Source organism: Gouania willdenowi, chromosome 12 (genome assembly GCF_900634775.1).
Source record: "Gouania willdenowi chromosome 12, fGouWil2.1, whole genome shotgun sequence".
Classification (NCBI taxonomy): Eukaryota; Metazoa; Chordata; class Actinopteri; order Blenniiformes; family Gobiesocidae; genus Gouania; species Gouania willdenowi.
The window spans coordinates 20,148,107-20,220,195 of NC_041055.1; the positions used below are offsets into that span (position 1 = coordinate 20,148,107).

Below are 72,089 nucleotides of genomic sequence, written 5' to 3' on the forward strand. Positions count from 1 at the left end.
ATGTGTAACCCTTCACCAAATAATATGTTAATCATCTACCGACAAGGAAATACCTAAAGGAAAAATGCAGTTGCCTTTAAAACAAATGACCCACAGACAAACTGTATGGTGACAAGTTGTTCCTGCAGTTTAAATTAAATGTGTTAGATTAGAGCTGCAGATCTCTGTCAATAAGTTATAGAGGAAACCCAACAACAACTCCAGTCATTGACAACTGTTTTAGATGAATGTATTCATCTGATTTTTATTTCTTTATTTATTATGCTTTTGGATTATTAAATAGAATTCACATGTAGCTACATTTGTTTCGGGATTTACTGCAAAAAATAGGTTTGATGATTAAATGATTTTTCTGGCAATTCGGTAATCAATAGCACTAAATACAATCCTTTGAAAGAGCTGTTTATTTGGGTATATTTTCATTCTGACACTTGCTTGAAATAGTAAAATTGAAAGACATTTTAAGCTCTAGAATAGACATTTTTGTATCTGCGTATATAGCAAATCTTTCAATCCAAACACCCTATATAAGCAAATGCATATAAAATATGAAAATTATATTAAGTTGTGTTGGATACATGGGTAAGAGGATTATAGGGCCACTGGAAAAAAAAACAAACAAACAAAAAAAATATTTTTTTTATTATTATAATGTCCTGTGTTTGGCTCTCACTTCTGAACCTGGTTCTGCTGGAGATTTCTTCCTCTTCAAATGGAGTTGTTTCTTCCCATTGTCGCTAAATGCTTGTTCATATGGATTTGTTGTTTTTATTCCTTTTTCCTTTTTATTACAATTTTATATTTTGATGGCGCCTAGAGATTATTTTTGTTGTAATTAGCACTAAATAAATAAAATTGAATTGAAAGAAAGTTTTTTCTCAAAAATCTGACTTGAATCTCTTTAATACTCAACGATATAAATATTAATATAAATGAAATATTCTTGGTCCCTTTTTTTCCCCCCAGTGACCCTAATTATTTTCCGTAGATACATATTTTATTAATTTTTTTAAATATGGAAATTCCGCTCATTTTATTTTGTAGGGGTTGGGGAAATGCATTTTTTCTTATCATAGAAGTTAAGTTCTACCAGTGGCCAGTAGGTGTCTCTGCAGGACAGTGAAATCATCCAAAAGTCTAGGTCAGACATGGTATGAGGTACAGTATACTGTACATAAATGTAGAGCATTGTTTACAGGTTCCAGGGGTCTTGTGTTTTTTTTTTTTTTTTTTTTAGAAAATGTGCATTTTGGCAACATGGAAGATAATACCAGCTCACATAAAGGATTTAGCAACACTACCGCCATTCACTAAAAATCTGAGAAAATGGATGCGAATATATTTTTAGGGCAATTGTGTGTGCAATTAATATTTGTATTTACGTTTGGCATGTGCAAGAACAAGCATTATCAGCATTTTATATTTCACAACTTAGCGGATTGCATTGACTTTTGTTTTTAAACTACTTTGTTTGGCAGTCATAAGTACAGATTCAGATAGATGTAAAGTATATTTGCTTTGTAATTCATTAAGATTTTTATATTTATTTTGCTGCAGTGAACTCATTCTTTAAGAGATTTCAAAGTTTCCTAAAATTAAATTAAAAAAAACGTGTTGTTTGTGCAGATTTTAAACTATTAAAGATTTTACTGTCTGTAGCTTTTGCTGTCCACATTAATGCAAAAAATGAATAAAAATATAACAAATGTAGATGATTTTGCATGCTACCGTAGTTGCTAATCTCTCTTCTTGTCAAAATATATGAAAAATTTCATGTTTAAACCAAATTGTTTTTTTTGTGTGAAATAAAGAAGCAGATGAAAATGTTAATAACTCGGGGTGTCTCGATCCCATATTGATATCTGATAACGGTTCGATATCAGCCAGAAAACGAATATCAGATTTTATCGGACTGCATCTAAAATCTTCGATATATATTATATTTATTCAATTGTAGAATACTGTAGATATTATGTTGAAGGTTAAAATGTATGTAACCAATTGGTTAATAATAAATGGTCAGTTTTCCTCTGTTACTACTACTGTTACTGACTATTGTTCTCTGAGTAACATCACTTGATCAAGCCTTTTCTAATATTCCACACTACAAAATAAGTCATAAAAGTATGTGTGATCCGTGCTGATATCGCATCGGCTTGATATCGGTATCGTCCAATACGCAAGACTGCAATATCGGTATCGTATAGGAAGTGGAAAAGTCGTATCGGGACATCCCTATTATTAACACACACACACACACACACAAAAAAACTTTTTAAATTGAAGACCCACAGCTAAAGCATTGTACAAACATTAATCCACAGTTTTCTCAGCGGTTACTAGTGGCTCTATATTTGCACTGTGGGCAATAACAACCTGAGGTGGTGATTGGAAAAGTAGAAATTGCACATTTAAATCCACATTCTAAAAGATAGTGTATTTAGGTTGGTTAAATCAAGATGAGGTGAGCTTGGGCATGCGAAAAAATCCTTGTCGTATCCCATCTGTAATGAGGAGAGATGACAGGAAGGGGTCATACTCTGGATTCCTGAAACACGCCTCCAAAAAGGATCTGAAATCTGATTAGCAATCTTGCATGAAAGAGGAAACCGGATTTACCCGCCAGCGGAGTTTCAATTTGCTCAGAAAAACAAGAATTAAGCTTGGCAATGTCCGCTTCACTGCTTTAGATATTTCCCTGTGCTTTGTTTGAATTACATGGTCATGCACTGTGACACACCAGTGTCTACACCATTACGCTAGGCTTCCAATGCAAGTCGTTGTCAACAAGTAAGTAAAGATGTGAGTCCCCAATGTTGACCACCCATTAAAAATGTGCTGAATTATACATTGAATGCATAATTTACTATAACGTGTGTCAGTTAGGGGATTTATATATTTATAGTGTTTATAGTTGATATCGAACAGACACGACAGAGTTTCTGGTTTTTCTTCCTCGATGTCAAGTCCTGGTTTAAGTCAAAGTGATTATTAGAGCATGCATATTTCTGTTTGGCTGTAGCTGTTAGATTTGTAGTTTTTAAGACTTAGACTTGAAATTAGAGATATTTTTAAATGTCCTCCGTCGTGTGGATCTCAAGCTGCGTTTGCTTTACCCTTGGAAGTGAGCAAAATCTAAATAGCAGAAGAAAAACTGGTAATGGAAACACCTGAATTAAAAAAAACAAAAACCACGCAAATATTGCAAAATAACACAAAACATTTTTACGCTTTCATGCAGAGGAATTTCAGACGTTTAGATCGTGAAAATGTATCGCAAAAGCGCTATGGAAACACTTTTTTCGCAAATACACGTCACAGAGTCACATGATCACTTCTCTCCGAGTAAAAATGTCGCGGTACATGTAAACAGAACAGTAGACCAAGACATTTCTAATTATTAGTGCCACATTAGATGTGAAACAACAAAGGAATGCTAAGTGTTATAAGGAGGTTTGGAGCGTCCATCTTCCTGCAGCCAAGTCTCGCGGGATGAGATTTCACGAGTTACGAGGCTTTTGTCCAGCCCAAAACGACCTTCAAAGGAAACACGCTTGAAGCGCAATTATACTTTGTCGACATTTAGAAATATCGCTTTTATTTCGCCAAAAAAACTGAAATGGAAACCCAGCTTCAGAAAACTTGGTCAGACTCATTGCGAGCGGAACGTAAAAATTGTCCCGGGAACGGCTTCTAGCTAAAAGTCAAACATCCCCATTTCAAAACAAAAGCATTTCTTCTTGTCTTCCGTTAGTTTTTTTTTACGTTTTGAAGCAAACCAGAAGTTTAGTCAGTAGTGCAACGGCAGGTCTCTGAAAATCTCTAAAATGTCGGCGTGAAATGTGTTTCTGCGAGTTTTATGGATCAAATAGCCACATGTTGATATTCATTTTCTCACTTAAAACACTTTCAAAACTCAAAGATGGCGAATCAATGGAGACATTTAGCCTCAGTGTGATTCTGGTTTTTGCTGTTGGTTCAAATTGGATCTTGGGAAACTTGAAATTATACTTCAGTGGGAACGTTCATCATCGGACATCGTCCTAATCATACTAATAGTATATTGAGTTTGTAGTGTATAGTATGGAGTGTGCCATTTTGAACACAGCCCTATAGTTTCCTTTATTTACAGTATTTAGTAAAACAACTCCTTGTAGAGACGTGATACATGGAGTTCATGGGCTGGACGTGCTAAAGTTTTGAGTTTTTTAATCATTCTATAAGGCAGGAGTTTTTAACCTTATTGGAGTCTATCTGTGCATTCGCCAATTTTTTGCTTTGTTCAAAACATTTTTTGGCAACACTTTACTTGAAGTTTTATACATAAAAGCTGACATTATTATGATTTGACACCTGTTATTAGCATGAATACGGTGTCATGAAGGCTGTCATTGAGTGTCGTTCATTACCCTAACCCGACTAGATCCCTCCACCTAACCCAAAAAATGCCAACATAGCTCCAAAGCGAATGACACTGTAGCTGATGCATGTTCATGTGGATTTGTTTGGTTTTTTCTTAAGAATTTTATATTTTGATAGTGCTTCGAGCTGAGTGTTGTTGTAATTTGTACCATATAAATAAAGTTGAATTGAAATTGAATTGAATATTCTTTGTGTGCGTGTGTTTGAGAGCCTTTGCTCTTGGTTGAGTTTTCAATAAGGCTTTCTTTTATAGTTTTCCTTTTTGCCACCATTCTCTTTGTATGTTTGTGATGTGCAGCCAGGTAAGGTACAGTAGGTCCTCACCTCTCATCATGGCAATGAAATCATTTTAATATGGACATTTATCAACTGATTCATTTATTTCCCCCACTTACGTATATCAACAAGTTATTTTTTTTCTTCTTAAAAAAACTGCAGAATTATTTGCATTTTTATTTTAGATAAGCACATGTGTCAAATGAAAAGTAAAAGAACTAAATCCATATACACATGTTGTATGAAATTCCACATTTTTTCCCATGCATGTATCACATGACAGCTGGCATTTTTAATCTCAATTTAGGAACTCTGTTTTTCCAAAATCCTACATTTTTTTTTTCCCCCTCAAATGATTTCACAAAAAGTTCCCAAATTAAATAAAAATTGGTAAAATAAATAATAATATTGAAAAAAAAATATATATCTAGAAATTAAAAACAAAATCCTGCAGGCACTGATATTTGTCACTTTTATACATTTATATATAATTTATATGTGAACGGTTGCTCGAAGGTTCCCAACATTTAGTATTTCAAGTATAATTAATTGTAGGAATATATTGTAATTTATTTTTTAAATAAAATGTAGCATTAATTAAATTATAGATAGGCTACTTATACTTTAGGATTTACTTTACATTTTTAAATCCTAATCTGAAATCTTATCAGTGAAAGCCAGTGCCTCCCCAGCCATGAACCTCACCACACGTCACTGGTTTTATCTGTCTGCCCAGTTACACGCCACCACACCCAAACGGCTGCTGATGGAAAAAAAAAATACTCACACTAGTGTCAGCAAAGGAAGGCAATTTCATGTATTTAGCTTAGTGATACAGAATTATTGAAGTTGTAGGTATGTTAAAAACATATTGATTTTTTTTATTGGGTTTCAACTGAAAGCAGTTTTTCTTTAAATGGCATTCAAAAGACGGATGAATATTTAGTTTTTTTGTTTTGCAAATTAATAAAAGGTATAGGTGTGCATATATGAGCCAAGGTTTGCTACATATAGTCAGTCTGATATATAGATATTGTATTTTTCGGACTATAAGGCGCACATAAAATCCTTATGCATGAAATTAATATGTCAAAATGTTTTAGTACAACTTTGGTAAACTATGAAGCAGCACCTCTTAATGGATTTTTGGTGCTTCAGGGCTACCGTAGTCAGGCGCCTCGTGGAGTGATATGTACCAGTACTGTGCTTCAAAATACTGAACTGAAAAGTGAGTGTAATGTTCTGTATTTTATGTGTTAAACCTGAACAATGTTGAGAGTTATTGTTAATGAGTGGAATAAAGTTTGACTTATCTGACTATTTGTTTCGCTTAATGAGCCTTAATAATAATAATAATAATAATAATAATAATAATAATAACAAACCGGTGCGCCTTATAGTCCGGCGCGCCTTCCGTATGAAAATAGACCTGGTAAGACCCATTCACTGATAGTGCGCCTTATAATCCAGTGCGCATTATAGTCTGAAAAATACGGTGTATATATATACTGTATATATACTGTATATAGGGTACAACAACTTTTAATTGAAAAAAATTGGGGAATGAAACATTTTTGGGATTAGCAAAAACAAGGTGTATATCTCTGTTAGCGCAGACTTGTAAATACATGTTCTGGACCAAACAGGGGAGTAAATGATCTTTTTACAAAGTATTTTTAAAAGATTAATGATCAGTAAATATTGAAACATTCAAGTTTTTTTTTTGTCTGACTTCGGTTGTTGACTTCCAGGAAGTGATTTAACAAAAAATCATGAGTCTGTCCTTGCCTTTTATTAAATTACCAATTATTTATGGGGCTTAGAACAAAGATTTTGCCATACATTTAATTGTTTAACCCAACTGTAGCCGTGATGAAGTAAATGCTGGCATTGTAGCCTATAATTTGACTGTTGCATGGAATATCTTAAGATTGCTAAAACCTTATTACACATTGGTGACCGAGCCACTTCAGTGTCTACTCCATATTAAACAACAACCTCTGGAAATAGAAACATGTATATAATATTTACACCATTGTAACAAAAATCCAAAAATACCTTGCAGTATGGTTTTACAATGATATAAACGCTTGTTTAAATACTCTTTTTTTTTTTTGCTACTAAAGAGCTTTTGTAATAAACTAATTGTTCAACATGAGTTTCTACACCAATTAGCGTGGAATCTGAATGGCTCTGTGTTTTGTCACCCAATCAAACATACTGTAGGTCACATTGATTCAGGAGTTATTTAATTGCATTTTATGTCCAAATTGTTTTTGCCTCAGTGGCTAGATTGTAAAAACATTTCCAGTTCAGTCACTGTGGCGTGTTAACTCAAGATTTTAACCCTTTATTTGTTGATTTCTAATGTGCTGGCCGATTGATATTTTTAAGTTTTTTTTTAGAGTTTGAGCCACAATTAATTGCTGATACGTTATCTTGTTTGAAACAAGCTTCTAAAAGGACTGGGAGAAATCTTAAAAGTCATGTATAATGCTGCTGGAGACAAACATTTTTTATTGGTGTAAGTCTGAGATCATTTGATGGAAAAGAAAGTGTAAAAAGGTTGAAATTGGTTGAAAGTTTGTTTTCATCTCCACTGTAAACACTGATGGAAAAGTTTTGTGCATTGCATTGTGGGGTGTGGAGTTCCATAGACGGATGCATAAAAGATGATTTTGCTTTATTTTTTAACAGGATTGCCCACCAAAACTCTACCAAAGTGACAACCCAAGACATTTTTAGTTTTTTAACCTGTCGGCCACAAAGGGTTAAGGTTCATGAACTCACTGTGAGTCTTGGCTCTCCACGGGGTTGTATTTCCAGTCTTTTGTTGTACACCCATGATTGTGTGTCTAATCCTAACAGTCTGATAATCAAGTATGCAGATGACACAACTATTGTTGGTTTGATTTCCTCAAATGATGAACATTTTGACTCTGGACGCCTCAAAAACCTATGAGTTGGTCTTTGATTTCAGTAAAAGTAAACCTGTACCTGTTTTTGTAAATGGTGCTGAGGTCGAAATTGTTGAAAATTGTAAATTTCTTGGGTGTGACATTGTCGAATAATCTAAGCTGGAGTTAAAATATACGTCCTGTCGTGTAAAAGTCTGGCCAGCGGCTTTTCTTTCTGCACAAATTGAAAGAATTTACTCTCAATAAGCAGATTATTTAAAAAAAAAATTTCCGCTGTGGTGTAGAAAGTCTTCTTACTTACTGGAAACTCTACAGCGAAAGAAAAGAAAGCTTTAAATGGCGTCGTCCGCTCTGCCAGTCGGACCATTTTTGAGGGCATTTACAAACAAAGACTTGTGTCTCAGGCAGTAGCCATCGAGAAGGTCCCGTTGCATCCCGACTTGTTTGAACTTCTCCCTTCTGGGAGGAGCTATAGCACCATCAAATGTGGTAAATGTTACCACAGCAAAGACTTTTTTCCCACAGGCTGTGATGTCTTTGAACGTTGCACTCTGATCAGGCTTCATTTCTTTTTTACCTTTTAATTGCGTTTTAACAAATGTCATTTTGAAACTCTACTGTAACCTTTTTACCTTATTTAACTATGTGTCTTGTTTGTTTTTAGGACCGTCTTCCATGTTTTATGAATGAATGTTTGACAGTGCACTTTGAGCTACTTACACCTTCTTTTCCAGTGTGGTTTTATTCTGCAAATGGCAAATCAACTGAATCTGAATCTGAATTTCACGGACTGAAAGTTGTGGCAAAAAGAGGCTTACATGAAAAGAACTAAATCCGGCCGCAAATTGAACACAAACTAGAACAAAAATGATGTCAAACGAATCACTGTCCTCCTTGTCTGGATAAGAAACACTAAAAAATGAAGTAAAAACTGTTCTGTTTCTGTTTACAGCAGTGGTTCCCAACCAGGGTTACATGTACTGTATACTTGATCACCTTGCTGGGGATACTTGAAAACATTTATTGATTTATGTCCTATCTAATGAGTCATTTTATAAGCCTATTTTCCGACACTGCTTTTTCATGGTTTTTCCATCGCCTGACAACAAATAGCATCAATTGGATAAACAATAATGTGGCCTTGTTTTCCTACAAAACCTTTACTAACATCATTTCAGCAAACATATTCTCTAATATGCAATATTTATGAATGCAGAGGAAATGTTTTTAATATTTGCACCTCTCAACACAAGTGAAATGTTAAACTGTACGGGTTGACCCGAATTGACTGCTGTTGTTTAAGCTACAGAGGAGAGTTCAGAGGCAAACATGTAAATAAAACAAGGGCTACGAAATTGGAGTGGCAAAGTAGTGCTCTTACTTTGAAAAGAGGCTCGAGGGGGTACACGAGACAGAAAAGATTTGGAGACACTGGTCTACGGCAGTGGTACTCAAACTTTTTATTTCTGAATCCAAGAACCCCATTTGTCCGAATGCAGCATTTTGCCTAAAAAAGTATTTAAGAACAACTGTAGTGCCTAATGTTGTGATGTGATGTGAGCGATAACACACTGATTTTGTAAATAAGTGGGATGAAACAGTATTTAGTGTCTCCTGAATTGATTTATTTCTTCAGTTTTTAATATTTCTAGTCATCTCCCATCTGATGTGGGACAAGTCTGACCTTTGTATTTTCACTCCATTGTGTTGTTTTGTGTAGTTGGTCTTTTCTTTTTATTATTCAGTATATTTTTCTTTTATTTTGTGTGTTTTGGTTGTCTCTCATGTCTTTTTTGTACATTTATCTGTTATTTTTGTGTATTTTGTAGTGATCTTGTGTATTTTTCTCTCATTTAATGTGTCTTTGTTGTTGTTTTGTGTGTTGCTGGTTATAGTATTTTTCTTTCTTATTGCGTGTGTTTTTGGTGTCATTTTGTGTATTTTGTTGATGTTTGTCTGTTGTTTTTTTTTTAATTCAGCATATTTTTCTCTTATTTTGTGTGTTTTTGTTGTCATTTTGTGAGTTGCTGGTAATATTTAGTGTGATTGCAATTTTTAACTAAAAATAAACATTGTAAAACTCCATATTGTAATGCTTTAATTAGTTAATTTTCTACTCTCTCTCTCCCTCTCTCTAAAATGTCCTCTAGGAAAAGGTTTACTGTCAATTATGTTTTGGAACAGCTCTTTCACAGTGAAAATGACGTAGAGGAAAATGTGTCTTATAGTAAAAAAAATTAGATAAATATGTTTTTCAGAGGAAAAGGGTGGGTTGTCACCAACATCAATATGGTTAATTCTGCGAGAGTCATGAATGTGCACCCCAAATTAGAAAGGCAATGGCTATCCGTACAGTTGCCATATCAATATAACAACATTCTATTTGTATGCAGCACCCCTATTTGGCCAGTTTAGGTCACGTAATGGGTCAGTCATTGGCCAGTTTAGGTCGCGTGACTAAGACCAAGACTAAACCTTAACCTAAACCTAATAGTAATCCTAACCCTATCCCTAAAAATTGTTGTGATATTGGGTTATAACCTAACCCTAACCCTAAGACGCTCCGTACATGTACTTCGGTAACCGTACCAATAGCACCGGGGGTTGTCCTTACGGCAACCGTTCAAATGGACACTTTCAATTAGGAAAGATTTGGATAAAATATTTTCAAGATACGCTAATGCTAAATTTCTCTTTCAAGTACCCCCTGTAGTGCCATCACGTACCCCTAAAGGTACACGTACCCCCGTTTGAGAAACACTGGTCTACAGGACTCCTCATCCCACAATGCAATGCACGACACTTTTCTGACAATGTCAATAAGCGCAGTGTTTCATTCGACTCTTCCCCATCCCTTCCGTTTTCCTACCCTGACTCTCTCTTCCCTGTTCCCTTCCCCCTCACCGAGGTGTAACACTGCTCTTTCTTTTTATATCCTCCCTTTAATAAAGTTTTTCTTACCCTTCCTTAGGGAGGGCTAATGATGATCACAATTATGCAAAAAAAATAATAATAAATGTATTTAATTGCAATAACAAAACATGCATTGTTGTCATGAAAAGATTGCACTACATGTAGTGTTGACACCTGTAAAACTTTTGCATTTTTTTTTTCAAGCAAATGATTTTTGATTTATTGATCTGTGAGGCCTACACTGTGTTGATGTTGAGAATAAATGTTTGAGAGAGTCAAAAATGTAAAAAAAAAAAAAAAAAAGACATGCGCTGCCCAAAAACACATTAGCACCACCTTGAACATTTGCATAAGTCGATTTATTGATATTTATTGTCCTTTTATATCTTTTTTCCCCCCCACTGTTTGTCATTTGTTGAAGTGGACATCCTGTGAAGTTAAGCCTGAAGCCCTTTGCTGAGTTTCTTCTCTAAACTGAAAAGAAAGGGCAAGAGGAGAATTGGAGAGGAATCTTCCTCCTGTATATCTCTCACTCTCTCTTTATCTCACTTACAGTATGCCGACTCCACCTTTATTTTCATTTGTTTGAACAATGAGTGTACCTTACAGTATATTTACACATCATACCGACTGACTGTTTAACAAGTTCCACTTAAATGCAGGGAAGATTGAGCTCTCAAGGTTAGCGTCCATAGTTTTTTTTCTCTTTTTTTCTTCCACATTCCGCTGCCCTTTGATCCACTTCCTCCTCTCATGCCTCTCGTGTGGCTTTTTCTTTGTCGGCTTCGCAACCAGCAGCAGCACCACGATCGTCATCATCACCGTATTCTTTTTCCCATCATCATCACTATCATGACAATATGATTACCATTATATATTTATATAACTCTTCATTTCAATAGAATCCTCTCTTACAACTGTACAATCGTACACAGTGTTTGAATTTTATATATTAGTTTGGGAATATATTTAAAACTTAACAGGAGGAAATCATAAGTCCAAAAAGAAAATATATTAGTATTCCAAAGTAACAAAATCATGCATCTTTTTAAAGCGTTTGTTCTTTTAGAACATTAGAAGAAGGAAAAAATAAGTAAAATTTGACATGTGGGACTCAGATTTATTTACAAACTGATGTTGGCACGGTTTTGTTGTCTTTTGCTGGAAACTGGAATGATCTTAAATACTTTTGACTCTGCTGAGTGTCACATACTGTTGGAAATTTTAATACAGTGACCTGAAAAAGGCAGGTTTTTGAGAATTCTTTTTTTTTTTTTTTTTTTAAAGCACAGAGGTTAAAGGATAGAGAGAAAAGTGACAATGGAGGAACGACAAGGGGTGGGGGTTGGGGGTGATTCAGAACAGAACAGTGTGTAGAAAACATAATTTTACTCTAACTTCAGACTGTGGCAGTTTCTTTTTGGATAAAAATACTGTGACATCATGTCTTCTGACTTCTTTTCTCCTCCAGAGATCAGAGCTCCAGGTTGGCTTCGACATAGTTTTAGTCAAAGCAGCCGCGTTTCAACTCAGGCAAAACCAAACAAAAGGAGACAAACAAGTGAAAGCCACCGTTGCGGTCCTTCCAACTCGGTCTCAGGGTTTGGCAGGCAGAATGGAGTCGCTGCTTCCACTGTCTGCTTGTCAAACAAGTGCTTGACTGTTGATTTAAACATTTCGTGTGAGCAAACAATAAAGGTGTGTGTCGGTGTGTGTGTGTGTGTGTGTGTGTCTGGGTGTCTCTGCATACTCGTATTCAGTGCAAACACATTGGGTAAAAATCCCATTTTCACCAGTTGAATCTACAGTATAGTCCTTTCCTGACCTTCTTGCTACCTTCTCAGGTCTCTGTCGCACATCTTTAAAAGAAAGAATCTGCCAGACAACTGACGGGCCTTTGTTTCTCTGGCCTGATAACCAACCATCCAATTGTCCCCGCCCCCACCCCCGCCATTTAAGCACCCATCGTCAGGTCCTAGCACAGCCCGATGTACTTGAGATTGTTCTGGATGATCACGTCCGTGACAGCATCAAACACAAACTGGATGTTGCTGGTATCAGTGGCACAGGTGAAGTGCGAATAGATCTCCTTGGTCTCCTTGTTGCGGTTGAGGTCCTCAAACTGCCGTTGCACGTAGACGGCCGCCTCCTCGTAGGTGTTCTGACCTTTGTAGTCAGGGAAGCACACTGTCAGAGGAATGCGTTTTATCTTCTCGGCCAACAGATCCTTCTTGTTTAGGAAGAGGATGAGCGACGTGTTGGTGAACCAGTTGTTGTTGCAGATGGAGTCGAACAGACGCAAGCTCTCGGCCATACGGCTCTGTGTGCACCAAGGAGAAAAACAGCGCATGGTTAAAAGAATTTACTGATCAAGAGCAGTGAATTGTTCTAGACAACAATAGAAACGTGTAAAGCAGGACTGTTTGACCACAATTTTAGTTCGGCAACATTTTGAAGCAACTTAAGCAGGGCCCAGACATTTTCCAAGACCTCAAGCCAAATGTAATTATTGATGCAAATGTATGTAAAGAACAAACCAAGAATTATTAACCAACTTTACAAAAAAAACCCCTGAAATTTACAATTTAAAACTTTCCTTAAAATGTAAAGCAGTAGTGCAGAGACTCAAACTCAAATAGAAAGTAAACATCTTATTATATCATGATTTTTTGAAAAGTTCTTTCACATTAAAAGTGTTCCCTCGGTATCCTTAAAAAAGCTTAAATTCCTGAATCTAAAAATAAGGCCTTAATTGTCATTAAAATGCGTAAAATCAGTGTTTCAAAAGTCTTACAATTTAACACATAATAAGTATGATTTTATGATTGTAATTAGTCTCACCTTTCAAAATAAATGGTAACATTTATATAACACTACAAATCAGTGACGTGGTTGTAGCGGGACTCTATGCAGATGCGTCACATCATGCTTGTAGCAACTTTCAGCAACATGGGGAAATGTAAACAATTTCCCCAATTTTCTTAATGGTTTTTTATTTTTTGTATTTTTGTTGTTTTATAGATTTCTGGCTATTTTTGTAGTCGTCTTGTGTGTATTTGAAGTGATTTTGTGTATTTTAATCTGTTTTTTTTTGGGTGTATTTTACTGTCATTTTGTGTATTTTTGTGTGTTTACTTTGGGGGGCCACCAGTTACACGTCTGCACTAGACACTGGAAAAATTGACCTTAACTTTATGTTATTGATGTGGCGTTTTTATCCCTCATTTGCGTTTAATTGATTAATGAATCCCCTTTCTAACTGATGACTGCTGTGCACAGCTGTGAACCCTGAGGCTGGTTTCACACTGCCAATGTCTCATTTCTGAGATTTCACAGTAAAGGTGCATAATTTATGTTCAATGACAACAAATGAGCCTAATTGACGTAGTTGATGATGAGAAGAGAATGGTGATTAATCACTGAGCCACGGGGGAGGGGCAAGGGAGCCATAATGATAAACCACGAGTTGGGTTAAAGTTAGACCCTCAGTTGAATAGCCCTGGTATACTGAAGTGGTTATACTGAAGGCGAGCCCCCTGCATAGGGCGACCGTGGCTCAGGTGGTAGTAGGTCGTCTTCTGATCGAGAGGTTGGGGGTTCGATCCAACTATGTGTCGAAGTGTCCATGGGCAAGACACTGAACCCTAAGTTGCTCCCAGTGGTCGACTAGCGCCTTGCATGGCAGTCCTGTCCCACTGGTGTGTGAATGTGAGAGTGATTGGGTGAATGAGCTGATATGTAAAGCGCTTTGAGACTGCTTCAGTGTGGTGATAAAGCGCTATATAAAATCAAGTCCATTTACCATTTAATACCATCACAATGAAGTATTATCAAAGTAAAGTACAACTCTGTTTTCAGCAATAACAGGTTTATAACTATTACACATCCTGTCATTCTGATACTGTAATAACACCTGTATTAACAACGTATCAGTGCAACAACTTACTCTTATTTCTATTAATTTAAGAAATGTCTCTAACCACATTATCCCTGGAAACAGAGAAAACTGTAGGGAAGACTTTTCAGCTCTCCCGTCGGAATAATGTCAATTAAAACTCAGAGAGGTGTGTGTGTGTGTGTGTGTGTGTGGAATAGATTAATGCAGGGGTGGAGCGGTGATTTTAAAAGTGAGGGTGTTCTAAGGCTGGGGCAACCGTCAACTCCCAATTTATTTTATTAAATGAATTTACTAAAACTATGATGGTATTGAGTCAGTGATACACAACATGAGGCTCTTTACATCTTGATTTTAATTATTATTCCCCCAGAAAACCTTAAAAAGGGGGAATCTTTTAACCCCTTTTTAGCTTTTTCTTTGGCCATTTTGCAACTTCCTTTGTCCCATTTTACACTTTTTTGTTTTTTTCAGATTTTAGCTGCCTTTTGCCAATAAATATCCCTTTTTCCAAATTTTTGTCCATTTTTGCAAGTTCTTTTGACATTTTTATCCAATTTTTGTTGATTATTTCATAATTTTGTGCTACTTTTCATTGAAATAACTTACCTTTTGCAGAATAAATACCACTTGTTTTCTTTTTTCCCTACATTTTGCCTCTTTTTGTTCCACATTTTTGCCTTTTTTCACTAATGTTTGCCACATTTTGCGAATTTAAGCTACCTTTTGGCATTACATTCCACCTGATTCCTCTTTTTCAGCACTCTTGACTGCTTTTGGCTCATCTTTAGTCACTTTTCACCCTTTTCTTGCCAGGTTTTTGTCACTTTTGGACCATTTTTTGCCATTGTTTACCTTCCCGGCAGGGCGGCCCTGTCAAACGGCTGGCTGTGATTGGCTTGATCACCATTCGATCAATCTAACTGGACCAATACGTTTTCAACAATGAATCCCTCTATAAAAGTGAGGACGATGAAATATGTCTTTATGAAAGTTCAGGTGTCGCATCCCCTGCATCCCCCACGGCTGAGAAGCGCCTAGATTAATGCCTCCTTTACAGTTAGTGATCATGTGACGTGGAAGGTAGAAGAGAAAACAAAGAAGAAGTGAAGTGAAGTGATGATGGCAGCTGCTGGCATGTGGCAGCTGGCCAGTAGCTCGTGACTGGGATGTCGTCAAATGAAGGCTCGCTATTTAAAAGGTTACAGAAACAACATGATGCTCTGAGCAAATCACAAGCTCTGCACCGCATGGAAAAGGACAGGGAGGCCAGGAATGAGGCATTAGAATAGATTATATACTGTACGTGCACTGTATTTAGAGGAAAACCTTGTTTGTGTAGCATCACAAAGACACATTTGATTCTTTTCAAATTTAGAATCTGTGCAGTTGTTTTTTTTTATAAAAATGTCATGACTAATCAAGGTTATAAACCAAAGCTGCATGCAGTATTATTGGTTCAGAGCTCACATTAGCATAATCCAATTGCTTTTTGTTCATCAAAATAATACGATTTTTTTTTTTTTTGTGTAAAATGTAGAGTTTTTTTAATGTTAGGGATGGAAAAAATAATCATATTTAAAATAGAACATCATATGAAAGCAAGTCATAATTATGAGTTAGTAAAGTCATAATTATGAGACACAAACTCATAATTATGAGATACAAACTGAGCATTTGCAGTCTACCCACACTGACGGTGTTGTTAATTACACGTTAAATAATAATTCATTGAAAACACGTGTTTTTTCAGTTCTTAGAATTCAACACATGGAACATAGTGTAAAACAGTGGTTCTCAAACGTTTTTGACTGAAGTACCCCTTTCTCTTATTTTTGTATCCAAGTACTGTACCCCCTTTGTCCAACTATATTTTGCTCAGAAAACGATTTAAAAAAAACCAAAAAAAAAAAAACTATCGACCATAATGATTGAATGAATGAGTGATAACACATTTTAAAGTATCTCATTTTGTAAATAAGTGGAAAGAAACAGAATTTCTCATAGTTATGAATTTACTAACTCACAATTATGACTTGCCATAAGGATTTTTATTTTTATTTTTTTAGTGGCGGAAATGTTTCTTTGCAACTTAACATAAAAAAAAATATTTTCTCATATTTATGATTTTCTTTCTCATAATTATGACTTTCTTTCTCATAATTATGTCTTCTTCTCATTTTTATGACTTTCTCAGAATTATGACTTGCCATAGTTGTTTTTTTTATTTTTATTTAGTGGCGGAAACATTTATTTGCAACTTTACATAAAAAACGATTTTCTCATTATTATAAATTCTTTCTCATAATTATGACTTTTTCCTCATTTTTATGACTTTTTCAGAATTATGACTTGCCATAGTTTTTTTATTTATTTTTTTAGTGGCATAAATGTTTATTTGCAACTGTACATAAAAATAATTTTCTCATAATTATGTCTTTTTCTCATTTGTATGACTTTCTCATAATTATAACTTTACTAACTCACAATTATGATTTTTTTTATTATTGGCTGAAACGTTTTTTTTATAACTTTACTTAAAAAAACATTCTCGTAATTATGTTTTTTTCTCATAATTTTTTATAACTTTCTCTGAATTATGACTTGCCATAGTTTTTTAATTCATTATTTTAGTTGCGTAAACATTTATTTGCATTACATAAAAAATACATTTCTCATAATTATGACTTTCTCATATTTATGACTTGCCATAGTTTTTTATATTATTAATTTTAGTGGCGGAAACGTTTATTTGCAATGTTACATTAAAAACAATTTTCTCATAATTATGGCTTTCTTTCTCTTAATGATGACTTTTTCTCATTTTTATGACTTTCTCATAATTATGACTTTACTAACTCACAATGATGACTCTTATTTTTAGTAAAAATGGGCTTCCATGCTATAGCCTCACTTCATAATGGAAAAGACATCAACGCTACTGGCTGAGTTTATTCTTTTTTTCACACAGAATAGGGCTGAAAAACATTTCCATTGAATACGCGACGTGTCCCACTGGGATTGACGCTGTTTCACACCATTTGTGTCGACTGCTCACCTCCGCTAAAACAAAAGCTGTCCAGTGGAAACTGGAGTACAGTAGCTGAGCTTCAGGGAGCCTCTCTCTCTTAACCTGGAAACTACTGTACTTGTACAGTAAGCATTTCTAATGGAGGAAGGGGGGATGGGGTTGGGGGCGTTGAGCTGAAGTATGCTGTAGCTTTGTGCAAACTGGTCGCACTTAATGCACACGGACACACGCACTCACTCATCCCCCACATCACTGTACTCAAGAGAGACACAAGCCTTAATTAAGCTTAAGTATTAATGAGGAATTTCTCAGCAATGTCGTAAAAACTACTCATTTAAGGAAGCAGCCACAGTTTTTTTTTTCTTGTTATTATTAATTGTATTTTAAAGGTCACTGCCTCACAGGAAACAGTGGTGGGCTTTTTTTTTTTTTTTTTTTTGTCCAGTTTGTTTGTCCTGCTCCACCTCAAAGTGATATTATTCAAGCTGCTCTCTGTCTGTCTATTCCTCCACTCTTTAATTACAGATGTGATCATCACGAGCAACAACAGACAAACTAATATTAGGATTTAGGGACTTTTTGAGTCCTTGTGACACATTTATTTCTTGTTTCTTGTACAAACCCGTTCATTGTTAGTATTTGTTGAGGTTTTATGGATTTAAGAACATTAAATGGATAAAGTAGGCTACGTGTAAACTACACAGAACTTCTTTTATTTCTGCTGTTATCCACAGCGTAACATATTCCTGCCAATCCTTACCTGTCTGAGCATTATTTGGAAGGAAAAGCTGGTTATAGGTTAATGGATAAAATGCAGCCAAAGATTACCTAGGATACACAGAAATCAGGAAATAACGCTATTGTGGTTAAAAAAAAAAACAAACAAACGAAAAAAAAAAAAAACCCAGAATGATATAAATCAAACATAAAAAAAAAACAATTTATTTTATAAATTATTAGCAATTTAAAACCAGAATAAACAATAAGCAAGTTGCAATGCTACTAACAAAATCTATTTAATAAGGGTTTTAAAAATAAATAATAGTCATATTCCTTCCTCAATAAACTTTTGCTCTGTTATTTTAAAGGCGTCTCATTAACTAACAACATGAGTTTGTTTTCCCCTCTAACTTTGAATACTCATTAACAATTAATTTCTGTCAAAACAGTATTGCATCATATGAACCCCTTAATTACAGAGTAGTAACCTCAGTGATTTCCCATTAGTCTGACAAAAGGGAAGTGACTAAATATTTTATACAATTAGTGTCAGAAACAAGAGATTTAAAGGCACCAACCAGTGAAAACGCTGCTTCATGTTTTCATTCCCTCATCCTCTTTTCTCCATCTTCAAAAGAACAACAACACCCGACATAAAAGAAATAGTCATCAAACCCTTTTTTTTATCCCCAATGTTGTACATAACAGGTAATTAATTCTTGCCGAAGTGAATTAAATAAAAATCTGTGTGTGTGTGTGTGTGTGTGTGTGTGTGCGAACAGGCACGAGCTGCTCATCACTGTTTTTCCTTTTTTTCTCGCAGACACTGAATTTGCTGCAGTTGTTCAGCCCCAGCTGTTGCATATTCATATTAACACACACACGCACACACACACCAGCTCACAACACCTGCGTGCACACACTCATGTACAACTCATCTATTCTCCTCTATGTTGTTGTTGTTTAGCATGCATGCCACACGCACTCATCCACACGCGCACGCATCTTCCCCTCCCGAGTCACAGCTCACTGTCAACAGCACAGGATTAGGAGCATTTGACTGGCTTGTTGCTAAGCAACAGTAACCAGGGTTACCGATTCATTATGAAGACAGGGATGGGACAGGGAAAATGCACCAGGGAATGGGTTGATGGGTAAATGTACTGTAATTATTGTGCTGTATTTTCCGTCTTGGGTGAGTCGGTGCATTGAAATGGAACCAATGTCATTCAGGTTTTGCAAAATGTTTGTTTTCACCCTCGTGTGTCAGTGTAGAAAGCTTTGCAGGCTGGTGAAATATCACTGAGGCGCGCACGCATGGGCAAAGACACAGCAGTTTTTCATTTTCACTATTTCATCTTTTCAGTTATTTTAACAACTATTTAAATATCCATCCACATGCGCTGTTACAAAACACTATTTATCATTATTCCTAGCTTTGCTACTTCGGGGATATATGAGAACATCTTCCACAATTATAAGAGAAATAAAAAAAAAACTAGCAACTAGTACAAGTTGTTCTAGTACAACTGTGAGTCCTGTCTACGCTGGATAATCTGTGTTCATAGCATTGCTAGAATGGATAGAATATAATATGATATATAATAACCTTGTAGTGCTTAAACAAATGTATCACATTGTCCTCCATCTCACTACTATGGTGTAAAAACAACATCAACAAACTGATCAGATTGATCAATTGAAGACCAATCAAACTGCCTATTATTTAATACAGTTCGTTTTAGGCCAGTGAGTTGTTTATTTTCTCATTCCTTCTCATTTATGTTGGTTTTTTTATCATTTTATCATCACTTCCTTTTTAATGAGGTTAATTCCTATTCATCTTTACAGCAGAGTCACCTCCCGAGTTACCAATGTTCAATTACCATTACAGTTACCAGCATTTTTACCAATTACTATTAAATTACAATCATTATTTTATCCTCAAAGTCGATTACAATTACATTCTCAGTTACTGAGCCTGAAATAAATAACCTAATAAAAGTGAACCTTCCTCTTGTGTTAGCTTTCTGTTAGCATCTCTTATGATAACGGGTCCCAAATCAGCTGCAAAATACACTAAAAACAAATATCAATCATCTAATTTCTTTCCTATTTATTGGTTGCCTTGTTAGGCTTCCTAATCAATGAAAATATGTATTTTAATATTTTTGGTGTGGGCGTCTGAGCCTTTTTTGTGTCAATATAACCCTACATTTATATACTTTTAAAATGGTAAAATGAGGGAAAGCTTGATATGAAACATATTTTAATAATTGTTAACTACGTATGTGTAGAACTGTACATAGAACTGTAACATGGTTCCCCAGTTTAGTGTTAAATTATAATTGACAGTTTTTTTTTTTTTGTTTTTTTTTTTAAACTTTTTATTAATAATTGAAATTTTTTTTGGGGAATTTTCAGGGCAATTACAATTACAGTCAATTATCTAAACTTTATTTACTATTACGACAGCAACAGATTTTTACAATTATAATTATGCCATAATTGTAATTAATTATCAACTACCTGATTACAATTGTAATTGACTCAAACCCTGCTGTCTATTATTTAACACAGTTAGTTTTAGGCTAGTTAGTGGTTTATTTTTTGTATTCTTTTTTTCTTCTAATTTTATTATCGTTTAATTTTTTAATGAGGTTAATTCCTATTCATCTGTACAGCAGAGTCACCTGGTTTTCTCCGTGCACATCTTGGTGTGACTTGAGCACAGCTAACCCTATTAATACTGGTATATTGTGCCTAATCAGTAGTCGCACAGAACAGTTGCCATAGATTGCACTGAATTACATAATAACATTACATATTGCTGTAACCATGAAAAAGAGCCTACTTGTGAAATCAGGCCATGCAAATCTGTCATTTGGAAGCAGACTCTTTGTCTGATTGATTAAACTGACAGCTTGTTTGGAATGTAAACCCCTCCCCTCATGGATTACACACTTGGATTTGTCTCAATCTCCCATGTCACCATTTTAGCTGGAACCAGTTTGTTTTTTTTTTTTTTTAATTTTAAAGTTGTTACAAACCTGTTCAGATTTTATTTATTTAAAATAAACTAGAAATGCAAATAAACAAGATTTTGGGATCTTCTATAGTGGAAAACAGGGTAATGACTTTCCTTAGTTACTTTGCGTAAACGCCAGGTGCTGAATTTCTCGTTTGCGTTTGGAAATATAGCGCAGGATTTTTAGACGTAAAAAAGTCAACAATTAGTACCAACAGGGATTCTGTAGTGTAGTAACTTATGTTAAGTTATGGTTAATTCCTCTTTAAAGCAAAATGAAAGTTAATTCCTCTTTTACCTGACCTTGTAAACACATAATTCCTAATGCTCATTTAATTCTGAATTAAAGTTCATTCCGAATTCGGTGGCTGGTTTATTTCGTTTTTTAATTCCGAATTAGATAATTCATCTTTCTTGTAAACGCTTAACTTGGTTAAAGCCGCTTTAAGTTTATTAGGATTGTTTTGCGCTTGCGCGACTTGCGGCGACGACGCGCTGGTGACAACATAATCCAAGATGGCGGCGGCCCGGATTCCAGCTTGGACTATTTAATAAGAGCCTTAAAAGACATGGATATAATGAAAAGAGTGGATGGACGGAGGCATAAACATGCAGACTTTCACACGGACGCACACGGACCTCGGTAAACACGGTAAACGGAACAGGCTTCACTGGATGGCTGGCACTAGGACCCGGAGGCGGAGTAAATGCGTCACTGTACTGCATTCACAGGCTGTAATATCATCAAGTTTATCATTTTACCAGTTGTTAGAGCTAATATCTTTACCAGGGAGAAAATATGTATTCCTGGTGATTGTTTTCCAGACTTTTACTGGGCTTTTTACCGGTGATTGGCTCCTATCTCTCTTCCACTCCGCGGTCCAAACTGAAACCGTGTGTTATTGTCGAGCTGCTGCTTCAAAATTACAATCAAAATAAAAGTGAAAACCGTTCTCATGTGTGGTGTTCTGTGTTATAGCCGACAATAAAGTGTTTGTTGTGTGTTTTTCCCAATAAACGTGATGCGTCACGTTCTCCCCCGTCCAATCAGAGCCTTCCCAACCCCCAGACCTAAAGTGGAATTATCTAAAGCCGAATAAACCAGTTTTCCATGTAAACCTGGTTCAGGAATGACCATTTCCATGAAAACACGAAACAGAACACTTTAATTCCGAATTTAAAAAAACATCATTTAACCGTGGCCATTTATTCAGACAAGTTTTTTCAGGAATAAACATGTCCTTTTATAAACGTTTCTGGAAAAACCTTGTCTGAATAAACAAAACCTCAATTTAACAAGAAAAATCACCCAGTTACTATATCACAGAATTTAAGTTCCTCAAAATGAATTTCGCTGTGATTTTTCTTAGTATGTGATTTTGTCAGTAAGCTGTTCTATCAATTGCAAACATAACCTTTCTTTTTTCTTTGGCTGGCCCTCAGGGGATCACCTAGGGTTGCTCAATCTTTTAAAATGCTTATTTTTTCAAACATTCTCACTGGACGAACAGAATAGAGAAATGTAAGGATAACGTCACATTTTCCTTAAGATGAAGTTCGAATTGAATAGAAACAGCAGATTTAAACGTTTGTTCTTTAAAGCCTCGCGCTTTCTGATGAAATAATACGACTAAAGCACTGAACGTTCTGTTATCCTTAAGAATGCCGTCCCTCAGGCTTTTCTGGCTGTTTTCCTGTATTTAAAAAACCATGGATATACAAGCCCTGTGATTGGCTGTTTACATTGCTTGTGCTAATTTCTGGAGCTCTCTGCTGTTAGCTTAGCCAAAGATAGATGACTGAAGGTTTTTAGTACCTGTTTTTGTTCGTCAGAGCGGATGGGATGTTTTTATTTTATTTTATTTTTTTACGACATATTCTGCACCATCTTCTTGTGTGTTTATCGTCCGTCTGAAGTCTGCTCAGCTCCTGCACAGTGAGGCTTCTGCTGTGGTTAGGACTTTTTTTTTTAAATAAAAAAAACTAAAAAAATTATTCGCCCTATGCTAAGATGCTAAGGAAAGAGTTTCTTTTTTTTTTAATTGTAATGTTATATGTTATAAAATATGCAGTTATCTGATTTCTTAATCAGAAAATTGAAGCTACTGTGAAGTAGCTGTTGCTCTTTTGCTTAAACCTGGGTTAAAGCTTGAAATTGTTGAACAACAGAGCCTCATTTACTTTTATTTTGGGATTGTTTTATGCATTTTAACTCTTGAGGACAATCACGGCAATAAAGTTGCACTTTTGACAATATATCTGATGTCTGCAGTCATTTTTAAGTGCATTAAAATCTAATATCTGGTATTTATTGTTTTTAAGGTTTTATCTGTCACCATCAGAGTGCTACAATAATGAATTATAAAATACAACTGAACCACTTAAAGTCACTGATGGGTGAACTGTTCCCATATGCAGGTGGTTTGTGGAGCCTGTGTGATATTAAATGTTTATTAAAATACATCCAAACTTTGCTTCATTTTCCTTTTTCTCATTTCCCTCACCTTTCATTGTAAAGTCTATAACCAGTGTTGCCAGCTTGGCCACACCACTGTGATGAGTGTAAATAAAGCTAAAAGCTAAACTAAAACGAATCAGTCACCAATCAGAAGCCGACTTCCGTCTCTGCCTCTCCCCAAAATATTGGTGAATAAATAATGTGTAACAACCTTTGGTCTGGTCCGCATTGCTTATTTTGGTTGTTATATACATACTGTATATAAAGGATTGATGTTTCAAAAGCTTGAATAATGTTGGTGTTATTTGGACGCAGTGCTTGACTGTGTGCAACAATTTTTAACCAGGCTTTTTCTTTTTTTAAGTTGTCTTATATGTATATACCAAAAAACCAATCAGAAAGAAGGAGCTCTAGGAATATGGTGAATAAACAAACTGGTGAACTATTATTATATTTTTTAATATAATCCAGGGACTGTGAAGCTATTTTTATTTATTCTATTTTGTAGATTTAATTGCTATCATTTTTATAATATCCAAGTTCTCGTATTGTATTACATAACTAATGTGTGCATTGATCAAAATTTAGAGAAAAAGATGTTTATTATGTTTGAGATGTGCATGGATATAAACTATCCTAGTTGCCAGTACTGATGGATTAAATGGACATTAGCTAGAATTGAACCAGATTTGGTGGACAAACTATATAACTATATAAAGCAGTTACTCAAAAAAGAATATTTACAATTTTAAAAACATATTTGTTCTACTTCCCAAAGTTACTGGGCAAATGAATTCCTCCGAGACCTGAGAAGATCAATACACTGGTGGTTGTTTCCCTTTTTTTTTCTGCTAACACCAGTCAACTCCCATTGCTACAGCCCGCAATCTGCTAATTCTCACAGGTACAACCTCACACAATATTCTGTGAACTCAATTAACACCATACTGCATTTGTTCCTCAGACTTTATTTTTAACCTATAAAACTAATTGATTTCATGTTCCAACCTGACTTCTTGTGCACTCTGTTTCATTCAGGTTACTTTGAAGTTACCAGGCCAGTTCAGGGTCAGAATTGTAGAGGTTTCTGCTCTTTCTTAGTTTTATCTGGGGCAAAAATGTGAGATATCATAGGTGTAGTCAGGTAGTGAAACATCCTCAGCTAAAATAAAATGGGATCATCTCTGTCAGGATGGAGAATATGACCCATAAAGGTTGCGTCTTCTCACATATTGTTGATATTCCATTATCAGTAAGGGAGTATACAAAGGCTATTACTATTGTGTCACTTTTAGGATTAGAATACATGCATGGTATGGATAGAAAATGGTTCAGATTCCTTCACAGTGAGAAGCAGATAACAAACGCGGTCATTCTCTTTATTTAGACTGTGTCAGAATAGCTTTGATATTCGACGTAAAATTGAAACAGTCATTTTTACTGTGTCAGCGAAAGAATTTTAGATAAGATTAAAGAAGCGTGACGCAATGGAAGCACTCTCACTTTACAGCAATAGATTATAACCATACTTAGACCTTTTTTTTCCAGTTTCCTATCACTGAATGTTGGTTTAAAGAGTGACTATTAACTGGCTGCATATATACATGTTTCTGCATCTGTCTCTGTCTCAGTGTTGGTCAAGGATATGTTTGGATTAAGGAATATGTTCAATGATTCATCATACATGTGGCAGATCACCAAACACAAAGCATTCAGTATTATTGTTTTTTTCAATTTTGGGATAAACCTAGTTAGTAAATAGCCAGACAAACATGTGCATGCACTAGGAGGTGTGAAACCTACATCCTCCTTTTTTGTGAAGCAGTGTGGCATTTAAAAATATATATGTACTGTATATAATGTGGGAATTATTTCCTCAAAACGTTGCAAAAGTGAGCTATATACAGCTTCAGTTTTCCATTGCAATCTTCCCAAATTCCTTTTTGAGAGTATTACCCATTTACACGTCAGTTCACCCTTTTCCATTTTGTTTCCATTTCATCAGATGTCATACTGGCGTTTAAACAATTGTGTTAATCACGCGTAATACAGTTAATTGAGTAAACTATTGATTTATCAATTTCATATTTGTCTGTCACGCAAGATTTTGCACAAGATTTGACGTCAATGACGCCATTTTTGTTTCAGGATGTCAATTTCGATAACAGAGTTGTTTGTAAGATAAAGACAGAACAACCATAAAACTAAATAAAGTACATACTTTTGTTTACTACACTCAACTCCAACCTCAAATAACTTTATTTACAACTGTATTATAACCTTAGTTATCCCAAAGGGGTGATTCAAAATCTAGATCAAAAGACATTTATAAAAGTAATTATTATGTAAAAGGAACAGCTATGATGAGTAGCTTGAAAGTTCTTACTATTTTATTGTTTAATTGTGAAATGCATATGTATTTACTTCATGAAAACACAGAAAAATAACTATCCCATAACATTAATCTGTAAATGGTTTTGCTTCTATTAAATATTTGAAGACAAAAGGCTACTTCACTGGCATTGAGTGACATTTGTTTCCCAGACCCAGACCTGTTCAGCTATTTGTTCCAAATAATGCTCTTCTGAGACTTTTGTTCGCTAAAATACTCCTCCCAACTTTATAACCCCACCATCCACAAGGTGGCAGTACTGAGATCTGACATCCGCAGATGCCTTCGAAGGCCAAAACCTGACAAAAGTCTCAACATTTAGAACATTTTAAGCTACAATTGGTCACAACATTGTTTGTGTTAGTTCTGAGAAGAAATACCTATTTTGATTGATATTTTTGATTAATTTCCATCTTGTTTTTCCTGTCTGCTTTGACTGAGCTGTAAATTACAGCTAAATGGCACATCAGTATTTATGCAAAAACAGTAAAAATGGATCCCTTTAAAATGAGTTTTCTTACCGTCTGGTTGTCCTCGTAGAGTTTGAGGTCATAGCCACTTAGCTCAACACAGAAAATAATTGCAGTCACGCCCTCAAAACAGTGAATCCACTTCTTCCTCTCTGAACGCTGCCCACCCACGTCTACCATCTTGAAGGTTAACTCCTTGAAGGTGAACTTGTTCTCCACGATGCCGGTGGTCATGTCTCGAGATCGTAAAATGTCCTCCACAGTCGGGATGAATTCAGTTGCAGAGATGCGGTCCAAGTCATTCAAATAATAGGCAGTGTTGTCCTCTAAATGGTACTCGTTGGAACGCTGAAAGCACTCCTGGACTCCTGAGTCGTCCCACAGACGTTTCATCACCCCCTGCAGCTCTGGTGTTATCTCTCCTTTGCTTTCAGCAGGTCCTGTGAGGGCAAAGAGCTGCACGGCGTCATAGGCGCGGTCAGGATTGTGAAAATCAATCTTCAGGGTTGAGAGGGCCCGGATGATGCGTGTGAGAGAGTCGATGGCGTTGTACAGGATGAGCGGCTTATACTCCTTGCATGCTTCCAGGTTAAACCCTCCGCTGTGGATGATTTTCATCTGTTTCACAATAGTGCTCTTGCCTGAGTTGCTGGTTCCCAGCAACAGCAGCTTGATCTCACGCCGTTGTCTTTGACTTTCGGACCTCAAGTGGCGGTCGATTCGCCGCGAGCGCCGTGCCGCTTCCTTCTCCTCGGAGCTCTGTCGGCACCCCATGGTCCTCCACCACGTGGTAAACACAAAGGAACTCGTGCTGCTGCTTGATGGGGAAACTAAATGCAATGAAGTAGTGATTAATCTGGAACTGGTGAAAGAGACGGACGATTGTTGCAAGTAAAGCTTGCTGAGTAGGAGACGGACGAAACTTCACAGCAGACCTACTTAACACTGACCAAAATGCCACCACAGAGTGACTCAAGAGTATATCATTCTTTTTGTTCAGATGTAGTCTTTGATTTCTGTGTGGGCAGCGCCCAGACTTGTGGGACGCCCACACAGCACCTGACACTGAGACTGCCGATGAAGCAGATGAAGCTGGGGTGCATAGCAGGGACGACCCCTCAAGAAAGGCTCGGGATGAAGAATATGGAGCACTGAGTGTTGATCAGTAGAGAACAAATTTGGACTGCATGCAGGCGAATAGCAGACCACCCTCACTCTCCTCCCACATGGCGCTTGTGGTGTTCCGCTCTTGTTTGGCCTCTGCAATTATTCACCTCCAGTCAATAGTTTATGGTTCTTACTCGGTCTTTCTGATAAAATAGTTCCTCTTCTTCTCCCAGAGAGTTTTAGAAGCCAAAATCTGCAATGGTACAAGAGAAGAAATTTTAGCGACATGCTTGAAACAAGTAGGAACATCCATTCTGTAGTTAGGTTAGGTTTGGTATTTACAGCAGGCTTCAATCTGGTGTTAATTGAGGCAGTAATGATAAGACGACATTAGGCTTTTGACACGTTGTTAGGGTCAACACAAATAGGCAAACAAGGATAACACGATTTCACACCACAATTGACAAGTTTTTTTTTACATACTCTTTAAATTAGTCTTTCAGTTTGCTTTAAGTACAGCTTTATCTCCTGCATTCTGCTGAATGAAGTAAATGCAGGTATAACAGAGACAGGAATGCAACCACCAACCTTTATCATTCAATTCAACCCATTTTCTGTGTGCGCTGCCTCTTCACATTGAAGCCAAGTCTCTCTCGCTAGAGCTTTTCTACTCTGCAGTCCTGTGTTACCATAGACTCTGAGCCAAAGGTGATATTTACTAGCCACACCCACTCGTTTTATGACCAAAGCCAAACTGACTTGCACTACATTCAGGACAAATGTAGTTAGATGTTACAAAACCAGGCTTTAAGAGCAGTTAAACCCTAAAACCACTTTTTTCTACTGAATTGATTAATTAATTGATTGATCCTGGTCCAACTCTCAACATTTTAGTCAAAGTAATTCAATTTGGCATATTTTGTACTAAAATGTCTGAGTAACTGCCCTCTAAGTGTTAAAACCCGGCTATTACAATAGATTTTTGCTATTGGCTGTGAACAGGGATGGCGTTACACTGGGGTTTGGGGGCGCTATAGCCCTGTCAGGAATTTGTGTAGCCCCAGTTAAGCTCCTTGAGCATTTTATTTAATATTTTAAAATATCTTTATTATTAATTTATTCATATATGAGTTCAAAAACATAAAAAAGTTCCAGAGGAGCCGTTCTGTTCCAATCAAATCTCTGCTTATACCCCATTCAGTGGGACCCATTCAGATTAACATATGCTACAGTGTGTGTGTGAAAGGGGATGGGAGGGGCGGAGGAGTCTTTTTGCGCATCATTTTAGCGTTAACTAGCAGTCCAATGCAATGGATAATTAACTAAAAAAGAGTTCCCGTATAAAATGAAGACCAAGGAACCTCTACAAACTTTTACCCATTTCTGTCACGCTACCTGTCACCTCCGCTTCATGTGAGCGCATTTTTTCCTGCATGCGGCGCGTTAAAACATACTTGAGAAACCGAAAGGCCAAACCTCGACTCAGCAATCTTGCCTGCCTGTCCAAACACGCAGAAACAGCAACAAACATATCGTTCTATAAAACAACTATAGGGTGTGTTGTTTCGTCCCTGACGTTTTGCATTTTAGATTTACTGTCTGATTATTGGCAGGCGAAACGGTGGCTGTCAGGTGTTGAATAGGGAACCTTTGCTCATTATTTTTTTTGTTGCCATTGCCTTGTGGTCACTTGTATTATGCGTAACTGATTTGTCAAATATTCTTTGACCAGATTCAGTTAAAACTACATTTATATCTAACATTCTGTGTTGCACAACTTCTTTTATTGAAGAAAAAATGAGAAACTCCTGATAAAAGTAATTTTTTTTTTTTTAATTCTCAGCACCCCCACATATCAATCCCACACCCCCTTACCACTGGAAGAGAAAAAATCCTGGTGAACAAGATCATGTAATGTTTTGAACCATCTTGCATCACATATTAGCACTGTTAGCCCCGCCCCTTTTAGAAAAACTAGCACCTGTGGGTTCGACAATCTGTGGTGAGTAGGTTGGATTGAGAGGAGAGTGAATAGAGATGTATATTGAGTAATGAGTAGCTAGTTAACAAAGCATACAGTAGATTGTTCATTGGAGATTTTATAGTGTAGACTGGGTGTGTCTTAACTGCTCCAGGAGCCCCGCCCATAATCAAGATCAAGGCATTTTTTGAATTTCCCTCCTAGTGGCAGGTTAGGAGAAAGCAGGGGTTTAGTTACTCTTTAAAAAGGTATCCAATTGTTCCTTAATTTGTTTATGTAGAACACTTTCTCTTTTGAGTCATCCTGAAAACCAAAACATCTGAATGTATTTGTTGGTTGTCAATGAATTATCGGTAAAAAAAAATCACAGTTTTTAATACTGCCTCTTGTTTTCATTCAAGCTCCAGATTGTAGTATGAAAAGTAGTATTATAGTATTGTATTTTTTTTTTAATGATAGATTTAGTGAGAAAGAATCCCATACAAGGAACTATTATAATCAATACATGCACAGTGTAGTGATCATTTACTAAGGTGAAAACACAAAACCCTACCCTGGCCTAGTTCTGTCAGTGAAACTCTACTCTGCCGACATGTTAGAGGGAGCATATGTCGGAGGTTGATGGTAGAGATTCATTCTTCAAAGGACAGAGTGGACCAATGGAGCAGCACAAAGCCATAACAGGGCAGAACACCAACAGAGAGGAAAGCATTGTTTCTGCCTCAGGCACCTGACCACACTCTGAAGAGGCCTAGCCAGCCAAACCTGTTAATGTCCATCATTGATGCTTTACAGCCTATGAAACATGTTAAAGTCATATCAAACTGATTTAATGGGGAAAATGCAGCAGTCACAGCTGCTGCCCTGGCAAAATAATATCATCATTATGATTTATTACAGAAAATAAAAGACAGAGTTTTAATAAGTGTATTGTATTGCCAGCATAGCATGAAGCTCTACCTTTGATTCAAATCAAAGTGAATATGGAAAGAAATCAGAAAAAATAGTTTAAATATTAAAGCATCCTAAAGAATCCTTGTTATTTATACCCTGTTGGGTTGTCCAGTAACCGAAGGGTTGGGGGTTCAAATCCCGCTCTATCCGAGTCATTGTCATTGTGTCGTTGGGCAAGGCACTTTACCCACATTGCCTTGTATGAATGGCTATGAATTGTGCATAAATGTTGGCGCGAAATGGCAGCCACGCCTTTGTCAGTATGCCTCAGGGCAGCTGTGGCTATATTGTAGCCTACCACCACTGGCATGACTGTATGAGTGACTGGTGTGAATGAATAATGGTTTCTGTAACGCAATTTGAGTCTCCTCGAATAAAGCGCTATATATATCCAAGCCATTATTGTTATTATTATTATTATTATTAAAATACTATATACAGTTTTTATGTATTTTATAGGTTAAAAATCAACTCTAATACCTTACAAACCTACATGCATGGAAACCAGTGTCAGTCTGGTCATAAATGACAACAAAAAACCTTTTTAATGTTTTAACTCATTATTTAACTCTTTTCCATTACATGCCAAAAAGGCAAAAATATTAACCGAGTAAACAATCAAATATTTTGTGATTACATTGTTATCGGCCCATGCTCGTGTATGAGTCGGACGCATTTTTTCACTACTTTTTGTAGAATTCTGCTTAGAATTTTGTTTTTTTCTCTTTTTTTAAAAACAAAAAAGGAACAGCTGCTTATCAGTCATACTAACCTATTCAATATTCACTACGAACTCACCTAACCCTTTATTCTCTATTTGCCTGGTTCTGTCCAATCAGGTCCCTAGTTTCACTGCACACCTGACACATGTTGTATATTAATACTTTGTTGATAGCAGTGGTTCTCAAATGTTGAGGCTTTGGAACCCAAAGATCAAACTGCATGTACGATTATATTGTTTCAGCCTGGAATAAAACTACACATCAAATATACACATGTAATATTTATAGAATGTTTTTGGTTGTTAAAACCAGCATAGGTTATAGGTAATGATGCTGAAGAGGGAATGGTTTTTTTTCTTCTATACTTTGATCAATAACTGAAAATCACAACTTAAGAACAAAAGGTAGGCAGCAGTTTTTAATCCAAAAACAGCCATAAAATAATAAATCTATCTATTATTATCAGTAGCAATATAATGTTATGGTTATGATTTAGTTTATAAAAGTGTAGTACCTATTTTTTTATTGTGCACAGTCAGCCCTTTGTTGCATAAATAAATTACTTTCAAAATAAAAGTGCAATTTGAATATCTTTGTGTTGTGGGAAAACCAGAGGTGTAAAGAGTACTGATATATCCTAATCAACTTATCTTGCACAATTGGAACTTGTTTTTTTTTTTCCACAAAGGCGTCTGTATAAAATAAAAAACCTAGAATATATTTAGTACAGTTACATGTATGAACTGTGCCATGTGGGTAACAACATAATAGGTAGAAACCACAACCTGAACAATAGGAAGTGGCTTTGATCAGAAATGGCACGACTAAGAACATATGGAGCATGTAGCAGCTTTTTACTGCGATAAGTAATTCAATTCAATTCAATTCAACTTTAGTTGTATAGCATAATTTACAACAAAGTCATCTCAATGCGCTTATCGAAATATAAAATTCATAATTAGAAAGAAAAAAACCCAACAAGATCATGATAAAAACAATCTTTTTTCTTTGTGCCTATTTCTGTTCGTCACACTGTAAGACACAACTGTGTAATAGGCACAGTGAGTGAGTGAGTGAGTGAGTGAGTGAGTGAGTGAGTGAGTGAGTGGGTGAGTGAGTGGGTGAGTGGGTGGCAGTGTGGATAGAGGCAGAGTGATGAGTGAACGCAGCACCATGGGGGCCACACACCCTGACCAGCAACCTCCATGAGTCATGAGGGCTCAGGAAATGTGATAGCCTGCATGAGGCTGAGCCTGGTCACTCTCCTACATCTCTTTCACAGCTCCCTCCCCCATCACCCTCCCTCAGTGCACGCTGTTAATTTACCGGAAGGCAAATATTATACATTAACACCCTTTGTCTGAAGTGTAGTCACAGTGGGTTTGCGTCTGCTGTAGCTGTGTAGTCCATAACAGTCGTCTAAAAGTTATGTATGAATAGCTTATATTAAATGACTTTTATTTTTTGTTCCAATAAATGACAAGTGGAATTGATTTGACATAAATACAGGAGGACTTTATGATTGACATTGTAAATAGAAGTATTCAGAACCCTTTTCACTAGCTGGGTTTCCATTACCCTTGGAAATGCTCAAAAAATCTAAATAGTGCTTGAAATTTCCAGAAAAAAACCACTCAAATATTGCTAAAAAGTTTTTACGCTTTTATCAGGAGGTTTTTCAGACATTTTGATATTGAAATGTATCGTAAAAGTGCCATGGAAACACTTTTTCCGCAAATACACATCATAGAATGTGCCATACCTTGTCACATGACCACTTCTGTCAGAGAAAACATGGTGCAGTACGTGTAAATAGAAGAGGAGGTCGAGACATTTCTAAGCATTATACTTAAAAATGATTACTTCCACATTAGACGTGAAACAACAAAGGGATACGAAGTGTTATGAAGAGTTTTGGAGCGTGTGCGTCTTCCTGCAGCAAAGTCTCACAGGATAAGATTTCACAGGAGTTACGACTAGAGGTCGACCGATATATCGACCAACTGATCTTGATTTTTTAAAATGTATTTATTTATTTATTTTAGCACTTTAGAGTAGCCCATAAATGAAAAAAAGAAAGAACATAAACATCCACTTGGATGTATGAACATACAACAAAAAAAAGTAATAATTATAATAGAATGTGCATGTGCAGGTAGAAGCCAATAGGCTTAGAAATAAAAAAAAAACGATATAATAGGATAAGGATATAATATAATAGTGCCTGATCAAATGTCCTTATCCTATTATATCCTTAATAGCATAAGGATTTTTTGGTGTAATTAATTTAATTTCTAATATATACATTTATATCATATGAGTGTTTCGTAATCAATGCGCTTTAAAAAAAAAATGTATATCGGCCTCAAATATCGGCTTCAAAATATTGGCCATCGGCTGAATTTTTTTTTTAAATCGATATCTGCATTGGCCTTTGAAAATCCTATATCAGTCGACCTCTAGTTACGAGGCTCCTGCCCAAAACAACCTTCAATGGAAACACGTTCAAAGCGTAATTATACTTTGTCGACATTCAGAAATATCGCTTTTATTTTGCAAAAATCTGTAATGGAATCACAGCTATGGTTGCTCTTAAATGCATCTGATTAGAACAGGAGTCACTGTACACCAAGGAAAGCAATGGAATGAAAGTATTTCCCATCAACGTTTTCTTGCTTACTTTCACCTTTTATTTTAAAAATTGGAAATGTGAACGATCCTGTAGATGTCTTTGGGACTAATGAGTGTTTGTACCGGCCTTTAGGAGTACAGTGTTGCCATATATACATTGAATTATCTTTTATACCAAAACTGATTTTAAAAGCTGCTTTACCCACCTTAATGACTTTTTTTTTAAATAACAAAATCTTACAAATACTTCTTGCAAAAACAATCCCTTTACTTCCTTTCAATTGCTTTGGCATGACTTGATGCAGAAATTGGAAAGCAGCTCAAAACTGTGAAAGGTGGAGATCGCAAAGATATGGACATTACTTTAAACTGGTCAGGGATAACAACAACAGAAAAGAAGCCGCCTGTGGTTTGTTTCCCCCGGTGCTATTGGTACGGTTACAGAAGTACAAGTACGTAGCGTTTTAGGGTTAGGATTAGGTTATAACCCAATATCGCAACAATTTTCAGGATTAAGGTTAGGGTTAGGTTTAGGGTAAGATTTAGTCTTAGTCATGTGACCTAAACTGACCAATGACTGACCTATCACGTGACCTAAACTGGCCAAATAGGGGCGCTGCGTACGGATAGAATGTCGGTATCTTGATACGGCAATCGTACGGATAGACACTGCCTTAGTTTTACACATGACGGACCTATTTTTCTGCTCATCCCAAGTTTTATTGTCATCTATTTTTTTCTCGAGCTGTTGGCAATTCTGGAGCTCGCTAAGGCCTAGCGATTAGCTGCACTGTGCTTGTGCTTATACATTGAAGGGTACCTGTAGTAGAAATGAATATATCATAACATTTGTTTAATGTATTACCAATAAACAAACAATATGCACATTTTATGAACAAAAAAAATAAATAATTTGAAGTACTTTTTGCATGATTTTATAGCTTAAAATACAATATATGCGCAGCAGCCATGGTCATCCTGATGTGCAGTGAAATCATTGGTTCTGGTGCAGTGTTTACATTGGTTCCTATGATACAGTATATGCAACGGCTCGACATAACTACCAACAGGTGAGCAAAATGGTGCCCTTTAAAATGCTGTTTTAGTGTCTAAAAGCGTGGAGCTTACAGTAGGGCTGTCTAGTCAGTGTCTGGATGACTTATTGTAATGTAACATAACAACTTGTTACTAAAAGATTAGAAAATCCCATTAATGAAACGGGAGCTAATCCTTAGATCAGCGCTGTGATGTGTGAAAAATAGTCTGCCAGCGTATTCAATTTGAAAGTGAAAAAGCTCACAGAGTTCAAAGACAAATATATCAGAATTTAATAAATATATTTAAAATAGATATTATTGTTTTTGGTCTAAGAAAACATGTGTGAACTGCGAGAAAGAATTTATGAGTTGCACATTTCATTGTGCGATTAAAGATAAAAAAGATAAATACTAACCGTATATTTTCTATGCAACCAAGCCATTTCATTTACAACAGGATGCACAATGCCTCCTTGATCTACATTCTTTGGGTGTCTATCAACTGTCCATTCAGACCCCCATCCCTAGAACCCACCCCATCCCCTATTACACAGCCACGTTTTAGAAAACACAGATAATATTAATCTGTTAAATAATGCTAAATCAGCTCTGATCTGGCTGAATCCCCTCAATGCAAGTCAGAGTACAAGTTAAGTAGATGAAAATGTGCAGAAGATTAGAATTTCATACAGCAGATGCTTTCATCCAATTGTCATCCATTGTAGTAGGGCAAGGCGATATGGACCAAAACTCATATCTCAATGTTTTTTCTTAAAATTGCGATATATATGATAAAAAAAAAATTGATAATTTCAAGACAATTCAGGGTTAAATTTGCTGATATAAAATGCCACACAGGCACATTTATGAACTAACAGCTGCTTTTGGCCTGTTCTCCTCTAAGGGACAGCACGTGTGAGTGAGTTCTCGAGTGTGGCTCGTTTAGTGGTAGAACTGGGTTAGGACATAATCAGCTATTCATCTAGCTGTGCTTTTCATGCTGTATTGAGAAGTAGAAAAGAAAGCAGCGACTCCTAAAACAGGTATTTTGATTCAAAATAAGCTATAAAAATATATATTGATATAGGCGATAAAGTAAATTTATATATCAAATATATATATATATGTTGAATCTCGATATATTGCCCAGCCCTATGTTGTAGTCTTCTTTAAACTAACCACAAATCTAAAAATTCCCTGGTGTCTGGGGAAGTGAAAGAAGATGGACAGGGTGGTTCCACTTTAGTGATGTACAGTAGTTGATATATTTTGGTGTAGTCTTTTTTTTTGTCCTTTAAATGCAGATTGAATGTTTTTTGTGATCAATTAGTTATTAAGGACTTCCAAATGTTCGAGACAACCTTCACACAATAACAGTTGGACAGTTGGTATATGTTGAGTTTAGTTCACAGAGGAAAGAAATGAGAACTCAAAATGTAAATCAAAAATGCGTGATGCGCTGCCTGTTTGTGTCCATAAATAAATGTATTTTGTGCTGCCAAATCATTTTACTTTGGTGGCTTTTGGTGCCCCTTCGAAAAAATGTAACGTGTTGACCTGAAATAGTTTGTGTTATATCATAAACTCAGTGTTTCGTCCCACCTTTATTGTAAATACTTGCTGGATGAACTCCAAACGCTAATATTTTTGATAGAAAACAAGCCTTTATAAGACAGAAATTGTCCTGTGAAATAGAAAGGACAATGAAGTGAGACAAGAGCCTCTCCTGGAGAGATGTTACTTATTTATGTAACGTCACCGAGGATGTGAATCAGCAATGCTTTCAGGTGAGGGGGAAAAACATAAGATTGACTGGCATGCAATCTGCAAGGATTTGAACAGGCTGTGTAGTGACGACAGAGATGACGAATATGTGCCTTGTAAAAAGATGAATAAAGACAATTTTCCCCAAATGAAGGCATGTGTAATGGAGAATCTGGATGATAAGACCACTTATCCTTTTTCAGATAAATGTGATTGGATCTATTTTTTTTCGTTTCTTCCATTGTGGTGATTTCAGAGCGTCATGGAAAAGCGACCCGAGGACTTACATGGAAACAAGACTCTTTAGGTGCAACAAATAATAAAAGAAATGAATGTGGATGACTCAAATGTGGCGTTAGGCGAAGGACGTGCTGACATTCACAACTGGAGCCACAGTTGTTTGAAGATTTGGAGAGGATTGATCGATTTTGTAAAAACAATACAATAAAAAATTTGGGCCAGACATGAAAAGTTAAAGCTCAGGGATTTATCTATAATAATAGTGGTTGATCAGAGGGTTTTACTTTGAAAAGCCACATTTGGCCAAAGCATTTGCTGTGCATGTGTTGCCCTTGGTCTGTCTGGGACTTTTTAGCAGACGTGCCGAGATGCCTAGTTACAGATGTAGGCTTTAGTCTTTGCTTCTAATATCAGACAAACTTGCACAGGTTGGGGTCAGTTACATTTTTATTAAATATATAGTTATTAATATTTTTGATGTGCACGTCTGAGCCTTTTTTCTGTCAGAATACCCAATTAAAAAAAAAAAAAGAATGAAATGTCAAAATTATCTGAACTCAATTACAATTCAAATATGATAACAACAGCAACATATTTTTTCAATTACTATTACAATTATAATTACACCATAATTCTAATCATTTACGCAATAACAATTATAATGGACCCCAACCCTGGATGGCAGTATTAAACGGTTCACTCTGATCCACAAAAGGTAAAAATGATTTCCTAAAAGTGACAGGTTGAGTAAAAGTTGCTACTTACTGGAATCTTGGTTGCTATAAAAAATTTAAAAAAAAAACATTACTAGCTGCAAACCAACATATCTGTCAAGTTTTGTTCTTTAAAAGTCCGATGTCATGCTATTTTTCACACATCTCCATTTGTTTTAAGAACCCCAAAAACATAGTATTTGAGGTTTAATTTCCCAAACTCGCCTGTTTTCCAGAGTTTTAACCTCTGAAAAGTCACTTTCTGAGCAACTCCACACAAACAGGCTGATTTGCGGTCTACTTATGCATATTCATGAGTGGGCGTGTCTACAGACGGGACACTGACTTCCTCCTCGTAGGGTCAGAGGACGGCTCGCCCTCCTCTCACCCACTCCGTAGCTGAGCTCATGCTGCTTTATAAACACAAGACAGAGCGTGGGGGCGGGGCGTTGGCCAGTACATACATAGACTGTAGAAAATACGTACATAGCACTGCGTGGACTCTGACATGCTCACGTTCGTGGGCGTGTCTGTTTACATGTCAATCACGGCAGAGAGCTTCCTGGAGGCGTGGCTTCTCCAGCTCAGTGCCACAACAAATTTGTCATCAAAGTGGGAACGCGTCATCAAATTGGAGCGAGGTGTTTGGGCTCGCCCTGCAGTAAGAAAGGAGCAAATCACCCTCTAACTAACGATTGATGGAATCAATGAAAAAAACACTTTGTGCATGTGTGTGAAGCCCAAATAGCACTTTTATCATGTTTAAAGCACAGAAAAGTCCATTTAGTGTAACATGAGCCTTTTAATCTGAATTTAATCACGTTTAAGAAAGAATTGCACACATATGGATGAAGTCATAATGACAGCGTGACACTTAAAATGATACCTTGTTTCCTTTTGGGTTTGAGGGTAAAATATTCAATATTGATGTGCATTAGTGCTGCCTGGTTGGTCAGTGACAAAGTAATCATAGCCCAGAGGCTGTATTCACAGGAGATTTCTAAATATTTCATCAGCAGCAGACATGTTCTTGCAGCCACAGCTTTATTCACTAAACTCTCCAACCTTTAATATTTCTGTGATTTACGCCAACAACTAGTGCTATTTTTTTAAAACAACTCGAGAATGTAATCTTCAGTTAAAGTCAAGTAAATTAGGTTTAAAAAAGAAAAATGGGAGCTTTTGGTTTTACATTACCCTTGATGTTTTCAACACAGCTTCCTTTGTGGCTGATGGACTGCACATGACACAAATCACGTCTTTAAATTTAGTTCAGCCTCTCTTTTCGCTGCTCCCGTCGGAGATACCGAGAAAACAAGTGAGCGAGCCTTGTAAATATATAAAGTACAGTCTCTTCACTTCCTAAGGACTCACAGTTCACAGAACCTTGTAAAATAGATCAATTTTCATTGGGGTCTGTTTTTAATACAGAAAAAACCCCTCAAAGAGTGACACGCCCACATAGCCCAATTAAATCTAACAAAAAATACACATTTTTTGACATCTTTAAGGCATAAATTAAAAAAAAGATAGACTTGTAATACTTGTAATACTTGTAATGTAAAACCCAAACTACAGTTGGATTTACTAATGAAATAAAATGTGTCATAAAAATATGACCTTTATCTGTATTAAAAAAAGAAATAAATTACCTTTGTCATTTATTGTTTTGTTTTTTTTCCTCTACTTAGCTATTACTGACTAATAATACATGAATAATTAAACCAAACCATTTTTTTTATTATCTCCATCTTCACTGTATTGAGTTTTTTAACAGGTGGCATCTCATGCAAAACAGAAAAAACAATTAAATTAAACATATATATGAGCACAATGAAGTTTAAGTCAAATAGGAGCTATAAATCCTCATTAATTGCTTCGTGGGTGACTTTTAGCATTGTATGCTGACACAGTTAGTCCCAATAACCACTGTGGCAGGTTAGATGTTGTATTCTTGACAAATAATATCAATTAATTGTTGAACAGAACAACACTACAACTTTACAGAAGGAAGGACTACCTGCCCAGGTTTTCCAGATTCTCACAATATACTCATTTCACACAAAACTGGGATGGAGGCAAAATAGCATAAGATTGACAGGGAAAGAAGGAACGTGAACCATTACAGACAGACCATGATCCATTAACATGAAAAAGTTAACTAACTATGTTATTTGGCCTTTAAATATTATCACACTAATTTTTTTTCCTCATGAATTCGTTTGAAACTTTTATTTATGGCTATGTTTTCAAGAAATTTACTGAATAAATGTACAAGACAGAAAGATTTTAGCAAACTAGTAACAGTTGAGAGTGAATATGTCCAGTAATTTATGTCAAAGATTGTCTTATCATTTGTTCAGAAGTACAAAGCAATTATTACACATTTTACCTTAATAATTGCAACCGTTTCAGAATAAACATAACTTCTGTGCAGTGTGTTGCTTTTTTTACAAATCACAAATAATTACGGTCAGATCTGATATTAATTTGTTAATTATTCTTAATACATTCACACCTTTTATTTTTCCATAAACTAGTCATATAATTCACTGAAGTATAATCCAAAGTATGTCCTGCCCCTGCAATCCTATACAGAGTAAAAATAGATGAAAACTAGAGTTTTACACAAGCTAATCTATATTCAATGACCTATTGTGTCATTATTTTGTTCAAGTAGTATCTGATTTATATTTGTAGTGTTCTTCATTTTAAATTGATCCAAATCTAGTTCAATTACATGTTATCATTCAATTTTATCATCTAAAACATAATTTTCCAAAACAATTATCTGAATAGTAAAAATCCTAGGTGACATGTAACTTTAAAAAAAAAAAAAAGAATAAGGTAGCTACAGCGGCGTGTGAGCAAAAGAGTTCATCAAACTTCCTGCAACTAAAACATTGTGGAATGTAAAAGCAGGCGATCAATTTCATGCTTCAAGCTGTAGCCGGAAAGATCAATGTCACCTCAATGCCAGTAGCAAACAGATCCTATAGATAACAGTGCATCATGTGATGCCTCTATAGAAAAATGTGTCTTTTTGCTCCGATAACTAAAATGCATGCGCTGTTGCGCAATTTTCCGAGGGACCAAAAAGCATGTATTTCAACCTAGAAGGCTGAACTCTGCGTGATGAGTCAGAGCTTTGTGGTTGCCCCACTTTATGCCAAACTCATATGAGATATAGGTCGCTGGCAGAATGATCTCCATTCAGCAAGCTGATCCACTTTCACCATTGCATCTACAATGAGCTCATTTCACTCTAAGCCTTTGTTTTCCTATTTTCAAAACTGCCTCAGTAGTATTTTAGATGTGAACCTCCATCGTCTCACGGGAAATAAATTCGATGATTGCGAGAAAGAAACAGTTCAAGGCCTAATCTTACACAGCAAGGTGAGATTGCTAACAAAATGTATGCCATCAGAAACATTCAGGGTTGTTTTTTTTTTTATACCAAGTCTGCATTTGTCTTCATAGTTCAACACTACATCGAGGTTTATCGCGACAACTATGTCTGTTTTATTCTTGCAAAAAAATATCGTTATTATTGTGCATGACTGTGACGGTCACCAGTCCGCCCTAAGGAAGGATGAGCTAGACTTTATTAGTGGGAGAGAGATAAATAAAGATGCAGTGTTATGCCTGAGTGAGGCAAAAATGCATAGTTAAAGGGCTTAGGGATGACAGGAAGCCATTGCGCCGCCCCAGACCCATGAAACCAGTCAGGCAGGCGGCCATCAAGGGGATCCAAGGAGGCCAGAACTCATACTCACTCCCCCTGAGACCGCACAGACCCCAGGAGGGGAGCGCTAGAGATATGCCCCATGCTAGCGCACATGCGTGACGGGCGACAGCCCCTACAAGGTGAAGACATGCCATCAACACATACACCGATGCAAGGCAGTGAACCCATCCCAGGGCATCGAACGCTACCCTGGACTCTCTCCTAATCTCCTTGTATTATTCAATGTTTAAAAGTGATATCTGGAGTTTCTGAGAAATCTATGTATGATTCTTTTGAAAAGTGAAAAAATACCTAACTAGTCTTTTACTATGGTCTACTGTGTAGGTGGTCATTCATATACATTAATGTATATGTTTTTTGAGACTGTCAATCAAAGTGAATGCGAAACTGTGCACGGAAACAAGGCCGTGCGTCACAACAGCAAACATGTAAATATGATTTTGGCTCTTACCTGAATCATAGACCTATATCAATGTCGCTTGATGCAACCTTGTTATGTTCCGCAATGCGTGTGCAGAAAAGTAGAGGCGTGGCTTCTGGTAGATTGGCAGAGGCAGTGGGAGGAAGTGAGGCTGTTTAGGGCGGGACATCGAGACGTTTCTCAGAAACTCATATCAGCTTTAATATAGACTATTAGTCTGGAAGCGCTCACAAGGCGCAGAGTAACCAATCAAACGATGAGCGGACCAGACGACAATATCGCGACAAGCATAGATCTTTTTCCCTAAACAGAGCCGGCAGTAGTGCGGTACAGGCTGATGGTTTTAAAGCCTCTTCTTGTTGTGGTTTCAACAATGAATCAAGGTCTTTTAAAACAGAGCAGAGCACACCTCCGGGCGGCTTCTTTGTGGCGGGCACCATGTTTGTTTTGACACTGCTTGACGCTGGAGATACAACATTCTTTCTGTACGGCTCTGATTGGCTCTGATTGGCTCTGATTGGCTCTGCCTTTTTTGAGCCGAGGAAGTGGTTGAGTGGGTGTGGCTTATTGCCAGGCTACCCGGACGCACCCATCAATCCATCTGCAGCCCTTAATACTCTCTCCCACCAGAAAGACAAGCGCCACCATCCTTTCCGCGTACACCAATGCTCTCCAACAACCTCCACCACCCCCATGACAGCAAAACCAGGGCCACTCCAACCCAGCCACACTTGGGACCTATATCTACTCACATATACCCAAATGGGGACAATGATCATTATCACAACGATGAGTACTTATCATTACAGTTCAGACATCCAAACTAAGAACATGACAAAACCCCAACCCCTCATTAGAAAAGTGGACAAAATCCCAATTCATCTTATTTCAGGTTCCCAATACTATTTTAAAGTAGGGGCATGAACCAGAATGTGCCTTACTCATAGTAACAGATTATCATTGTTCTTAACAATACTTATGAAGCAGATTTTAAGATAAGCTTTATAATTGTCTCTAAAGTATGCTCAAAACGTAACGCTGACATTTTTTTTTAGCTACTTGCTAACTGTAACCTTTGCTGTGACTTCCCCGTGCAGAAAGCCCAGATTTAAAATTGCTGCTTAACCCCTTCCTCTCCTTAGGCCATCGGAAACATGATTATTTATAGCATATTAATTTTATTTTGTGGCAAGTTTCAGCTGAAATACAGTTAATCTGCAATGTCGTCACCCAGTCATCGTACACTAAGGCAGCTCTCGCAAAGGTCCATTCATTGTTTCGCGTTATCGCTAAGTCACATGCTGCCCTAAATGTGGACTTCAGAGAAAGATGCCTGTATACAGTACAAATATAAGGACATCACTCATTCATTACAGGAAACAATGATGGGCAGTGTTCTCTGCTACACTCTCCCAAAACACTGGGCTGTTTACAGGGTGGAGATGGGGTGGGGTGAAGTCTCTGTACACTAGATGCTTTTTCATGATAGTGCTCTGTTTAAAGACACTGATCTCAGGCGCTGTGTTCTCCTCTGCTCCATCCAGCAAGTCACACTGAGTCACAAGGCCAGCCCAAGACGACAATGACATGTTTGTGTGCAGTGTGGTCGGTTGCCTGATGTCAATGGATAAGATTGCACAAAGTGGACAGTAAAGTCTTATTGGCAGAGGTGAAAGTAACGGATTAAAAGTACTCACGTTACTGTCATTGAGTTGATTTTATGAGTACTTGTACTTTTTTTGAGTATATTTCTATATCAGTCATTTTACTTGGACTTAAGTACGTTAAGTTACATTTCTACACCCAACCATTACTGAGTAAATTCTTATTTTTTGTTTTTAAAATGATCAACAGACATTGTGAAACTAGAAGCAATTAAATAACCAGACAACAATCAAATGCATCACATCATAGCCGACCAATCAGACTAAACGTTATGCACCATGTAGGTTATTTTCTCAGTTTTAGAGTTCAGAAATGTAGCTATACTTAGAGCCTGACAATGTTTTTTTTTTTTTTTTTACTTGAATTCATTGGTGTTATTTTATTTTTTTAAAATAATTGTACATTTTGACAAACCACGATTATAATTGACCCCAACCTTGACTTGTAGTGTTAACCGATGATGACAGATGGTATATATAAAAAAAAAGATATGTGTGAGGCTACTATACAGTATATTATGCAATCTTTTCACAACAACCATGCAAGTTTCATTCTTATTACTCATGACTGAAGGAGGAAATACGAGGGTAGAGGTGTTTGGGAGGACAGGACAAACAAGAACAAGAGTGTGTTGTTGGCATAATGTGACGCTACTTGTTGTGGCAATACCTCTCAACATTAAAAACCAGCAAAACCAAACTTGCAGCTGTGAGCTAAGTTGGTATGGGACTGGAATGGTTTTTTTTTTTATATCCGCAGAAAACAAAAAGTCTTTCCACAACGTCCAATGTGTGTCCTATAGCAGTTGTTCCTAAACTTTTTTGGCTCAAGTACCCCCTTTAAAATGAACTATAGAGCAAAATGATGGAATGAACACGTGATAACACACATTTTAAAGAATTTCATTTTGTAAATAAGTTGGGGGGGAAAAAAACAGTATTTAATGCAGTGGTTCCCAACCTTTTTTGGATCGTGACCCCATTTTGATATCAAAAAATTTCTGGCAACCCCAAAGACTTTTTTTTTTCGATAATTAGTTTTTGATCATGTTTGAGCTCAGATTTTTTTTTGTATATATATATATTTTTTTTACTTCATTTTAGTTGAACTAGATTTATATTTCACAAAGTGAAAGTATAGAAATACAGTTGTTTAAGATTGTGTGTTGTTTTAGTTTAGTTATTTTCAGAAATTTCAGGCAACCTCATTTAAACTCTAGGCGACCCCGCATGGGCTCCCGACCCCAAGGTTGAAAAACACTGATTTCATTGCTCCCAAATAGATTTTTTTCTGTAGTTTTTATCATTTTTGACTTTAATTGTTATTTTTTCTGTTTCTCTCTCTCAAGTACCCCCTGTAGTGAAAGTGCCACCGCATACCCCTTGGGGTACATGTACCCCCATTTCAGAAACACTGTCCTATAGGCTACATTCAGACTGTACGAAAATGTGATCTGTGTTCGATCAGTTAAAGACAGTTTGAACAGCACAAATCCATTTTTGTTTTTTCCGTACGTATTTGGTTTTTTTTTGCAATGCGACTGCTGTCTGAATGGCCAGATCGCATTTATCCGACCTTTACATCATTGAAATGCGATAAACGTCACTATTATGGATTTTAGGGAGAGCGGCAAGAAAAACAACAGCCATGGAGGATGGAGTGGAAAGTAGATTGAGGTCTTAAAATTATTGAATATTCATATATTGTACATAGCACACTAGCATTGAGATGAGATGCATTCATATTTACTTCTGCAAAGCGTGGTCACACAGTACCTTACTTACAACCTTTATTGAAAAAGAAATACAGTCATTTGTTCACTTGTTCCTCTATAATGTAATAAAATTCAGGATACACACCTGCTATGTTGAAAACTGTGAAAAATTCCTGCCCATCTCTTGCCACCCCATACCATTTTTCTAGCTCCACTCCTGTTTGTGTATATTATAAGCCATAAATCAGCTTTTTTTCATTTTTTTATTCATTAACATATGACTTTAAAGCCACACCGCAGACTTTTTGATCTAAAGAGTTGACCCATATGAGTTATTTTAAATGATTCCTCAGGCCAATATGCAGGGCGTGACAGTATCGATGCTCCGAGGGGGGCTGCTCTCTTGAAATACCGCCCATGTAAGTTTGGAGAGACGGACCGGCTTTTGCTAGTGTTTTTCTGTCTGTTTGACTCCAGAGGTGTATTCCATAAAGGAGGGTTAACAAACTCTGAGTCTATCCATAAACTCCGGGTCAACATACCCCGCGATGGAAAACTCTGGGTATCGGATTCCATTACACCTGGTATGAAGTATGTAAACCTTGGGTTACTTACGTGCACGCGCGCGAAAAAAAAGCCATCATCAATGGATCAGAGATGACTCGAGCTGCCATGGTAACCACCCGGAAGAGAGTGATTTATTCACCCGAATGGGTGAAATAAGCCGGTGTTTGAGGAATATGAGCCTGTTCTAAAGGTGCGTTCAGTCTTCAGTGACTATAGTGGCTTAAATCACCCGTATTTAGTCACACTTTTTGCTCGCTTCATCACTTTATTGCTTCAGTGACATGACGAGCGGGGAATAATATGAATAAAATGTGTCTGAGGAGACGTGTCAGCGGCATAGGATGGCTGCACAGAGAGCCCTCCCGTTACACTGGATATAAAGACAGTGACTGCTGCTTGATATTGCATCATTTATATTGATTTTTAATGTAATATTGTCACCAGAGTCATCTCGTCGTCCTAAAAAATGTCATTAAAAAACCCTGAAGCGGGACGCGAACCCGCAACCCAACGCTTCCAAGAGAGTGGATTCATTTAAATTGTCATCTCCTTTATATCATCCACAGGTTTGTATCCAGGGAACTTTACTACAGACGTCAGTAGATGTTTTAATGCAGATCAACCTCTCATTGACTTTCACTTAATGATCTGTATCCACAATGTTATAAAGAAAACTACCGTTTGCACAAAAAAAAAATTTATATATAAAGCAGCACAACATTAGTAATGATGTGAGCACGTCTGTGGTTTGTGATGTTACAAATGTGTTTCAGAGAAGAGTGTTAAGGTTCATTAAAGTGTTCAGAAACTGAGTTCAGGTGGGCGGAGCCAGGTAGAAACCAGGGTTTCTTCGATAAAATCTGCCAGCTCCCAGGTTTAGTTCACGGACAATGTTGCCATGGTAACATACTCAGAGAAGACCATACTCAGAGAAGAACATACTTCGCATTTAGGAATGGGATACTCAGAGTTTCCCTCATTTGAGCCCAAACATACTCTGAGTTTGAACATAACCCACTTTGTGGAATACCCTTCTGGTCATGGCCGAGGCAAGCAAAAGTTTAAAATTGCATCTGAGGAGGCTAAAAAGGACACCGCCCCACGCACGCTGGGTCACCGTTCCCTCTTCCACGCTGACCCCTGGCAAAAGGGGCCAACGACGACGACGAGGCCAGTGACTGGGGGGGAGAGCCACTGACGCAGCAAGGAGAGCCGAATTCCGGGCCTCCGGCGGCGGGGATTGTTCCTTCAGCCGCGGCGCGAGCCTAGCCCCGCTTTGCACCCCAGCCCGACCGACCCAGCCCTTACAGCCAATCTTTATCCCGATGTTACAAGTCAACTACTGTCTGCATGCACAATCAAAAAACAAGGGAAGCTGGCCCGACTGACTGTTTGTTGATTTTTGCGCCAGTGCTGCGGCACTTGTGGCCACTTGGTGCGCTTCATGTGAAAGTTACAGGTGTAGTGCCCCTAGTGGCCAAAAGTTACGCAGTGCACCATTAAGATCACAGTTGGATCACAGATCCATCGTTGATGTTGAATAGAGCATGTTTTTAGCATAAAACCCAATAACGTACACCAAACATTTGAGGTTAATGCTATAAACACTAGTGTTTGTCTACATTCTAACACTGAAGCCTGCATAACATTGTTTTAGGCCATCATGGCAGATGGGGTACATGCGTACTACAACTGAGTGAATTTGTGGGTAACAGACTACAACCCACAGACTTTTTCTACACTTTGTCATTGAATAACTGGCACAAGAAAAGGGAAAATATTTCACACACCAGCAGATGCAGCAGTGTAACAGCCAATTATTGGACTGAAGAGCTCTGTGAAGCAAAAAGCTTGTAACATAATAGTGAGTGGGCAAGAGCTCTGCTCAACTGTTTCATTTATTTTAAATCAAATATCCTTTGTCTTCAGCAGAAGTCGACAAAAACTGGGTAACTTTGGCTTCATAATTGGTCACGCAAATGCTAAAAATGCCATTGTGAAATGTAAACATTTGATGACACCACACACAAAACAAAAAGTACAATATTATATTGTAGTTTTTTTTTAATTAAGAATGCATGTTGGAGGTTAGAGTTGGATTTAACACCCTGCTCATATCTTGTTCATGTATTTTCTTGTCAAAACAAGCTGCTTGTTCTGCCATGAACTTGATCTTTGGCTGCGTTTCAGAATGCTTAGTTTGAGATGAAAGTGCAGTGGATTACGTATTCATAAGGTAACACACCAATCAGGTCGATATTCACCGCTCAAAAAAAAGGGAAAAAACCTACATCAAGGGTTTTTTGTATACCTTTACTCTTTGATTGCTTTGATTGATTTTTCAATCGGTCCTGTGTATCAAAGGCTATAGCAGGGTTTATTGAAATGTATGGCTTTTAAACTTGTATCAAATAAAAAAATTAGCTGAAGACTCCCCCGAATACTCACGTTTGCTATATTAGTGTTACATGTATTTCTAGATGCCTTGTAGATTTTTAATTATTTAGGATTGCTCCATCTGACCCATATAACAGTAGTAAATAAAATAAATGTAAATAATGTATGCAAGAGCTTTTGGATCTGTAAGTTGACTTTATTTTTGCAGGGGTTGCTGCAAAAAATCATTTATTAAAATCGAGGATGTTCGATTGTAGATTTTTGCCAATATTCAATTTGCTGACACAGTATTTTCGATTTCCGATATTTACCGATACCGATATCCACACAGATCTACTTGCCATATGTATATATATATATATAACATAAAATAACAGGTTAAGGCTACTTCTAATGTGATACCACATTGGATGTATTCCACAAATAAACATAATCAAAGAAAAATAAGAATACTTATTTAACTTTTGTAATGGAAAAACTGCCAGAGTTGTACTTAATTTATTTTCTCACACATCCCATATCGGTTTTTCAATATTGGTGGAAAAACAGATACCAATGTCAATTGACATCACATTTTATGGCTAATATTGGCCGATAATATCGGTAGGCTAATCAATTTCGCCCATCTCTAATAAAAATGGATTTAATGACCTTTCACTAATATAATGTGGCCCTATAGTTTGAAAAAGAATGATATGGAGTTGTAATGTAACAACAAAAATGTTTTTGTGTTTACAATTTTGAAATTATATCTTTAAAGGCAAACTTTATTTTTTTTTTGCATTTATTAGGTACGAATTTGTTAGTCATGCAACGTGGTAGCTATTGTAAACCTGAGGCTACTACCATCATTGTACCCCGACTATACACCCAGGTTGGGTTCAGACAGAGTTCACAGTTTACTTTAACGAAAGTTACATAACCACCAAGAAGTAAGTCAGTTTAAATAGGTCAACTAACTGTTGTTGTCAAACCAGCCACCTGTATTTGAACTAAGCGACCACCCCTGACCCCTGGCTCCCTCTGTGGACTTTGTCTCTCTTTGTACTCGTCACCTGACCTCCTCCACTGCCCCCATTATAATGACCACTGGTTGTGTTCAGCTTGACTAAAGATCACTTTAACACCCTTTAACAGTCAACCACTTTTGTTTTTTTTAGCATGGAAATGGAAATTGAATGGCACGAGTATATATGTGGAGCCATGCATCGCCTTTATCAGTGGTTCTCAACCTTTACATTACCTTTACCTGAACATTGAAGAACGGTCATGTGGAGACAGGGCCATCTATAAGGGGGAATAAACAGGAGAGATTTTTGGGGCCCATCCATAAAGTCAGCATAATGGTCCATTATTTATTCATCTCATTAATATCCACTGTTATCCAGGAAGTTTATTATTATTTGGGTCATAGTTGTAGTAATCTAAAAGATGTAAATCCTTGTTTTAATCAGAAATAAAATGGGTCAAAAGTGACAAAAAAAAATGGTGGGAAAAGGTGGTGAAATGGAATTTAAAAACCCCACAGAAATTAGGTGGGCCAAAAACAGACAGAAAAAGTGGTCTAAAGGGTTGAAATGGTGAATGTTGTTAAATTGACAAAAATAAGCATGAAATATGGCAAAAAGTGGTTAAAAGTTGCAGTAATGGGTCAATATATGCAACATTAGGTGGGGAAAGTGATGGAAAGGGTTTATAAATTCTGAAATTGTCTTAAAAGTGGAAAAAATGTGCAGAAAAGGCATTGAAATTTGTTGGAGAAGTGGCAGAAATGGGAATAATGTAGCAAAAATGTATTAAAAGGGACAAAAAAATAATAGGGCACGTTAGGTGTAGTTGCAAAATAAGGGTAAAATTAAGCAAAAAAAATTAGCTCAAATTGTTCAAAAAATATATTTCAATTTCTTAAAGGCATCTGGTGACCGCCTCCCATTGCCTCGCGATATGTCCCGATCCCAAGGTTGAGAAACCCTGGCCTATATGAACATTGCCTCATGTCTTTCAGTGCAACCCTGACTGGAGAGCAGGAGGCTGCAGGCCTCCTTCATTGACCCACTCCCTCCCACATCACCTCCACTACCACCACTTCCTTGTTGTCATATGACCGCTGTTATGTATGTGTGCAGTTGAACACAACGTTGCTCTGTTAGTCCTGCTCATCATTTAGATTTGAGTGGTGGAAGTCGGACCCTCTCACTTCAGCCCCAGGGATACGAGACAGAGCTCTGTGTGTATGACTCCTGGTAAAGATTTCAAAGAAGAACAAAAAAAAGCGATTCCCTGAGCTTGTTTTATGTACAAAAAAAAAAAGACTAATCCTCACTCCTTCAACCTCGACTTTAGATTGTGATCAATTCCATTGACAGCGTCTCCCAATTGGTGCTTGACACATCAGCACCTGTTGAAAACCAACGGCTGCCAAAACGTGTTTAACTTATTGGTTTGTGTGGAGATGATACTTTGTCCCAGTACCTGGCCAGGATTAAAGACCCAAAACAAACACAACTGCTGAGCCAGCAGAACGAGAGCGATGACCTGTCTGAGCAGACAGAGTGACAGAGCAGCTGAGACACAGACTTTACCCACACACATTTTCTTCTGTTAACCTGCAGGAGAGCTTTTTTCTTAACTCTCATAAGACCATTTTATGAGGTTTTTATTGCTCTTCCTCACCCACATATAAATGACACCTTCTATTAATCACTTTATTATGAAGGCCAAAGGACCTCAAAGTATTTATCTACACATGGGACAGGTTAATAGTGCAGCTTGGTCATACATACACACAAAGATGGTAAAAGGTGTGCCAGGACTGAGCTGCTAAACTTCCATGGTTACTGTCACTTTAAAAACTAAGTGTCCCTGCTCTCCCGTTGGTTCACCCAAAAGAAAAAGCAAGTAACAAAAGAGGTGGAAGGAGGTCAACTCAGCATTGGGGTTTGCAACATCACTGCTTTCGTTTGTGTATGCATGAAACACTTTTAAGTCACAGCTAGAATAATAAGAAATGTGAGCCGCGAATAATGCAGCATGCCTAATTTTTGCTGAGCGAATTTCTGCATAATACACGTGTTTATGTCTCAAGGTTGTGCATTTTCTAGCACGTTATTAAAACAAAGTATTCTCTTGCCAGATTATGTAAAGCAAAGCTGGTATAGCAGATTTTTTTTCTCCATTATTCAACTTTGTTTTCCTGCCTGAGGCTAGCTGGACGCTCATTATGTATCTGTTTAACCTTTTTTATTTACCTGTGAGCCTTGTCATCCATCATTTGAAAGCCAAGGTCACCTTCGACCCCTGACATTTTTAGCATGTTGCACAGTGAAACATAGCATTTTACAGCAGATATGAATATGAAGGATGATGGTGGTGCAGCTCGCAGAGCCGATTAGAGTTGAATGTGACCTTGTTTGGTCTTCTGATTGTTGCCAGCCACTCTCTGAGACATTGGTGTACTATAGTGAGAACAAAATGTTAAAAGATGTTCTAAAATGCCATATATAGACAGGGACAAACTACTGGTATCTGGAGCTCAAAATATTATTTAGAGAGGCTGATTCTGACAACACAGTTTTGTCACAATGTGACAGGTGTTACCATATAAAGTGGTACTAGGATGCATCATGTCTGCCTAAAATCACAGCATTCACATCCAGAAACAGTTGGTGTACAAATGACTAGATTTATACAGCTCGGTATACTTCATTTACTCTCACTACAGTCATAGCTGTGAAGGTCTGTATCATCTGTAGCCAAAATTAATAGAAGCCTGGCTCATACCACATCCATCAAACTTAAAGGCAGGGTAGGTAATTTTCGAAAGCTAGCGTGATTTTGAATGTAGCATCCTCCGGGGGTGTTTACAGCTGCTACAGATGACATATGTTCTTTGTTCCTTTTTCAGAGCACATAAGATCTTTATTTCTGTCAGGACGTAAAGAAAAATTCAACCAAAAACTTAAAAAGTGTATCTGGAGAAAATGACCTACCCTACCTTTAAGGCCCGTGATCTGTAAATTGTAATTAGTCAAATGATTGTGTATAAGGTCCTTACTATTGTTTTCTGTGTACTTTTCTAATTATTCCAAAGAATTTTGGCGGTTAACTTGTCCACCGCATTTAGTCAGATTATGCCAATCAGGATACCCTGTTATACAGAATACATAGGACAATTGTGCTATGTTCTGGAGTTTTTGTAAGTTTAACGGTCATTGATTTAAGACAAAACAGTGACATCTCACTGAGATTTATATTGACTCCGAGGGGTAACACTGACTCCGAAGGATTCAGCTTTTGAATCGTCACTTGCATTTTCTTTGGGAAATGCAGTTTGTCTGGTTGCAATTAGGATTAGTCTGGTTTTGGATTGCTTGAAATCAAACTGGCTTGAATGTGGCCCCTAAGCTGCCATGAGTTTGAATGACACCTGGTTTACAATCTGCATTCAACTGCCTAAATATTATAATTAATGTGGGCAGTCAGAACAACGCAGATTGAGAGGAAATAAGACTTTAACTGCCGAGGAAATTTGCTGAGCTGTGACTTTTGTGTGGAACTAGGTGGCAGAACAAGAGTTTAAATAAGGCGTGTCCAGTGTGTGGCTAAATCTTAATCAGGGCTGTTTCCTTACTGTATGTGGATTTATTTACATCTTTGTTATAGTTTTGCGAATTGAGTTATTTGAAAGACTCCTAAACAAATTTCCTAACCGCAAACTAAGAAAATCTTCTCCTATAGATACTTGACGAACGTTTACCCTATTCTTAGTAGTGCCTTAAAATCTAAAAATTAAAATGTAACCGCAAACTATTCATTGTGGCTCTCGATTAACGACCTGTCAACACTAGAGTTTTGGTGGTCAATACCATCCCAGTCAACCTTCTTAAAGTCACTCATATTTTGATGTTTTGTTGAATGTATTTACTTGCTGCTTGTTGGTTGCTAATGTTAGCTGCACAAAGAGCTAAAGTGTATCATTAATAGAGTAATGAAGACTGATGAAGATTTTATGTCTAACGCCAAAGGTAGGCAGCATTACATAAATATCGGGTGGGTGTTTTGAAATCCAGATGAGTAGAGAAAGAAAGGTGTGGTGGAACTTCCACCATCTTCACTTAGATTCACAGATCTCTATAGGCCTCCATCCTGCTGCTGGTGATGGAACTATCTCACACACACATCTAGCATTCTTTCAGTCACATGCTCAGTACAGAGTGCTGTCTTTCTAACCCTGTGAAATGATCACACACCCTCTCATCCATCTAATATGTTTCAAATCTTTGCCTTTTCCTTCTTTCGTCTTTCTTCCTTGCTGCATCAACCTCCGCCCCTCTGCCCCATCTGCCTCTCTTCTGTTAAACCATTCCAGCCCATCAACCCCTTCCTGTACTGCTTTTCTCTCATTACCTTTTTTTTTCCTCAACCATGTAACACAAACATCCTTATTGTATACACTGCAGCATTGTATACTTTCTCTAGGGAATAATCAACCCTAGCAGTTACACAAACACTGTACCGCTCTGCTAGATGTGAAATATTACTGTCACATATCCTCCTTTTTTTTTTTTTTTTTTGCCAGCTGAGTAATGAAAACGCTCTGCTTCCTCCCGTGAGGATTTGTATTCATCAGCATGCCCCAAAACCTGTGGATGCAAATAAACTATATAATCTGAGATTATGCATTTGAACACATCTGACAACAAGTTCCACCTGTGAAACCCTACAACGCTCCTGTAGCTGGTGTGATACCACAAATTTGCCCACTTATGCCAGTGCCTGCCTCTCGGTTCATACACCTTCCGTTAACACGTTCACAAATCAACATCTCCTGAGACCAGTTGTAAGTTCTCATTCCCTGGGTGAGTGTGTGTGTGTGTGTAATGGTGGTTTTACTCTCATTTTTACTATTTTTCTGCCACGGCTGTAGCCTGAATGGTGCTTGGACAGATTCAAACACACACATACACATACATTACTGATGCATCTTCCACTTGTCCTACATTCAGTAATTACACAAACTAAGCACCGCACTCAAATTAACGCTTTCTGTAAAGAAATCAAGAACACTCCGGGGAGATGATGAGTCAAATTGTACAAACATCAGAGCGTTCATTGGCATGGACCTAAGAGGGTGGAGGAGGGGGCTGGACAGGCTGCCTGCGCTTGGGTGCCATCTCTGAACATCACCTACCCCATTTTATCAGGAAAACACAGTCAGCTTCCACAGAATGGCTACAGTTGGAAAAAATATCATTTTTGCTGTCTCAGCCATGCCTAGAATGAAAAGGTGCTGTTTGAGAATAATCAGGCTTACCGTGTTCACAAGGCAGCATCCATTTACAAAGGATACTGCAGACGAGCCCTTGCAGAGGGAGAAAGGCTTCTGTGCAAATCCACCTTTAGTCCTGATGCTTCTTCATCTTCATATCTTGTTGTATTCAGAGTCTCTCTGTCACACGCGCACACACACACATTCGCACATGCATCACACCCTCCTTCACAAACCCTCTTCCTCTGTCTTATTAACGTCTGTGTTCTATATTCTCTCTCTTGTTTGCTCCAAGGCAGTTGAGACACTGCAGCGATGGGGGTGGAGGGTGTGTATATATGTGTGTGTGTGTGTGTGTGCGTGTGTGTGTTTGAGTGTGTCAGAGACGAGAGGCAGTGAGAGGGAGTGCATGGGCAGAAAGGGAGGGAGGGAGGAGTCAGCTGGGATCGACGTAGAAGGGGAAATGGTCAGGATTAAATCATGAGAGAGGGGATAAAAACATGCTATGGTCTTCCAAAGTATCTGACTCTTACTGATGGGATATGCACACGGCTTATCCATGACTCGGTAAAAAAAAAACATAATGGAGCCAGTGGAATGGATTCCTTGAAGTGTTTTATAGTCGATGACAGGCCGACAGCGGCATTGGTTGTGATTTCATTGATGACTGAAAAAAATGTACGAGAGAGAGAGAGAGAGAGAGAGAGAGGTGGGGACTGGACTGGACTCAGAAGGACAAAAAAGGAAGGGAGGGGAGCAATGACGACAAAGAAATGGGACGGGGGTTGGACAATGGTGTAATGTGCTGTTTCCGTGCCAACTGTTTCTGTGACAGTAGGACCACTTCCTGTATAGCTATTGGCTATTAGCAAGAATTGATGGAAGGCTAAACAAATGAGGCAGCATGCCATGATGAGTGAATGGGTGGTGCTCTCCTTCTGTTCCCTCTGTTCTTTCATCTCAAGGAATAACAACATCCCATAATAAAAACAGACCTATTCTTCTAAACTGCAGCACATCCGGACTTCAGAGAAACCTTTGGAACCACGTAAGCCTCGTAACTGCTATGAAACGAACACAAACCAAATAATAAAAACAATGTGAAAAATCCCCGGACTGGATCGCCGTGGGTGTAGTGTAATGCAACTGCCTGGACAGCAGCCCCAGTGTCATGAACTGTGAGATAATTAATCGGCCATGGGCCAGAGTAAGCTCACATCTGGCGCAAGCAAACAACTTTTTCTCTCTCTGGCCTTTTCAGTTTGGCCTTTTAATCTGCTATAACAAACAGGTGAATGAATTAACCCTCAAATAGTAATCATTATATTTAGGAGCGTATCATTGGGTATCTAAAATATTAACAGAAACTACAAGGGATGGGACAATAGACAAAGTTCTTGATATGGTGTAATAGACGATACTATGGGCTCTGCTTGGTTTTAGTTGTGTTTAGCCTTTTTGGCCCTCTGTGGGTCTTGTTTCATGATTTGTTTACTCTTGTCTTTTTGTGCTAACCAGATATTTCTGCTCATGGCTGTGTCCGAATTAAACTTGCCTGCAAGATGGATTCTCCTGGTGTTCACAAACACCAGAATCCATCTTGTGCTGCTCCCGCCTTTGCCTTTCGAACCCGAACCGAACCGGTTCAAACCAATCATGAGGCAGTGTTGTAGTTTAGCACGGGATATCCGGGTGTGACGAAGGCAGAAGCGCCAAAGCAAAACTGGAGCATGCGCAGTTGCAAGGAGAGGAACTAGCTGGGCTACCGCTATTAGCATAGCTCCGAATCAAAATAGAAAGATGTTGACGCAGGAGGATGAACGTGTAGAAGCTGCTATGAACTCAGTTTTAGAAGAATCCAGCATTTCATTTTTGAAAGAGCAACAGCGAGAGGTGCTTTGTGCATTTTTGGACGGTAAAGACGGCAAAGCGGAGCCTTGTTGTTGTTGTAGTGCATGCCGATGACGACATCGCCATTTGTTACTGTTTGATTGGCTAAAACAAATCATGGTGGACAAGCTGCCTAATCAGCTTCAAGCATTTTATTCATGAATCCCTGGTTCCGAAAGGATTCGCCAGACACAGACCCAGATTGGTGTGGAGAACTCGAGTTAGAGGGAGGGCTACACATCAATCCGGCTATTGCCAGGTTTCGTCTGAATAGTCCCTCCTATTTCCTTTCCCATCCACTTTTCCTTAACCCTGTGGATGATGTCACGGGGTTAAGGAAAGGTGTTAGAAGACTTCCTAAAGGAGTTTGGTAAAGGCCATCACATTGTTTTGACAATCAAACGCACTTCCACTTGGTGATGTAATAATCCGACAGCAGCGACATTTGCCGTGGTGAAAAAATTTAACATTTCCGAAAATGGACAACTAAAAGCGCATTTATAACACTTTCCGCTGATATAATCTCAAATATCACAAGGTTTGAATGTAAATCAAAGGAAAACAGGCTACCAGGCTATGAGGAACAAAAGTGAAACTAAAAGAACGTCACATTGAGAATGGTTGCTCACACTCACAAGTCAACATTAATCCAAAAATAAGTATGATTTTATGAAATTGTTACATTTGTGCAAGATATATACGCCTACATAACATTGTAGGCATACACATGTACAACCTCACAAAGCATTCCTAGGTGAATGAAATATGTTTATTAAAACATAATGACAGAGTGCTTTGTTTTATGTCAGTTATAATCTGATAATATGGCTTACATATAAAAAAAATATGAGTTTTAGATTATTTAAAGTTGTTCAAGGCATATCATTGCATTGGTAACTTACATGATATGCGTCCCATTTCAGTCTTCATGACTTTCCGTGAACTCTCGGATCAGTGTGTCCCTTTAAATGTTGTCGCAGCAAGAAATCTTGGGGCAGCATTATATGGTCTCCTTTGGTAAAGGATGCATCAGCGTTTCCTAGGCTAAAGGAGGTTATAAAGGAAGCATTGAGCCTTTTTTCCTTAGCTTTTAGAGCATTTGAATGCCCCTTATCATGGCCGCCACTCAAACACTTGCGGGGGTTAAGGAAAAGTGGATAGGAAAGGAGATAAAAGGGACTATTCGGACGCAGCCTCAGCTAATTAGTAATGGAGGCTTGGGAACGAGCCACACCTGAAAGAGGACCAAAAAGTCTAAACACTACTAAAACCAAACAGAACCTGATGGATACGATATTTTAGAAAGCGTAAAAAAGACAAAAAAAATTGCAGTTTGAAAAATAAACATTCTCTTATTTGACTTTAACTCAGGGTATACTTACATACTTAGGACTGTTTCAACTCCAAAGGAATAGGAAAATGAAATAAACATAGAGATAAACAAGACCAATTTTTCCATCATCATAACATCTAACGAGAACAGTCTACAAAACCCAGATTTAAGATATGGATGTGTTATTTTTCAAGAATGATGTAGAAGAGATGGAAAGGTATGCATCACATTCAACAACCCAGCATGCACCAACTGATGTGGAAAATTACTTCAGGTACATCTAAAAAAATTAGAATATCATGAAAAAGTTTATTATTTTTGGTCACTCATTTCAGAAAGTCTAACCCATATATGATATAATCATGAACTAATATGATATAGACTCATGACACAAAGAGTGAAATATTTCAAGCCTTTATTTCTTGAAATTTTGATGATCATAGCTTACAGATAATCCATCCATCCATCTTCAAACCCGCTAATTCCCGTTTATCAGGGTCGCGGGGGTCTGCCGGTGCCAATTTCCGGCTCTCATTGGGCGCTGGGCGGGGGTACACCCTGGACAGGGCGCCAGTCCATCGCAGGGCGACATAGACAGACAACCACTCACTCTCTCATTCACTCCTATGGGCAATTTAGAGACTTCAGTCAACCTTACAGTCATGTTTTTGGATTGTGGGAGGAAGCCGGAGTACCCGGAGGAAACCCACACAGCACGATGAGAACATGCAAACTCCACACAGAAAGGACCCTGGTGTCCACCCCAGGGCTTGAACCCAGGACCTTCTTGCTGTGAGGCGGACGTGCTAACCACTAAGCCGGACCTTGATTTCCCAATGAAATGCAAAATTTACTTTAATCTGAAAATAAGACTTTGGACCACTGAGCAACAGTCCAGTTCTTTTTCTTCACAGCCCAGGTAAGACGCTTCTGACATTGTCTCTTGTTGAGTGGCTTGACACCAGGAATGCAACATTAGTGTCCCATGTCTAGGATTTGTCTGTACTGGCTCTTGATGCACTGACTCCAGCCTCAGTCCACTCCTTGTGAAGTTCCCCCAAATTCTTGAAGGCATTTTTCTTGATAGTCTTCTCAAGGCTGCAGTCATGCCTTTTGCTGGTGGACCTTTTCCTACCACACTTTTTCCTTCCACTCAACTTTCTATGAATATGCTTGGATACAGCACTCTGTGAACAACCAGCTTCTTTAGCAATGACCTTTTGTGGCTTAACCTCCTTGTAGGGTGTCAATGACCGTCTTCTGGACATCTGTCAAGTCAGCGGTCTTCCCCATGATTGTGTAGCCTACTGACCCAGACCAAGACCATTTAAAGGCTCAGGAAACCTTTGCTGCTGCTTTTTCACAATATTCTAATTTTCTGAGACACTAAATTTTGGGTTTTCATTATCTGTAAGCCATAATCATCAAAATTTCAAGAATTAAAGGCTTGAAATATTTCACTCTATGTGTCATGAGCCTATATCATGTATGGGTTTGACTTTCTGAAATGAGTGAAAAAATATTGAACATTTTCACGATATTCTATTGTTTTTAGATGTACCTGTAGGTGAGTGCTTTGTTAAAAGCTATGTACACATGATATACAGTTTACAACCATAGCTTTAGCAAGGTACGATCAAGCTAGCTTCCCTTAGCAAGTCGACTGCTTTTCATGCATTAATCAAGCATTTTTTATTCATTCTAGATAGGAATAGTGGCTAGATCAAATCTGACATCATTTCCCCTAAATTAGAAATATGGAAATGCACCTGTAAAAAAACTTCCAAAAGCAACATTTAGGCTTGATGGAACTCTCAACTTTGTGCATTATTTAGTGTAATTAGCTAACTAGCATAAGAAAACTCTAACCTAAGCGATGAGCATGGTAGATTATGTAATACAATTCAACAGTTCAAAAATATATAAATATATGCTTTTTTACACTCCCCTTTTTTATATTCTCCCTTTAATAAAGTTTGTCTTATCATTCCTTAGGGAGGGCTGGTGATGGTCACAGTTATGCAATAAAATAAATGCATTTATTTAATTGCAATAATAAAACATGCATAACTGTCATAACCGTTGCACTACATGTAGTGTTGACCTTCGACAGCATGTGCAGATAAAGTAAAAAGAAAAGAAGAAATATATATATATATTGAGCGAATAGTGTGCAAATTCTTCATTTACAGCTGTTATCGTATGCTACCTTTACCCATTGTAACCCAGTGACTCTTACCAACATCCGCATCATTTAATGCCAAAACTTCTCGTGGTGCATCCTGCATCCTGCATTGCATTTTGCATTTAATTTTTTAAATCGCCAAATTCAATTAATTTAATGTGATTTTTCTGAGAGCTTTGGGTTTAGCCAAGGTTAAGCCCCTTTATTATTTTACTGACAATGTAAAGGTCAGTCATTCCTTTATTCCCTTTCAGTGTAACAGCCAGGAGAAACACCCAGATTCAAACGTACAGTATGTTAATAATTTGAGCTGTAGCTGCACAGTGCACAATAGCCTCTCACAGCTATTAAAAAAAGAACTATTCCTCAATGAATTCCACGCGATCGGGGATTTTTATTTTTTATTTTATCAGATTCATACTTAATTTCCTGCAATGAATTATATTCAAGATAACAGTGCAGCTTTGTAATCTTCAAGTAACGCTTTATATTCCTTATTATCAGAGATGTCTTGTGTGTTTGTCGAGTATCATGAGATTGAATTTCATGCCCACATTGTTTGGCACCACATTATTGTTTTTTGTTTTTCTTGTAATTAAATACAGTTCATGCATTCCTGCCATTCTGGAGTGTGGCAGTCCAAATACAGTTTCAACAGCATACACTAATGTAATGTATAAAATATGAAGTTTCATGGCTTTTCTTACCATAAAAAGCAAACATCACTGACATCTCACCAACTTATTAGAAACATGAGTGGGATTTTAAATGATTTGGGTCAGCTTTAATTTAGCCTAGAGATGATTTGTTATCGGAAATGTAATCTTCTTTGTAATCATTCTTAAAATTCAATTTTACAGATTCGTCTTCATGTGATCTAATGGATTTTATGAACTTTAATACTGATTACATCAGTTGTGTAATATTTCTAAATGTTCTGTTTTATAACTTTTTCCATTTCAAACCATTATTTAAGTTTTTACCTTATGTTTGGTTATGGATTTATATAGTTTTTACTTTTTATTTATGTAGTTATTTATCTTTCCACCCCACCTAATATTAGATCACATATTTCTCTATGAAGATACAGTATATTTGATATAATGCCCATTGTTTGTTTTACACAAATAAACATTATCTGTGCAAAATAAGAATACTTATTCTTGTGTGTTTTTGCATATTGTTTTTTCAACATTGGTGGGAAAACTGATATTGATGTCAACATATACTCGTTTACATTTTATTCATGGCAAATATCGGACAATGATATCGGTGGGCCGATAATATTGCCCATCTCTGATTCAAAATTTGTAAGCTTGGTGTTTAAGATGCAAATATGAACACCTCTCTCTTTTCTGCGCACAAGCTGTTTCCATTACAGATTTTCGCAAAATAAAAGCAATATTTCTAAATGTCGACCAAGTATAATTGCGCGTTGAACTTGTTTCCTTTGAAGGATGTTTTGGGCAGGAGCCTCGTAACTTCCATGGAATCTCATCCCATGAATTCTCATCCCATGAGACTTTGCTGCAGAAAGATGGATGCGTCAAACATCCTTATAACACTCTGTATTCCTTTGTCGTTTCAAATCGAATGTGGCAATCATAATTTTAAAGTATAATGCTAAGAAAAGTCCAAACAACAAGACAGTCCATAGCTACAAAGTGTTTCTATCTGCCGCCAGATGTTTATTCTTCAATTAATCCCATTCAAGGGTATTTTCAAAAGTAGTCTTTGATTTAAAAACTTTTTTTGTTTCATAAATTGCTCTGATTTACTCCTTTCAACTTTTGTCCACATGTCGTTCCTTTTCCCTCCCCAAACAACCCTAACCATCACTTTTTGCCTCTCCTGGATTGTCTCTGTGCCTCTCCCAGCTTCCTGTCTCCCTAATCCTTAATCCTGTGGAAATCGGTCAGGCAGAATGAGCCAGCTTTGATCAGGCCCTCATATCAGGCGTGCTAACAGTGTCGGCACACCCGGATCCCACAGAACCCTGGAGCCCAAGAGGGGAGCTTCAAACAGTGTTCTCCCCCCCTGACTGAGAGGAAGGGAAAAGAGGCCTCGGTGTTCCTATTTCTTCTTTTCAGCTGTAGACTTTGACATAAGTCTTTCTGCTCTAATTTCAATTTAGCCAATGCCAGCACACACAATGTGACACCACTTAGAATTAACGACACCTACACTTTTATGCATGAGTGACCCTGGCTGTGGGAAAAAAAATATCAGCAACTAATAGTAACCAGTATGAAGCCATAAAGACAGTAGACAGAGCAGAGATGTGGAAGTCACTTCTACTTTTGTTTCTGTCCTTGACAGAATGTATGAAAGCTGTGTCAGGGGTGTTCAAGAGTTCTGGTCCAAATGAAGGCCTAGTTTTTCAGGAATTTTCGAACTATTACATGGAAGTCAAGTGTAACTTCCAAAGAACCATCAAAGGCGATCAGCAGAACTCCTTTGATGAAGACTGGCAGTTGACAGTTGAAACATGTCGGTATTAGATAACAAAAAATGTCCTGAAAAACTTTGTCCGATTAAGCGAAATCTCAACTTAACATACTATTAAAAAAAAGAAAAAATTAATCTTGCTGGAACTATTACATGGAAGTCAAGAGAAACTTCAAAGGCGATCAGCAGAACTCCTCTGATGAAGACTGGCAGTTGACAGTCGAAACATGTCAGGAAATAAAACATTTCCTGAAAAACCTTGTCTGAATAAACAAAACCTCAACTAACCAAATGAAGGCCTGTTTACTAAAATCCCTGCTGTGGCTCAAATGCACAATTTACAGACATTTCTCTGTATAAAGCACTAACAATCTAAATACTCAGCAAACCTCAAGCTGCTCAATAGTCATTACGATAATATATGATAGGATTCTCTTTAGATGGGTTGTCTCGATGAAAAACACATGCTATATTTAGATTTTTCAGCATGTTAACAAGTGTTTTACAGTAGCCTACAGTATGGACTTGAAAACGAAACAAAATAGTGAATTCATGGTTTTTGTCATTACGACCACATGACCCAGTGTTTGAGGCATCCATTCCTGAGCAACAATACTGTCCCTGTACTCGCATTCCTCTTTCACCCCGGTCAGAGATCTAATCAGGTGCTGCTGTAAATCAGCCAGAACGAAATAATCATTGAGCGAAACCTGATTTTGCAAGTCCGGAAATGTGACAGTGCAAAAAAATATTTGTTTTCTCAACTGGAACGGTTAGGGTGAATATGCTGAGCTGCTCCAACAAACTTATGATGGTAATGACGTATTACTAAATATTTTTGATAGACAATGAAAATAGAACTTTTTGCCTTTCTTGTTCTTTGGACTTTATGATTTAGTCTGGTTGAAAATGCTGACCCTATGTGGCCACACGTGGGTACTACACTTTATGGGGCCACTTCTGTGTTTTAACTTAAACAAATCAAAATAAATTAATGAAACAGCAAAATGGCTTCTGGTATAAAGAGATTTAATCTTCACATTAATATATTTAAAACAAATAGAGTTTTACTTACTGTACTCCAAATTGCACTACCATTTTGCATTGTTTACTGTGCCTTTCTACTACCTGTACAATCTAAATCTAAATCATGGAATTGATCAGCTGGTCTTTTTTTGTTTTTGGTCAAATTTCTCAACTAGAAAGATGGGCAATGGGAGAGTCTGAAAGTCCTGAGGAGGTGGAAGATGTCCACCACCAGATTGGAATTATGATAAGGGGTCTTCTGCTGATTGAATCTGGCATTTTCCTGATTTATTGCAGAATTCGGATTACGTTGGCAGCAATGTTGGAAGCCGCTTGTCATCAACAGAAGGGGCCAAACTCTCAGAACTCTCTGATGGATTCCACAGTGGTGAACTTTAAGAGGAGTGGAGAGTTTGTCTCAAAGGAAATGGCCACATTATTGGATTATTGGATCGATAGACCAGGAACAATAGGAGCGGCAGTCATATTGCAGCTAGCCCGTCTGAAAACAACTTCTCATCTCATTTGGCCCCCTGATAACAGCTTGTCAAGGTCTGTTTTTTCTCCACACTAGATGGTATGTTGATTTGACACTCTGACCTTTCCCTTACTTTCCATGAACACCTGGGATCTGGCTCGGCTAACGAACTCACGAGGTTATCTCTACAACAACGCCATTCCATGTCATCGGCTGAAGAACTATGAGAGACTGTAGCAGAGTCTTAGTAAACAGGCTTATCTTAAACAAACACTCACTCCCACATTCACATACACAACTTGTTTCTTCACTGTCTCCTCTGGCCCCAACCCCTCCTCCCTCCCCGCAGAGGCAGCAGGAGGCCAGCCGTAAGGGCAGAGCTATGCTGTGGCTGACCGGCGAACTGCCCATCCTAAAGACCCATTCCCTGTGCTAACGTGATGTTGTATTGAACTGAATATTGTTTGTTGGTTTTTGTCGCAATGTTTGCTGAAGAGTTTTTTTATGATCTCAAACTCCGCCCTTCTCTACAAGGGCCTAGTTTGATTTTTACCTCTTCTCCTTACCCATTGTTCCATATTTCTCATCTCAGAAATGGAGCGCCGCCCTGCTGCTGGCTGCTCCAGAGTTCTCCCGTTCCCGTCCCCCCATGTTACAGTAGTCCCTCATTTATCGTGGGGGTTACGTTCTAAAAATAACCCGCAATAGGTGAAATCCGTTAAATAATCAGGTTTATTTTTTACAATTATTATTCATGTTTTAAGGCTGTGAAACCCCTCACCACACACTTAATACTCTTTTTTCAGACAGGAATGAACATTTCTCTCTTGTTTAAACACTCTCAAAGTTTAAACCTTCGTAGATTTTAAAACATAAACCTGTTTTCAAACAAACAGCACTTCAGAGTCACACTGCTAGCGATCAGACAGAGTTTTTATTGACGATAACGTCACGTGAACACGGACACTGGTCTGTTCACCCATTCAACCATGGAGTGGAAGCTGTGTGTGACCACTAGGAAAGGCGTGGAGAAGAATCAGCGAGGTAGCAGGTAAAAGTTATCTCTGTAGAACTAAGTGAGGATAGCATTTTTTCACTGGTGGTTTATGTTTATAAAAGGAGCGCAGCTCCTTACTTCAGCAGGAAGTGATACTCACCGAGTTGGATGTGTCGCCGGTGGGTTAACGCACACAATGCACGTTCATATGCTGTAAAAAAACGCATCCAAAATTGCACTGTAAAAAAAAATCTGTGAAACACCAAGGCCGCGAAAGGTGAACCGCGATATAACGAGGGACTACTGTATATGTTATTGTCTTTTCATGCTTTCTTGGTCGGGATGTAACTGAAACTGAATTTCCCCTCGTGGATTAATAAAGTATTATTAATCCATCAAAGCACAAAATGCTGACACTTTCAAACTTATAGGTATTGTAGGCTATCGGAAATTGAAAAATAAATAATTTATAATTATATTATAATTAAAACAAATAATCAAAATATCAATTCACCCTTGGGTAAGCACTGCCCTGTCTCCACGTCACTGGAAACAGCCTATAAATAGAGGCATCTGCAAGTAACCAGCAATTAATTGCTGCAGAAATGAGAATATTTGCCCCAGGAATTTGCCTCATTAGCTTTGAAGCTGCAAAGTCGACTCTGGCTGAGAGGCATTATCTAGTCTCCTTGTTCCAGCACACCTGGTTATAGTGTTGCCTTCATTTGAGGTTTTCTGCCTGGATATTTATACATGTATGGAAAATATGTAATTATACTCATTCATTTAGACAAACCAAAAGCATTGACTGATTGATGATAGAACAAAATTGTTATTTATATTACTTATTTGATCGCAGTGTTTTTCAGCCCTAATATTATAATATTGGGTCCACAGTTAGAGAAACCTTTACCATTTTGCTATTAAGCATTTTTATGGGTTGTTGTATCACAGACAGTTAATATTTCTAGTGTTAATTTAAAAAATCTTAATTTTAGTCTTTCGTTTTATTTTCAGTCAAGTAAATTTAAAGTTTTGATCGATTAAATGTGTACATGAGTTACTCAAATCAAATTTCTTCTGCCTTTAATTAGTTTGTTTTACTGTAACTTCCCACACAGATTACTTCTGGTTGGCTCACTGAACATTCATTTATATATATATATATATATATATATATATATATATATATATATATATATATATATATATACTGTAACTCAAAATTAGCCACTTATTGAAAAACAAACTAAAAATAAAATAAAAACTTCTGGCAATTAGCTGTCCTGTTTTTTAAAAATGACAGTGAAAATTGGTCTAGTCGACAAAACCAGCATCAGCAACAATAGCACAGCTGCAACACACATCAAAAAGCATTTAACTTAATAGAAAGACTTTTTTTTTTAATCATTGTTAAAACAAAAAAAAAGCCTTTACTCACCAACAACCTTGATTATTTGTCCACGAAATTCATAATTTCCTGTAAAAGTCCTTAATAAGTCTTGAAGACATTATTTTTGTTAATGTTATAACTGTTTTTTTCAGGTCAAGTGATGAACTGATGATGTCCAGCTGCTGAGAAATGCAGAAATGTGGCTCTAGCACTTGACATACGTAGCATAATGTTCAACCGCACAGTATCGCCCTCTAGCGGCTCATGTAAGTACAACATTAAAAATATTGTAGAATTGGAATCGTTTTTTGTATATGGAGGTGATCCAGAAGGGTGGAATCTGCTTTGAATGACTTGTTTGCTTTTTTTTACTTCAATTTACAACAGAATCTTCTAAAGTCAAATGAATTATGTCTTACTGAATTGCTAGAAGACTTCTTCTTCTTCTTCTTCTTCTTCTTCTTCTTCTTCTTCTTCTTCTTCTTCTTCTTCTTCTTCTTCTTCTTCTTCTTCTTCTTCTTCTTCTCTGACTGGATTTATCCTGAACATATATCAATTCCCAATATTCACCTATTACACTAATTATTAAGACGATCAGTTTGAATAGCTATTACCTTTGTCTCAACAGTTAACACGTGTTTGTATTTATCTGAATGCACTTATATTGTACACACTATGTAGTCCCACCTCATCGATGGACCTTTTATTTGCACTCATACACAAAACAATACTTACTAGGAGCGTGACGATATCTCGATATGGCGATATATTACGATTTATTTTTTTTTGCTCAATCGATTATTGATAAGCTTGCGCTAAGTAGTTTTTTTTATTTTATTTATTTATTTATTTTTATTTTTTCAAAACCTTTTCTGCCTTTTCACTAAAATGTGCAGGTACGTCTTCACTGTTTGTTGAAGGAACCAATTTATTGTTTACTGGAATATTGCACTATAATGTGTCACTGGTAAAAAAAGACCCTATTTTTTGTCTACAGAAAGCACTATTGGAGATAATTATTTGTTTACATTGGTATGTTGAACTAAAATAGTGTCACTGTTCATAGGACACTTTTTCAATTTATTGTTTTTCAGAGATATAAAATAAAAATTGTATTTTTTCACTTAATCTTTTTTTTTCCTGGTATGTCATAGATTATTGTAGATTGATTTATGACCAATATATCGATAATTGCAGTATCGTCATATCGTGAGATAATCGTTATGTAAAAATGGTAAATGGACTTGATTTTATATAGCGCTTTATCACCACTGTGAAGCAGTCTCAAAACGCTTATCAGCTCATTCACCCATTCACACACCAATGGGACAGGACTGCCATGCAAGGCGCTAGTCGACCACTGGGAGCAACTTAGGGTTCAGTGTCTTGCCCAAGGACACTTCGACACATAGTCAGGTACTGGGATCGAACCCCCAACCTCTCGATCAGAAGACGACCCACTACCACCTGAGCCACGGTCGCCCTATATTCTGTTATTGTGAGCTTTGTATCGTATCGTGAGGTACACAGAGGTTCCCACCCCTAGTGCTTATTATTGTTTATCTGGGCCTATATCGCAGCCTTTTTTCCTCATGCATCCACCTGGCTGCAGTCATGACTTCATTAGAAATATTTATCTCAATCTTTAACCTTATTAGATTCGATTATAGATTAGTTTACAATAGCTATGATGTTTGAAATGTATCTGCGGTTTGGTTTGTAATCTGCTTTCAAGCATTGTTACCGGTACCGGTAATATTTTCATCAACTTTTTTTCTTTTTTATTTGTTCGTTTGTTTTTTTAGCAGGATTACGTCAGTTTGAAAAATCCAAAAAAAATCCCTATTTCTTATTATTGGTGAAATTTCAAGAGTTCATATCTCAGTTTGTAATTAATTGATCTTTATGTAATTTGACTCAGTTATGTCAGGTTCTGGAAATTCAAACTCCTAAAAGTTTCAATGAATATATCTGTCACCTACCCACAGCGTTCTCCTTAGATGTTCCACTGTGGTTCATTAGATCATCACACCATCTAGTGGACTTACACTAAGATAAAAAAAAATTTACATTATACTTAATGCTGTTTAGTTTTACAGAGTACAGTACAATTAATATAGAAGTAATCTCAGTTTCTGTACTTTAGCCTTTGGCTTGTGCTGTCTCTGGGTCTTGTGAATATGTGCTGAGAACAGATTGTACGTAATCTGCAAGAAAGCAGCTCTACACAGACTTTGGTAATCCGCACACTGTAGCCAGAGGGAATCCCACTGACCCTTTTCTAAACCCTCGTGGCATCTTTATCTACAGTATAAAAAAAAACAATCTTATCAGACATCAGATGAATGCACAAGAGTTTCCATTTTTAATCCTCTTGGTTTTTTTTTTGTTGTACAACTATAATGAAAAGGTATACAGGACGTGTGAATATTTCAGTGTGTTTTTATGTGTGTTGTGTTTTTTTATTGTAAAACAATGTTTTGAAGATATAATCTTTCCATTTAAAAAATATTGTAGAAAATAAGCTTTTCTGGTTTATTATTCTTTATTTTTGCTCATTTTCACTACGTAGACATCAACAGAGATGCCAGGAAACCTTTCCTTGCTGCTGTTTTGTTTAAATAACCGTGTCCTTTTCAGATTATTCACGAGACTGGTTCAATGTTTCTTCACATATCCGGTTTATATCTTTCTTCATCAGTAAATTCCTTAACAAAGTTAAAGGTCAGTCTGTCTCCTCCAGTGCCTGCTGATCATCCCCACACTACAATACTGCAACACCATATAATGAGGTCAAAGATTTCTGGGCCATGAGGTGTTTTGTCTTCTCTTCTTTTTAAACTCCTAATCTAATTCTCTTTGTTAGCCGTATGAACAGGCCGGGTCGTGCCCTCCCTGTAGAAACTGGAATAGGTTCTATCAACTCCCAGGCCTGAGCTTGATATGCAGCTATATATAAGATAGATGGAACAGTATTAGTTAGTCATATGTGGAGTTTAAATGTATTTAGCTTCGAGAATTAGTGTTAAGGAAACTTTTTTACCAGATTGGGAGGATGAAACGACAGCAAGGAAGAAAATAATGCACCGTAAATGGAAAAACTTAAAAAAAAATAAAGTTAAACAAAATTTACTCTAGAGAAACTATGAGAAATTCCATTTACTGAGACTAATTCTATAACAAACCTTAAATGTATATGTTGGCGATAATATAAATGATAAGTGCTTTGTTTTTGCACTGCCCCTTACCCTTATTATGACACATTCTTTGCTATTGCACATTTTAAAGCTGTGATCCCCAACTAATAACCAAGGGTCCTCATATATAAAGCTTGGTTACGTACAAAATGAGGTCTAAATGTTCTTCAAGTAGTTTTTCTGCGCATACGTGGTTTGTGAAAACGCCAACTTTCATCCTTGGGCACAAATATTTTGGAGACATGGAAAACTGGCAGCGACGGTGGTGAATTGATGCCAGATTTAGAGATCTGTGTAGTCATAAATACCCAAGTCTACAGTGTTAGATATGTGTTCCTTAAGTGAGCCATTCGGCAAAGTCAACTGTAAAAATGTTCATACAATCAATTTACAATTTGCATCAACTACTGCTTATTATTTTATCTATTTATTTGGCAGAGACATGTTTTAATTGCATTGTCACTTTTTACAGCTGATGCCCTCAGTTTTTGTCCTGTCTTGTTATTGTTTGAATCGTGTGTGCCTTTTAAATGTTTTTATAGACTGAGAAAGTTTCACTCTGCATTTTTGTACGACAATAAAGTTTAATTTGTTCATTCATTTATTAATTAATGCACAATGCTCTAGATCAGTGGCTCCCAAACGTTTGGTGCCCAAGGTACACCAAAGGACAAGTAAAAATCACCTATTGTGCAAAATAGCCTTTATAACACGTGTTATCACTCGTATCTTGTACAGTATCTGTAAAGGTGTATAATTTTTTACTAATGCCAAATAAAATGTGACAAAGACAACTATATTACTCATGAATTATTTATTAACAACATATTAAAAAAAATGTAGGTATAGAGTTTGCCTCTGTATTACGAAACGAGTGCATACAAAGTAGTAAATTTTGTGTAGTTGTATATTGCAATAAATATATGGTTGTCATGTTCTTATTGATTTTACAACTGTTTAATGTTTTCTGTTACCATTTTAATCATGTAAAGCACATTGAATGGCCTTGTGTATGAAATTTGCTATACAAGAAAATGTGCCATGCCTTGTCTTTTCCTATAAAGGGAATCCAATCTTTTTTTTTTTAACACTACACTTTCAGATGTTGTGCGCACGTTCACTTTTAGTATAGATCATATACGCATTGCTTTATAAATGAGGTCACTGGTCTTTAATGCAAACTGCATTTTGGCCACCTTTGCCTATGTCAAGCTCGCACTCTGCAAAGGATCACAACAAGTTCTGGCCACTGAGCACACAGGTGGATGACATCTAACTGTGTTCCGCATATGACTGATTTACTCACCACTTTATCTCTATTCAGCACATTGATAGTGTACAGCAGTGTTTCCCAACCTTTCCTCTCTCATGTACCCCCGAGGCCTCTCTTCAAATTAAGAGAACCCCTTCATCACTCCAATTTAGTAACCTTTCTTGTTTTATTTATGTGTTGTTAACATGCTGCCTCTGAAATCTCCTCCAGCTTGAAAATGTCAACCTGTACGTTTAATGCACACTAAATAATAATTTTGTGCATTACAGCTATTGTATATCAAATAATATATTTACCTCAATTTTTAGTAATGTGAATAACATGTTAGTAACAATTTAGTAGAATATTAAGGCCACAATATTGTTTATTCCATTAATGCCGTTTATTGTCAACAGGTGGAAAAGATGTTGAATGAGCATGTACAGTTTTTGACTCAGCATGTTGGAGATAGATTCATCACTGTTTCCAAGTACCCCTGCAATGTGTTGAAGTACCCCTAGGGGTACACGTGCCCCTGGTTGGGAACCACTGGTGTACATAATTACTACTCAGTACATCACAAGGTTTTTCCCAGACCACAACTGAACCCAGGCATGAGGAAGAAACCCTAACATGAGCAGTTTGTTCTTTCAATGTTCTGTTAATACTTTGTTTTCCTCTTAACCAGCAGCATGTGGCCAAAATACCCCAAAGTCGAACAGCTAATTTGTCCTTGGGTTTCCTCAGCACATTTATTCTACTTAGATAACAAAATGAAACATCAGCCTTCTTATCTGATCGCAGCGTTCACTGTTTGGTCTCCTTCTGAACAAACCCAAATTTTAATGATGTTTTGGCATTTGCAGCAAAGGTACACGCAGCTAAGGAATTTCAAACAGAACATGATGAGTGAGGTTCAATTTGAAGAATTGGTTTCACTAGCTGAAGATAAGTCTGGTTCAAGGTTAGATTTGAAAAAAAAAGTTGTATTTTATCACAGATTATGGTAAAAAGTAGATGCGGCCCTTTTAGAACTTACCTTGTATAGCACAGAAATGCTTTAAAATATAAAAACAGAGCAGGAAGAAGACAAAAAAAACCAGACATTTTGCACAACAAAACGCCCCTAATCCCCAACCCCACCTCCCCGCCCATGCAGCACAGCTCAAATCATTTTGACTTAGGTAATTAAGACCCGCCTAAGGCCTGTCCATCATCAGCGATTGAGGCTTTACCCAATCTGCACCCATCCTTGGAAAGCCTTGTCTTTAAATCCAAACACAAAATCCATCTGTTAAACCTGGATTATTCTCTGTGGTCATCGCACTTCATCTTTTTCCATCCCAATACTGTCAATCCGATTTTTATAGATTATTTATCCCTTTATTCATTGTATTTTCTGAGCTTTTTTGACCACTAACCAACGATGACCTATTAT

The 72,089-nt window shown here is 37.2% G+C and overlaps 1 protein-coding gene across 1 annotated transcript; it reads right to left on the reverse strand.

Moving 5' to 3' along the window:
- Positions 1 to 11,367: 11,367 nt before the first annotated feature.
- On the reverse strand, positions 11,368 to 54,827 carry gnaz (guanine nucleotide binding protein (G protein), alpha z polypeptide). The gene is made up of 3 exons (XM_028462605.1): positions 54,498 to 54,827; positions 26,575 to 27,883; positions 11,368 to 12,849 (listed from the first exon to the last, which is right to left on the reverse strand). The coding sequence occupies exons 2-3, from the start codon at positions 27,295 to 27,297 to the stop codon at positions 12,505 to 12,507; spliced, it is 1,068 nt and encodes a 355-aa protein (XP_028318406.1). The 5' UTR covers positions 27,298 to 27,883; positions 54,498 to 54,827; the 3' UTR covers positions 11,368 to 12,504.
- Positions 54,828 to 72,089: the final 17,262 nt, after the last annotated feature.

Excerpts from the sequence above, each read along its gene's own strand:
- gnaz (XM_028462605.1), bottom strand. The coding sequence starts at position 27,297 with ATGGGGTGCCGACAGAGCTCCGAGGAGAAGGAAGCGGCACGGCGCTCG. Across the intron at positions 12,850-26,574 it reads TCTACGAGGACAACCAGACG|AGCCGTATGGCCGAGAGCTT; the intron begins GTAAGAAAACTC and ends TGGTGCACACAG.